Raw genomic sequence first — 72,089 nt, forward strand, 5'->3', positions numbered from 1 at the left:
GGCCTACGCCCTGGCAATAGATGCTAACATCGGCGTCCACTCTACCTCCTCGCGCCTGCTACCAACCTGGCTCAGATCCTGGCAGTTGATGCTCACATCAGCCACCGCTCTACCTCGTCGTGCTTGCTGCCTACCTGGCCCCGATTCCTGGTAATAGATGCTCACATAGGTACCCGTGCAACCTCCACACAACTGCTGCCACACTGCCGAGGTCCTGGCAATATATGCTGACATTGGTCACTGGTCCACCTGCAAGTGAAGGCTGCCACCCTAACCGAGATCATCGACCTCCGTGCCACCTCCTTTCTCCTGCTGCCACCCTGGAACAGTTGGAGAGGACAGTGGGTGATTTTTAGGAAATACGGTGTGAAATTGTGATTTAAAGTGTTTCAGTGCGCGATGCGCCAGATTCACGGCAAACGGTGGACGAAGGCTGGACAGTGCATTATGCAGGTGACATAGTTTTGCAACGAGCGTCGGTATGTGTGTACGTGCACAGCAAACATCAGAACGCAGCATTAGCAGAATTACACAGGCGCGGGCCGCGTGTGGTGTGGGTGTGTTAGCCAACACATCAAGAACCTTCTAACAGACACCCCGCTGCGTACCCGGGGATTCAACAGCGGCTTCCGCTATTTAAGGGCGTCAGCATTCGGTTCAATGGAATAGGCATCTGATCGCTGTAACGTCGTCATCGTCAGTGACGCTGCCTCCGAAGACCGGCTGTCGGTGGGCATTGCCTGCTGCTGCACTGGCGACTCCCGGCGTTGTCACGAGCCGCAGCATCTGCAGGAGGCGAGCTGGGCCGGGCCTCGTGCTGCTAACCTCCAACAGCCTGCGCAGCCGTGGACCGATCCCGGTGTCGCGTTCCACGGACTGCGTGCATCAGCAAGGCTCCACCACAACATGTGTGATGGGTCTGAGCCACCGGAAAATGTATTGGGAGAATCAAAGAGAAAGAGAAAGATTGCTAAAAAAATGTTTCAAATGGCTCTGATCACTATGGGTTCATCAGTCCCCTAGAACTTAGAACTACATAAACCTAACTAACCTAAGGACATCACACACTTTCATTCCCGAGGTCGCTCGGTTCCAGACTGTAGCGCCTAGAGAAGAATTCTACAAACAGCCACCTTCTTCCACAAAGCCAAGCTTTGCTACCCTGAACACGTCTCCCATTCCGGTCATCCGATTACACAGGTCCTGGCAATAGACACTCACATCAACCACTGCTCCACCTCCTTGCACATTCTGCTACCCTCGCCCAAATCCTGGCTATAGACGCTCACATTTGCCACCAAGCCACCACCCCACACCTGCTGCTTCCCTCATATAGGTCCAGGCAATAGATGCTCTCGTTGGCCAACATACGACCTTCTTGTGCCTGCTGCCACTGTGGACTAGGTCCTAGCAATAGTTGCTCACATCAGCCTCCACACCACATAATCGTGACTGCTGCCACACTGGCCCAGGTAATGGCAAGAGACAGTCACATCAGACACAGTGTCACCTCCTCACACATGCTGTCGTCCTAGCCCAGGTCTTGGCAGTAAACACTTATATCAGCCTCCGTTCCCCTTCCTCTCAACTTCTGCCGCCATGCTCCATGTCCTGGCAATAGATGCTCAAATTGGCATCCACTCAAACTCTTCGTGCCTGCTCCCTCCATGTCCCAGGTCCTGACAATAGATGCTCACATCAGCCACCGCTTGACCTCTTCGAGCCTGCTGCCATCCTGGTCCAGGTTCTCGCAATAGACGATCAAATCAACCTCTGTGCCACCTCTTAGCGAACACTGCCACCCTGGCCCAGACCGTGGCAAATGACGGTAACATCTGCCACCACACCACCTCACCACCTCTCCACAACAGCCGCCACCCCGGTTCAGGCCCTAGCAATAGATGCTCACATCTGCCACGTCGCCACCACCTTACACCAGCTGCTTCCCTCACAAATGTGGCAATAGACTCTCACATCAGCCACCACACCACACTCACCTGCTACCGCCGTGGCCCGTGTCTTGGCAATAGACACTCAAATTGGCCACTGCTACACCTCCCCACACCTGCTGCCCCCAGGCCAAGGCACTGGCAATGGTCGCTGACATCTGCCATCACTCACCTCCCCCTACCTGCTGCCACCCTGGCCCAGGTCCTGGCAGTAAACAGTAACATAAGCCACCACTCAACCTCGCCACCCCTACTGCCACACTTGCCCAGGTCCTGGCAACAAACCCTCACATCAACCTCCACCTTACATCCTCACACCTGATGCCCTCCCTGTTCCAGATCCTGGCAGTAGACGCTCACATCAGCCACCATGTCATCTTCACACAACTGCTGTCATCCTGCACACGCCCTCACAATACATGCTGACATTGGCCAATGCTCCACCTGATCGTGCAGGCTACCACCCTAATTCATTTCAAGGCAATAAGTGCTTACATCGGCCACCGCATCACCTCTTCACACCTGCTGCTGTCCTGGTCCAGGACCTCGATATAGACACTTTCATCAGCAGTCACGCAACCTCCTTGCTCCTGTTGGCACCTTGTCCAAGGACCTGAAATAAACACTCACATCAGCCATTGCTCCTCCACCACCTTCTTCTACCCTGGCTCGTGTCCTGGCAGTAGATGTTCGCATTGGCCACTACTACACCTCCCCACACCTGCTACCACTCTGGCCCAGGCCCTGGAAATTGACACCCACATCTGCCACCACACCACATCCCAATACCGCCTGCCAGCCTGGCCAATTTCGTGGCAATAGGAACTCTCTTCGAGCACCATGTCACCTCCTGGCTCCTTCTTGAATCCTACCCCAGCCTAGGTCCTGGCATTAGACACACAAATCTGCCACCATGCCATCTCCCCACACCTGCATCCACGCCGGAACAGGTCCTGGCAATAGACAGTCACATTAGCCACCGCTACACCTTCTCACGCCTGCTGCTAATAGGGCTCACTCAACCTCGCCACCCCTACTGCCACACTTGCCCAGGTCCTGGCAACAAACCCTCACATCAACCTCCACCTTACATCCTCACACCTGATGCCCTCCCTGTTCCAGATCCTGGCAGTAGACGATCACATCAGCCACCGCTCCATCTATTTGTGCCTGCTGCCATCCTGGTCCCGAGTCCTGGCAATAGACGCTCAAATCGGCCACTGTGCCATCTCCACACAATATGAAACATATCCTTCGAAAAATTAATTAATTACAGAGCTTATAATCCTCTAAATTATTTGATTTTGAAACAGCTGGGCAAAACTGAATGTATTGAGTCATTAATCTCTTTACTTATTCGGATCAACACTAAACTGACACACAATATTTTTAGCGCAACGCAATCTGTCTTTCAAAAATCGCTGCAAAAGAATGGCCCTGACTAACAGTAACCTGTAGCTTTCATGAATCATTTACCTCACAAAACTCTTCGTTACTCGAACTGTTGCAAAACAGCGAGCGCCACTACTGTGAGCTAAATAAAAGATTCTAGCTACTGAAGGCACTAACTATAACTACTGATAGACATAGTCAGCAAATGAACGATTTTGATGGAGAACAATTAATGTATTTACTTTAAGAATGTTCAAAATTCATAATATATATATGTCAGTTCGTGATATCCAGTATTCCAAATTTACTCTTTCTGGCAGACATATGTCCAGATCATCCACTCTTAAAATTCTGCCATCTCTCTCCTCACATCCACGACTGCTGGTGGCACACATCCAATTGCGCAACGCTACACACTGTTCACATTCCGCTGCCCAACACTACTATAGTAAGTATTCCAACAACACAAACCAGCCACAGGCTGCACACAACACAGTCAGTGATTTTCATACAGAGCGCTATTTGGCGTTACCAACATAAAAACCTAACCTACATAGACATCATGTTCCCCACAAAAAATGTTACAAATTGTTTTGAGCCGTGGCCAATAATGGTTTGATATAATTTTTCTTATTTACAATAACAAAGATATCAAATGCACACACTTTTGATGCAATGTAGGTCAAAAGCAAGAATTGTTCTCATAAATATAGTCCAGATAATTCATAACGATAGTGATTACAGTTTTCTTTTTTTCTGAATGTCTGAGCAGTAAAAGAAAATGCACACGTAAGTAGTTAATGTCCATGCAGTGTCGAAGATATAATGTTGTCCTTCCAACGGAAAGACAGTGCTGAATCATGACATGCAGACAGGTAATGGGCCACAACAGAACAAGCCCAAAACACAGTCATTCGAATATTTGAAGAATATTGGATGGTAGGGCATCACAGAGCAGACCCACAGGAGTCAACATCAAAGGTGCAGACCCACTGCAGTCATTGTAGAGATGGTCAGCAGCCATCTGTTGCGGCTGTGCAGGTGCACAATCACCATCGAAGAGTCTTACGGACAATATAGCAAGTCCTTAAACCACTACTTATGCACTCACAATGTTTTTGGAATTGTCCATAGAACCAGCAATGATGTTAACCAGTCCCTTGCTCAATTATTAACGCACGAGCAAACACTAACAGTCTCAACTTCTCACATATTGTGTATATACTATTACCAACAGAAATGTGTACTATGAAATGAATGCTTACAGGTTACTTAATTTGATGATGTAGTGTTAATTGCAATTTTATAACATGAGAATACAATTCCAAAGGTACAGAAAACATCATTAAAAACAATAATACACATAACATTTGTAGTGATATAGGCCTTACTAAAGAATAGAAATAAACGTACACATCAGTGCTACAGGAATTATGACATAAGTAAATACATAAAAGATCAGAATATTTTTCGTGAATAGTGTCTAATCATCTTTACGAAGTAAATAACAAATTATTAATGCAAATTAAATTTGAGTATAACAGTATTTCTCATCATAGTGTGTGTAGCTTAGAAATAGAAAATTTCTGTAACATGAATGTTGTTTGCTAAACACATAACGTTAGGACAAACACAAATACACAAAGGTACACAAACGCATAGCGGAATAACACAAAAGAAAAGATGGGGTTTGTTTTCAGTGTAACATTTGTTACTGAGTCCAAACCAAAACTTCATTCCGTAGATGTTTCCTCTTATTTCAACATTTGTTCACACACACAAAAAAAAAATATCAAAACATGCTTTCTGCATTTATATATTCACATATTTCTTACCTCATAATTTATTTTCCATTATCTTACCTCATCATATATTTCCGAGAAAATCCTACCTGAGCCAGTCAATAGACACGTCAGCCATTGCTCTACCCCCTCTTGTATTCTGCTACCCTGGCCTAGATCCTGGCAATAGACGCTCACATTGGCCACTGGTCCATCTTCCGACACCTGCTGCCACCCTGTCGCAGGTGCTAGCAATAGACGCTCACATTTTCTACCGTGCCACTTCCACACACTGGCTGCCACTCTGGCCCAGGTCATGGCTAAAAAAACTCACATTGGCCTCTGTGCCACCTCCTTGATGATGCTGCCACCCTGGCCCAGGCCCTGGCAATAGACGCTTACATCAGCTACACTACATCGCCTCACTCCTCTTGCCACCATGGACCAGCTCCTGCTATTAGATGCTCACTTCAGCCACCGTGCCACATCCTCCCGCATGCTGCCACCCTGGCCCTGGTCATGGCGATAGACACTCTCACCAGCAACCTCCTAACATCTGATGCCATCCTGGCCCAGGTCCCTTCTATAGACAGTCACTTCGGCCAGCGCTCCTCCTCCTCACTACTGCTGCTGCCGGAAAATACTGCTACTGGATATCACGAACTGACATATATATATTATGAATTTTGAATATTCTTAAAGGAAATACATTGATTGTTCTCTATCAAAATCGTTCATTTGCTGACTATGTCTATCAGTTGTTATAGTTAGTGCGTTCAGTAACTAGAATCTTTCATTTAGCTGGCAGTAGTGGCGCTCGCTGTTTTGCAACAGTTCGAGTAACTAAGAGATTTATGAGGTAAATGATTCATGAAAGGTATAGGTTACTGTTAGTCAGGGCCATTCTTTTGAAGCGATTTTTGAAAGTCAGATTGCGTTGCGCTAAAAATATTGTGTGTCAGTTTAGTGTTGATCCGAATAAGTAAAGAGATTAATGACTCAGTACATTCAGTTTTGCCCAGCTGTTAGAAAATCAAATAATTTAGAGGATTATAAGCTCAGCAATTAATTAATTTTTCGAACGATATGTTTCAAATTGTGTGGAGGTGGCACAGTGGCCGATGTGAGCGTCTATTGCCAGGACTCGGGACCAGGATGGCAGCAGGCCCAAATAGATGGAGCGGTGGCTGATGTGGTCGTCTACTGCCAGGACTCTGGGCCCTATTAGCAGCAGGCGTTAGGAGGTGTAGTGGTGGCTAATGTGACTGTCTACTGCCAGGACTGATCCGGCGTGGAAGCAGGTGTGGGGAGATGGCATGGTGGCAGATTTGTGTGTCTAATGCCAGGACCTAGGCTGGGTTAGGATTCAAGCAGGAGCAAGGAGGTGGAATGGTGCTCGAAGTCAGTTCCTATTGCCATGAAATTGGCCAGGGTGGCAGGCGGTATTGGGATGTAGTGTGGTGGCAGATGTGGGTGTCATTTGCCAGGGCCTGGGCCAGAGTGGTAGCAGGTGTGGGGAGGTGTAGTAGTGGCCAATGCGAACATCTACTGCCAGGACGCGAGCCAGAGTAGAAGAAGGTGGTGGAGGAGCAACGGCTGATGTGAGTGTTTATTTCAGGTCCTCTGACAAGGTGCCAGCAGGCGCTAGGAGGTTGCGTGACTGCTGATGAAAGTGTCTATATCGAGGTCCTGGACCAGGACAGCAGCAGGTGTGAAGAGGTGATGCAGTAGTGGCCGATGTAAGCACTTATTGCTGGAAATGGATTAGGGTGGTAGCCTGCACGATCAGGTGGAGCATTGGCCAATGTCAGCATGTATTGTGAGGGCCTGTGCAGGATGACAGCAGTTGTGTGAAAATGGCATGGTGGCTGATGTGAGCGTCTACTGCCAGGATCTGGAACAAGGAGGGAAGCAAGTGTGAGGAGGTAAGGTGCAGCTTGATGTGAGGGTTTGTTGCCAGGACCTGGGCAAGTGTGGCAGTAGGGGTGGCGAGGTGGAGTGGTGGCTGATGTGAGCATCTATTGCCAAGACCAGGGCCAGGTTGGCAGGAGGCGTGAAGAGGTATGGTGGTGACCGATGTGAGTGTCTATTGCCAGGACCTGGGTTTGGCTGGCAGCTAGCACAAGCAGGTGGAGCAGTGACCAATGCGAGCGTTTATTGCATGTACCTGGGCAGGTTGTCACAAGTTGTGAGGAGATGGCATGGTCGCCGATGTGAGCGTCTATTGCCAAGACTCAGGGCCAGTTTGGAAGTAGGAACAACGAGGTGGAGCAGTGGCAGATGTGAGCATCTATTGCCTCAGGGGAAGCTGGCGCATAGAGTTCGGGTTTGGGCCAATTTGAGTGTCTATTGCCAACACATGGGCCACAGCGGTAGCAGGTGAGGGAGTGTGGTGTGGTGGCTGATGTGAGCGTCTATTGCCAGCCCCTGGGTGAGGGAAGCAGCAGGTGTAAGGTGGTGGCGACGTGGCAGATGTGAGCATCTATTGCTAGGGCCTGAACCAGCTTGGCAGCTGTTGTGGAGAGGTGGTGAGGTGGTGTGGTGGCAGATGTTACCGTTATTTGCCACGGCCTGGACCAGGATGGCAGCAGGCTCGAAGAGGTCAAGCGGTGGCTGATGTGAGCATCTATTGTCGGGACCTGGGACATGGAGGGAGCAGGCACGAAGAGTTTGAGTGGATGCCAATTCGAGCATCTATTGCCAGGACATGGAGCATGGCGGCAGAAGATGAGTGGAAGGGGAACGGTGGCTGATTTAAGTGTTTACTGCCAAGTCCTGGGCTGGGGCGACAGCATGTGTGAAGAGGTGGCACTGTGTCTGATGTGATTGTCTCTTGCCATTACCTGGGCCAGTGAGGCAGCAGTCACGATTAGGTGGTGTGGAGGCTGATGTGAGCGACTATTGCTAGGACCTAGGCCACAGTGGCAGCAGGCGCAAGAAAGTCGTATGTTGGGCAACATGAGCATCTATTGCCTGGACCTATTTGAGGGAAGCAGCAGGTGTGGGGTGGTGGCTTGGTGGCAAATGTGAGCGTCTATAGCCAGGATTTGGGCGAGGGTAGCAGAATGTGCAAGGAGGTGGAGCAGTGGTTGATGTGAGTGTCTATTGCCAGGACCAGTGTAATCAGATGACGTGGGAGACTTGTTCAGGGTTGTAAGGCTTGGCTTTGTGGAAGAAGGTGGCTGTTTCTAGAATTCTTCTCTAGGCGCTGCAGTCTGGAACCGCGCGACCTCGGGAATAAAAGTGTGTGATGTCCTTAGGTTAGTTAGGTTTATGTAGTTCTAAGTTCTAGGGGACTGATGAACCCATAGTGCACAGAGCCATTTGAAACATTTTTTTAGCAATCTTTGCGGTGGCTCAGCCCCACCACACGTGTTCTGGTGGAGCTTGCTGAAGCACGCAGTCCGTGAACGTGACACCGGGCTCGGTCCACGGCTGCGCAGGCTGTTGGAGGTTAGCAGCATGAGGCCTGGCCCAGCTCGCCTCCTGCAGTTGCTGCGGCTCGTGACAACGCCGGGAGTCGACAGTGCAGCAGCAGCCAATGCCCACCGCCAGCCGGTCTTCGGAGGCAGCGTCACTGACGATGAAGACGTTACAGCGACCAGATGCCTATTCTGTTGAACCGAATGCTGACGCCCTTAAATAGCGCAAGCCGCTGTTGAATCCCTGGGCACGCAGCGGGGTGTCTGTTAGAAGGTTCTTGATGAGTTGGCTCATACTCCCACACCACACGCGGCCCGCGCCTGTGTAATTCTGCTGATGCTGCATTCTGATGATTGCTGTGCACTTACACACATACCGACGCTCGTTGCAAAACTATGTCACCTGCATAATGCACTGTCCAGCCTTCGTCCACCGTTTGCCGTGAATCTGGCGCATCGCGCACTGAGACACACCAAATTACAATTTCGCACCGTATTTCCTAAAAATCACCCCCTTGTCCTCTACAACTGTGCCAGGGTGGCAGCAGGAGTAAGGAGGTGGCACGGAGGTCGATGATCTCGGCCAGGGTGGCAGCCTTCACTTGCAGGTGGACCAGTGGCCAATGTCAGCATATATTGCAAGGACCTCGGCAGTGTGGCAGCAGTTGTGTGGAGGTTGCACAGGTACCTATGTGAGCATCTATAACCAGGAATCGGGACCAGGTAGGCAGCAAGCACGACGAGGTAGAGCGGTGGCTGATGTGAGCATCAGCTGCCAGGATCAGAGCCAGGTTGGTAGTAGACGCGAGGAGGTAGAGTGGACGCCGATGTTAACATCTATTGCCAGGGCTTAGGCCAGTGTGGTAGTAGGGGCGAAGTGGTGGATTGGTGGCCGATGTGTGTCTATCGTCAGTACCTGGGCTAGGGTGGCAGCAGGTGTGGGGAGGTTGTGTGATGACAGATGTGAGAGACCAATGCAAGGGCGTCAATCGCCAGCGCCTGGGCCAGGGTGGCAGCAGGTGTTGGGATGTGCAGCAGTGGCCAATAATCATTGTCTACTGCCAGAACATGGGCCTGGGCAGCAGAAGGTGCTAGGAGGTGGAGAGGTGGCTGATGTGAGTGTCTATTGCCAGGGCCCAGACCAGGTTGGTAGCAGGAGCAAGGTGGTGGCACAGAGGCTGATGTTAATTTCTATTGCCACGACCTGGGCCAGGGTGGCAGGTGGTATGGGGAACTGGCATGGTAGCCAATGTTAGTGCCTATTTCAAGGACTTGGGCCAGTGTGAAAGCAGATGTGGGGAAGTGGAGCGGTGGCCAATGTGAGCGTCTACTGCCAGGCCTGGGCCAAGGTGGTAGCAGGTGCAAAGAGGTTGCGAGTGTTTATCGACAGGTTCTGGGCCATGGTGGCTGCAGGCATGAACAGGTTGTGCGGCAGCCAATGTGAGCATCTGCTGCCAGGACTGGATTAGGGTGGCAGCCGGCATGAGCAGGTGGGGCAGTGGGCAATGTGAGTGTCTATTGCAAGGACCTTGTAGGGTGGCAGCAGTTGTGTGAAGGTGGCACAATCGCTGATTTCCAGGACTTGTGGCGAGGTTGGCAGCAGGCACAACGAGGTGGAGCAGTTCCTGATGTGAGCAACTACGGCCAGGATGTGGGCCAGGGTGGCAGCAGGTTCGAGGAGGTAGAGTAAAGGCTGAGGTGAGTGTCTATTGCCAGGAGATGGGCCAGTGTGGCTGCAGGGGCGGCAAGGTGGAGCGGTGGCCGAAGTAAGTGTTTTTCTTGACAGGAACTGGACCAGGACAGCAGCTGGTGTGAAGAGGTGATGCGGTGGCCGATGTAAGCACTTATTGCCTTGAAATGGATTAGGGTGGTAGCCAGCACGATCTGGTGGAGCATTGGCCAATGTCAGCATGTATTGTGAGGGCCTGTGCAGGATGACAGCAGTTATGTGAAGATGGCATGGTGTCTAATGTGAGCGTCTACTGCCAGGATCTGGAACAGGGAGGGCAGCAGGCGTGAGGAGGTAAGGTGGAGGTTGATGTGAGGGTTTGTTGCCAGGACCTGGGCAAGTGTGGCAGTAGGGGTGGCGAGGTGGAGTGGTGGCTGATGTTACTGTATACTGCCAGGACCTGGGCCAGGGTACCATCAGGTAGGGGGAGGTGAGTGATGGCAGATGGCAGCGACCACTGCCAGTGCCTTGCCCAGGGGTGCAGCAGGTGTGGGGAGGTGTAGCAGTGGCCAGTGTGATCGTCTATTGCCAAAACCAGGGCCAGGTTTGCAGGTGGCGTGAAGAGGTGGCATGGTCGCCGATGTGAGCGTCTATTGCCAAGACTCAGGGCCAGTTTGGCAGTAGGAACAACGAGGTGGAGCTGTGGCAGATGTGAGCATCTATTGCTTCATGGGAAGCCGGCGCATAGAGTTTCGGTTTGGGCCAATTTGAGTGTCTATTGCCAAGACATGGGCCACGGCGGTAGCAGGTGAGGGAGTGTGGTGTGGTGGCTGATGTGAGCGTCTATTGCCAGCCCCTAGGTGAGGGAAGCAGGAGGTGTAAGGTGGTGGCGACGTGTCAGATGTGAGCATCTACTGCTAGGGCCTCAACCAGGGTGGCGGCTGTTGTGGAGAGGTGGGGAGGTGGTGTGGTGGCTGATGTTACCGTCATTTGCCACGGCCTCGCCAGGGTGGCAGTATGCGCTAAGAGGTGGCACAGAGGTTGATTTGATCGTCTATTGCCAGAACCTGGACCAGGATGGCAGCAGGCTCGAAGAGGTCAAGCGGTGGCTGATGTGAGCATCTATTGTTAGGACCTGGGCCATTGAGGAAGCAGGCACGAAGAGTTTGAGTCGATGCCAAATTGAGCGTCTATTGCCAGGACATGGAGCATGGCGGCAGAAGTTGAGAGGAAGTGGAACGGTGGCTGATATAAGTGTTTACTGCCAAGACCTGGGCTAGTTCGACAGCATGTGTGAGGAGGTGGCACTGTGTCTGATGTGACTGTCTCTTGCCATTACCTGGGCCAGTGTGGCAGCAGTCACGATTAGGTTGTGTGGAGGCTGATGTGAGCAGCTATTGCCAGGACCTGAGCCACAGTGGCAGCAGGCGCAAGAAGGTCGTATGTTGGCCAACGTGAGCATCTATTGCCTGGACCTATTTGAGGGAAGCAGCAGGTGTGGGGTGGTGGCTTGGTGGCAAATGTGAGCGTCTGTAGCCAGGATTTGGGCGAGGGTAGCAGAATGTGCAAGGAGGTGGAGCAGTGGTTGATGTGAGTATCTATTGCCAGGACATGTGTAATCGGATGACGTAGTGGGAGACGTGTTCAGGGTTGTAAGGCTTTGCTTTGTGGAAGAAGGTGGCTGTTTGTAGAATTCTGCTCTAGGCGCTACAGTCTGGAACCGCGCGACCTCGGGAATGAAAGTGTGTGATGTCCTTAGGTTAGTTAGGTTTACGTAGTTCTAAGTTCTAGGGGACTGATGAACCCATAGTGCTCAGAGCCATTTGAAACATTTTTTTAGCAATCTTTCTCTTTCTTCTTGATTCTCCCAAAATATTTTCCGGTGGCTCAGCCCCACCACACGTGTTGTGGTGGAGCCTTGTTGATGCACGCAGTCCGTGGAACGCGACACCGGGCTCGGTCCACGGCTGCACAGGCTGTTGGAGGTTAGTAGCATGAGGCCTGGCCCAGCTCGCCTCCTGCAGATGCTGCGGCTCGTGACAACGCCGGGAGTCGCCAGTGCAGCAGCAGGCAATGCCCACCGCCAGCCGGTCTTCAGAGGCAGCGTCACTGACGATGACGACGTTACAGCGACCAGATGCCTATTCGATTGAACCGAATGCTGACGCCCTTAAATAGCGCAAGCCACTGTTGAATCCCCGGGTACGCAGCGGGGTGTCTGTTAGAAGGTTCTTGATGAGTTGGCTAACACACCCACACCACACGCGGCCCGCGCCTGTGTAATTCTGCTAATGCTGCGTTCTGATGATTCTTGTGCACGTACACACATACCGACGCTCGTTGCAAAACTATGTCACCTGCATAATGCACTGTCCAGCCTTCGTCCACCGTTTGCCGTGAACCTGGCGCATCGCGCACTGAAACACACCAAATCACAATTTCGCACTGTATTTCCTAAAAATCACCCCCTGTCCTCTACAACTGTGCCAGGGTGGCAGCAGGAGCAAGGAGGTGGCACGGAGGTCGATGATCTCGGCCTGGGTGGCAGCCTTCACTTGCAGGTGGACCAGTGGCCAATGTCAGCATATATTGCGAGGACCACGGCAGTGTGGCAGCAGTTGTGTGGAAGTTGCACGGGTACCTATGTGAGCATCTATTACCAGGATTCGGTGCCAGGTAGGCAGCAAGCATGACGAGGTAGAGCGGTGGCTGATGTGAGCATCAACTGCCAGGATCTGAGCCAGGTTGGTAGTAGGCGCGAGGAGGTAGAGTGGACGCCGATGTTAGCATCTATTGCCAGGGCTTAGGCCAGTGTGGTAGTAGGGGCGAAGTGGTGGATTGGTGGCCGATGTGTGTCTATCGTCAGTACCTAGGCTAGGGTGGCAGCAGGTGTGGAGAGGTTGTGTGATGACAAATATGAGTGGCCAATGCAAGGGCGTCAATCGCCAGGGCCTGGGCCTGGGTGGCAGCAGGTGTGGGGATGTGCAGCAGTGGCCAAAAATCATTGTCTATTGCCAGAACATGGGCCCGGGTAGCAGAAGGTGCTAGGAGGTGGAGAGGTGACTGATGTGAGTGCCTATTGCCAGGGCCCAGACCAGGTTGGTAGCAGGAGCAAGGAGGTGGCACAGAGGCTGATTTGAATTTCTACTGCCACGACCTGGGCCAGGGTGGCAGGTGGTATGGGGAACTGGCATGGTAGCCGATGTTAGTGCCTATTACAACGACTTGGGCCAGTGTGGCAACAGATGTGGGGAAGTGGAGCGGTGGCCAATGTGAGCGTCTACTGCCAGGCCTGGGCCAAGGTGGCAGCAGGTGCAAAGAGGTTGTGTGGTTGCCGATGTGAGTGTTTATCGACAGGTTCTGGGCCAGGATGGCTGTAGGCATGAAGAGGTGGTGCGGCAGCCGATGTGAGCATCTACTGCCAGGACCTGGATTAGGGTGGCAGCTGGCATGAGCAGGTGGGGCAGTGGGCAATGTGAGTGTCTATTGCAAAGACCTTGTAGGGTGGCAGCAGTTGTGTGAAGGTGGCACATTCGCTGATTTCCAGGACTTGTGGCGAGGTTGGCAGCATGCACAACGAGATGTAGCAGTTCCTGATGTGAGCGACTATGGCCAGGATGTGGGCCAGGGTGGCAGCAGGTTCGAGGAGGTAGAGTAAAGGCTGAGGTGAGTGTCAATTGCCAGGAGACGGGCCAGTGTGTCAGCAGGGGCGACGTGGTGGAGCGGTGGCCGAAGTAAGTGTTTTTCTTGACAGGAACTGTGCCAGGTGGCAGCAGGTGTGAAGAGGTGTCATTGTGGCCGTGGTGAGCATTTATTGGCAGGACCTGGGCCAGGGTGCCAAGGTGCGAGGAGGTTGCGTGGTTTTACAATGTGTGTGTCCCTCGCCATGTCCTTGACCAGTGTAACAGCAAGAGCAAGGAGGTGGCACAGGGGCCAATGTGAGGTTCTACTACCGAGACCTGGGCCTGGGTGGCAGCCAGTATGGGGAGGTGGTGCATTAGCCCATGCAAGCGCCTATTCTGAGAACCTGGCCCAGGGCAGCAGCAGTAGCGAGGAGGTGGAGCACTGGCCGAAGTGACTGTCTATTGAAGGGACCTGGGCCAGGATGGCATCAGATGTTAGGAGGTTGCTGGTGAGAGTGTCTATTGCCATGACCAGGGCCAGGGTGGCCGCAGGCGGGAGGATGTGGCATGGTGGCTGAAGTGAGCATCTAATAGTAGGAGCTGGTCCATGGTGGCAAGAGGAGTGAGGGGATGTAGTGTAGCCGATGTAAGTGTCTATTGCCAGGGCCTGGGCCAAGGTGGCAGCATCATCAAGGAGGTGGCACAGAGGCCGATGTGAGTTTCTTTTGCCATGACCTGGGCCAGGGTGGCAGCCAGTGTGTGGAAGTGGCACGGTAGAAAATGTGAGCGTCTATTTCTAGGACCTGGGCCAGGGTGGCAGCAGGTGTCGGGAAATGGAGCAGTGGCCAATGCGAGCATCTATTGCCACGATCTGGGCCAGGGTTGCAGCATCCCTGAATATGGAAGTTAATAGGAATATAAAAAAGGGAGGAAGGTTTATCTGTTTAGCGAGAGTAATAGAAGGCAGATTTCAGACTACCTAACACATCAAAACGAAAATTTCTGTTCCGACACTGACAATGTTGAGTGTTTATGGAAAAAGTTCAAGGCAATCGTAAAATGCGTTTTAGACAGGTACGTGCCGAGTAAAACTGTGGGGGACGGGAAAAACCTACCGTGGTACAACAACAAAGTTAGGAAACTACTGCGAAAGCCAAGAGAGCTTCACTCCAAGTTTAAACAAGGCCAAAACCTCTCAGACAAACAGAAACTAAACGATATCAAAGTTAGCCTAAGGAGGGCTATGCGTGGAGCGTTCAGTGGATTCGAAAGTAAAATTCTATGTACCGACTTGACAGAAAATCCTAGGAAGTTCTGGTCTTACGTTAAATCAGTAAGTGGCTCGAAACAGCATATCCAGACACACCGGGATGATGATGGCATTGAAACAGAGGATGACACGCGTAAAGCTGAAATTCTAAACACCTTTTTGCAAAGCTGTTTCACAGAGGAAGACCGCACTGCAATTCCTTCTCTAAATCCTCGCACAAACGAAAAAATGGCTGACATCGAAATAAATGTCCAAGGAATAGAAAAGCAACTGGAATCACTCAATAGAGGAAAGTCCACTGGACCTGACGGGATACCAATACGATTCTACACAGAGTACGCGAAAGAACTTGCCCCCCTTCTAACAGCCGGGTACCTCAAGTCTCTAGAGGAACTGAGGGTTCCAAATGATTGGAAAAGAGCACAGGTAGTCCCAGTCTTCAAGAAGGGTCGTCGAGCAGTTGCGCAAAACTATAGACCTATATCTCTGACGTCGATCTGTTGTAGAATTTTAGAACATGATTTTTGCTCGAGTATCATGTCGTTTCTGGAAACCCAGAATCTACTATGTAGGAATCAACATGGATTCCGGAAACAGCGATTGTGTGTGACCCAACTCGCTTTATTTGTTCATGAGACCCAGAAAATATTAGATACAGGCTCCCAGGTAGATGCTACTTTTCTTGACTTCCGGAAGGCGTTCGATACGGTTCCGCACTGTCACCTGATAAACAAAGTAAGAGCCTACGGAATATTTATTTTTTTTATTTATTTATTTATTGTTCCGTGGGACCATATTTAGGAGAAGTCTCCATCGTCATGGAACGAGTCAATACATGAAATTATAACACGATTGTAGAAACAGATAAAATGAAATATAAGAAACATATTCAGGCGACAAGTCGTTAGTTTAAATAAAGAAAATCAAGAATGTAACACTGGAATTTGCTTAATTTTTTATCTCTTCCAGAAGCTCCTCGACAGAATAGAAGGAGTGAGCCATGAGGAAACTCTTCAGTTTAGACTTAAAAGTGTTTGGGCTACTGCTAAGATTTTTGAGTTCTTGTGGTAGCTTATTGAAAATGGATGCAGCAGAATACTGCACTCCTTTCAGCACAAGAGTCAAGGAAGTGCATTCCACATGCAGATTTGATTTCTGCCTAGTATTAACTGAGTGAAAGCTGCTAACTCTTGGGAATAAGCTAATATTGCTAACAACTAACGACATTAAAGAAAATACATACTGTGAGGGCAATGTCAAAATTCCCAGACTATTGAATAGGGGTCGACAAGAGGTTTTCGAACTTACACCATACATAGCTCGAACATCCCGTTTTTGAGCCAAAAATACCCTTTTTGAATCAGAAGAATTACCCCAAAAAATAATCCGTCCAAAACCTCACAGAGAAAAGAGACTATAGCATTTTCAGTTGTTAAGCCATTTCTAAAACCAAACTGTACATTTGACAGCAAATTATGTGAATTTAAATGCTGCAGTAACCTTGTATATACAACCCTCTCGATAACTTTAGCAAACACCGATGGCATAGAAATAGGTCTATAATTGACAACATTATCCCTGTCACCCTTTTTATAAAGTGGCTTCACTACCGAGTACTTTAATCGATCAGGAAACCGACCACTCCTAAAGGAAAAGTTACAGATATGGCTAAGTATTGAGCTAACATACGTGGAACAATACTTCAGTATTCTGCTAGATACCCCGTCATATCCATGAGAGTTCTTGGTCTTTAGTGATTTAATTATTAACTCAATCTCCCCCTTGTCAGTATCATGGAGGAGCATTTCAGGTAACAGTCTCGGAACACTTTTTTCTAAGAGCGCTATATGATTCCCTGTTGGGACTAGGTTTCTATTTAGTTCACCTGCTATATTCAGAAAGTGATTATTAAGTACTGTACATATATGCGACTTATCAGTAACACGGACATCCCCACTACGCACTGATTCTATATTCTCGACCTGTCTCTGCAGACCAGCCACTTCCTTTACGACTGACCATATGGTTTTAATTTTATCCTGAGACTTAGCTATTCTATCTGCATACCACATACTTTTTGCCTTCCTAATAACTTTTTTAAGCACCTTACAATACTGTTTGTAATGGGCTGCTGCATTTAGATTTTGACTGTTTCTAACGTTTTGATATAATTGCCACTTTGTTCTACAAGATATTCTTATCCCTTTAGTCACCCACCCAGGCTGCCTGTTTGTGTTAGTACCCTGTTTTGAACGTTCTAACGGAAAGCAACTTTCAAAGAGCACGAGAAAAGTCTTGAGGAAAGCATTATATTTATCGTCTACTGTATCAGCACTATAAACATCTTGCCACTCTTGTTCCTTGATAAGGTTTACAAAAGTCTGTACAGCAACTGGATCAGCTTTCCTAAAAAGTTGGTAACTATATTTAACATGTGTTGCAGCACAAAAATCTTTTAGACTTAAAATTTGTGCATCATGATCTGAAAGGCCATTCACATTTTTGCTAACAGAATGCCCTTCTAATAATGACGAATGGACAAAAATATTGTCTATGGTTGTTCTACTGTTCCCTTGCACTCTCGTTGGAAAGAATACGGTTTGCATAAGATTATATGATTTAAGGAGGTCTACCAGCATCCTTTTCCTTGCACAATCACTTATACAATTAATATTGAAGTCACCACATATAACTAACTTTTTGTATTTCCTATAAAGTGAACCAAGAACCTCCTCTAGCTTTAGCAAAAATGTTGTGAAATCGGAGTCTGGGGATCTATAAATAACAACAGTAAGAAGTTTAGCTCCACTAAATTTAACCACACCTGCACAACATTCAAACACCTTTTCAGTGCAGTACTTTGAAACATCAATTGACTCAAATGGGATACCGTTTTTCACATACATGGCTACACCCCCACACCGCAAAGAGCTCCTAGAAAAGCTGCCAGCCAACCTGTATCCTGGTAAAGGAAGCCTCTGAATTATCTCCTTATTTAAGAAGTGTTCAGATATACCAATAATTTCAGAGTCAACATCTATAAGCAGTTCACTAACTTTATCTCTAATACCTTGTATATTTTGATGAAATATACTAATTCCCTCATTAATTGGATACCCAAGCTTTGTAGAAAGTGGTTTCTTTGTTAGAGAGACTTCCCTTAAGCAGGAATACCCATCAGCTGACTTCAATCTAAAAAAGGTACAGCTTTAACACCCACAACTACCGGAATTTTCCCATGAGTGATCACACCACCCCCACCTATGCTGTCACCTATAAGTTTTGCCAACCTCCCCTTCCCATACCTGTTGAGGTGCAGGCCACGTCTAGTGAAACCCGTCCTACTGATAGACTCCACCGACACCACTGAAATGTGACTCATGCCTTCTGTCATCAGCGCACCCCCAAGTCTCATGTTATTACGCCTGACGGCTGTATTAAGATGAGGCCGATCGTGACGCTGAAACAGTTCCACTAAATGCACATTCGTGTTGCCAGTCTGAGTGGCTATCTTTTCCAGGTCACCATCTATGTCGTACTCCCCATCCCTATCAATACTATTACCAGCCCCACCCACAATCACTACCTGATCCTCTTTAGTAAAATCCCTACATAACCCCCCTATGTTAAAAGTCACCTGAGCCAATCCTGCATTAGGCTTCACAATGCTGGTGACCTGGTACTTACTCCCCAAAACTTCCTGCAACTGCTGGCCTACACCTCTACCATGAGAACTACCTAACAGCAGAACCTTCTTTTTTCTCTTAGACTTTGCAACTGTCCTAGCCACCGTAACTGCTGAGGTCTGCTGCATACTTCCTATATCTACAGCTACTAGAGATTCCTCTCCACTAGACTCTGACAGTTGGTCATATCTATTACAAACACCAATAGTAAAACTATCTGAAAATCTCCTTCTCCTAGCAGATCTCTTGCCAACAGCCAGCTCCCATTCCCCAACCCCCTTCTCCCTCCTCATCCTATCTAGCTCCTCCTGTGCGTTTTTCAACGGCACCTGAAGGGCACAGATCTTACGCTCCTGCTCCTCTATCAACTTACTCTTGCTACATAACCTGCAATTCCAGGAGAGGATCTCACCAGAATGCCCACTGGCTTCCCCACTGCATTCCCTCCAGTGAAAATACTTCGAAAAAGTATCACACCGCAATCCACTACTCACGAACCTACGGCAAAGCCCACACTTCTCACTCATGGTAAAATTTTACAATTATTGAAACAAGAAAACAACTTTATCTAAGTTCCGCTACTACAATAAGAAGATGTTAAAAACTGACTACAATTATCACAAACTTGCTCTACAAGGAAAGTAACTATTATTATTGGCAGTATTAATCAACAACAAACGAGAATTTAACAAAATACTAACACAGAAAGAAAATCAAACGTCTAATGACAGTAACGAAACTGAAAATTTCTTCTGAAGTTATTTCACCGGAAAACACCAAGAACACCGGTTGAAGACTACTAAAGTTCCTAAATAAACTACTATACACAAACAATTAATTAGTACTTAGCTTTCGATGCGCCGCTACAGCTGCAACTGGTCAGCGCGGAATGTAAACACGGGTAAGAGGTTAAGTTGCTCGATACGAAACACTCACAAATATCAGGTCACAACACAAGAAATGCAGAGGTGAATGAAGAAACCACTAATAAGTCACTTATATAGTAAATATTGTCACAAAAACAGTTAAAATATATATCTGAAACCTAAAAATAGATGAAAACTAAGAGAGCGATCTCACACGCAGTCACGCGCTTATGACGTCAGCTCTGTGGCTGGATTGAAGAGTTTTTAGCAAACAGAACACAGCGTGTTGTTATCAATGTTTAATAAACTCAAGTGGCAGACAATGCAAGAGAGGCGCTCTGCATCGCGGTGTAGATTGCTCGCCAGGTTTCGAGAGGGTGCGTTTTTGGATGAGGTATCGAATATATTGCTTCCCCCTACTTATACCTCCCGAGGAGATCACGAATGTAGAATTAGAGAGATTAGAGCGCGCACGGAGGCTTTCAGATAGTCGTTCTTCCCGCGTACCATACGCGACTGGAACACGAAAGGGAGGAAATGACAGTGGCACGTAAAATGCCCCCCGCCACACACCTTTAAGTGGCTTGCGGAGTATAAATGTAGATGTAGATGTAGATGTAGAGGTGGAGCAATGGCTGACGTGTCTATTGACGGGCTCAGGTAGGATTTTCTCGGAAATACACTCCTGGAAATGGAAAAAAGAGCACATTGACACCGGTGTGTCAGACCCACCATACTTGCTCCGGACACTGCGAGAGGGCTGTACAAGCAATGATCACACGCACGGCACAGCGGACACACCAGGAACCGCGGTGTTGGCCGTCGAATGGCGCTAGCTGCGCAGCATTTGTGCACCGCCGCCGTAAGTGTCAGCCAGTTTGCCGTGGCATACGGAGCTCCATCGCAGTCTTTAACACTGGTAGCATGCCGCGACAGCGTGGACGTGAACCGTATGTGCAGTTGACGGACTTTGAGCGAGGGCATATAGTGGGCATGCGGGAGGCCGGGTGGACGTACCACCGAATTGCTCAACATGTGGGGCGTGAGGTCTCCACAGTACATCGATGTTGTCGCCAGTGGTCGGCGGAAGGTGCACGTGCCCGTCGACCTGGGACCGGACCGCAGCGACGCACGGATGCACGCCAAGACCGTAGGATCCTACGCAGTGCCGTAGGGGACCGCACCGCCACTTCCCAGCAAATTAGGGACACTGTTGCTCCTGGGGTATCGGCGAGGACCATTCGCAACCGTCTCCATGAAGCTGGGCTACGGTCCCGCACACCGTTAGGCCGTCTTCCGCTCACGCCCCAACATCGTGAAGCCCGCCTCCAGTGGTGTCGCGACAGGCGTGAATGGAGGGACGAATGGAGACGTGTCGTCTTCAGCGATGAGAGTCGCTTCTGCCTTGGTGCCAATGATGGTCGTATGCGTGTTTGGCGCCGTGCAGGTGAGCGCCACAATCAGGACTGCATACGACCGAGGCACACAGGGCCAACACCCGGCATCATGGTGTGGGGAGCGATCTCCTACACTGGCCGTACACCACTGGTGATCGTCGAGGGGACACTGAATAGTGCACGGTACATCCAAACCGTCATCGAACCCATCGTTCTACCATTCCTAGACCGGCAAGGGAACTTGCTGTTCCAACAGGACAATGCACGTCCGCATGTATCCCGTGCCACCCAACGTGCTCTAGAAGGTGTAAGTCAACTACCCTGGCCAGCAAGATCTCCGGATCTGTCCCCCATTGAGCATGTTTGGGACTGGATGAAGCGTCGTCTCACGCGGTCTGCACGTCCAGCACGAACGCTGGTCCAACTGAGGCGCCAGGTGGAAATGGCATGGCAAGCCGTTCCACAGGACTACATCCAGCATCTCTACGATCGTCTCCATGGGAGAATAGCAGCCTGCATTGCTGCGAAAGGTGGATATACACTGTACTAGTGCCGACATTGTGCATGCTCTGTTGCCTGTGTCTATGTGCCTGTGGTTCTGTCAGTGTGTTCATGTGATGTATCTGACCCCAGGAATGTGTCAATAAAGTTTCCCCTTCCTGGGACAATGAATTCACGGTGTTCTTATTTCAATTTCCAGGAGTGTATATGATGAGGTAAGATAATGGAAAATAAATAATGATGTAAGAAATATGTGAACATATAAATGCAGAAAGCATGTTTTAATACAATTTTTTTGTGTGTGAACAAATGTTGAAATAAGAGGAAAGATCTACGGAATGAAGTTTTGCTTTGGACTGCAGTAACAAATGTTACACTGAAAACAAACCCCGTCTTTCCTTTGGTGTTATTCCGCTATGTGTTTGTGTACCCTTGTGTATTTATGTTTGTCCTAACGTTATGTGTTTAGCAAACAACATTCATGTTACAGAAATTTTCTGTTTCTGAGCTACACACACTATGATGAGAAATACTGTTACACTCAAATTTAATTTGCATTAATAATATGTTATTTACTTCGTAAAGATGATTAGACACTATTCACGAAAGATATTCTGATCTTTTATGTATTTACTTATGTCATAATTCCTGTAGCACTGATGTGTACGTTTATTTCCATTCTTTTGTAAAGGCTATATCACTACAAATGTTATGTGTATTATTGTTTTTAATGATGTTTTCTGTACCTTTGTAATTGTATTCTCATGTTATAAAATTGCAATTGACACTACTTCATCAAATTAAGTAACTTGTAAGCATTCATTTCATAGTGAACATTTCTGTTGGTAATAGTATCTGCACAATATGTGAGAAGTTGAGACTCTTAGTGCTTGCTCGTGCGTTAATAATTGAGCAAGGGACTGGTTAACAGCATTGCTGGTTCTATGGACAATTCCAAAAACATTGTGAGTGCATAAGTAATGGTTTAAGGACTTGCTATATTGTCCGTAAGACTCTTCGATGGTGATTGTGCACCTGCACAGCCGCAACAGGTGGCTGCTGACCATCTCTACAGTGACTGCAGTGGGTCTGCACTTTTGATGACCCCCCACCACTACCATACTCTCTACCAGGACTCCTGTGGGTCTGCTCTGTGATGACCTACCATCCAATATTCTTCAAAAATTCGAATGACTGTGTTTTGGGTTTGTTCTGTTGTGGCCCATTACCTGTGTGCATGTCATGATTGAGCACTGTCTTTCCGTTGGAAGAACAACATTATATCTTCGAGACTGCATGGACATTAACTACTTACGTGTGCATTTTCTTTTACTGCTCAGACATTCAGAAAAAAAGAAAACTGTAATTACTATCGTTATGAATGATCTGGACTGTCTTTATGAGAACAATTCTTGCTTTTGACCTACATTGCATCAAAAGTGTGTGCATTTGATATCTTTGTTATTGTAATTATGAAAAATTATATCAAACCATTATTGGCCACGGCTCAAAACAATTTGTAACATTTTCTGTGGGGAGCATGATGGCTATGTAGGTTAGGTTTTTATGTTGGTAACGCCACATAGCTCTCTGTATGAAAATCCCTGGCTGTGTTGTGTGCAGCCTGTTGCTGGTTTGTGTTGTTGGAATATTTACTATAGTAGTGTTAGGCAGCGGAATGTGAACAGTGCGTAGCGTTGCGCAGTTGGATGTGTGCCACCAGCAGTAGTGGATGTGAGGAGAGAGATGGCAGAATTTTAAGAGTGGACGATCTGGACATATGTCTGCCAGAAAGAGTAAATTTGGAATACTGGATATCACGAACTGACATATATATATTATGAATTTTGAACATTCTTAAAGTACATACATTGATTGTTCTCTATCAAAATCGTTCATTTGCTGACTATGTCTATCAGTAGTTATAGTTAGTGCCTTCAGAAGCTAGAACCTTTTACTTAGCTGGCAGTAGTGCCGCTCGCTGTTTTGCAACAGTTCGAGTAACGAAGAGTTTTGTGAGGTAAATGATTCATGAAAGGTACAGGTTACTGATAGTCAGGGCCATTCATTTGTAGCGATTTTTGAAAGTCAGATTGCGTTGCGCTACAGATATTGTGGGCCAGTTTAGTGTTGATCCGAATAAGTAAAGAGATTAATGACTCAGTACATTTAGTTTTGCCCAGATGTTTGAAAATCAAATAATTTAGAGGATTATAAGCTCAGTAATTAATTAATTTTTCGAAGGATATGTTTCAAATTGTGTGGAGGTGGCACAGTGGCCGATGTGAGCGTCCACTGCCTGGATCTGGAACAGGGTGGGCAGCAGGCGTGAGGAGGTAAGGTGGAGGCTGATGTGAGGGTTTGTTGCCAGGACCTGGGCAAGTGTGGCAGGAGGGGTGGCGAGGTGGAGAGGTGGCTGATATTACTGTTTACTGCCAGGACCTGGGCCAGGGTGGCAGCAGGTAGGGGGAGGTGAGTGATGGCAGATGTCAGCGACCATTGCCAGTGACTTGGCCAGGGGGCAGCAGGTGTGGGGAGATGTAGCAGCGGCCAATGTGATCGTCTATTGCCAAGACCAGGGCCAGGTTGGCAGGTGGCATGAAGAGGTGGAGTGGTGACCGATGCGAGCGTCTATTGCCAGGACCTGGGTTTGACTGGCAGCCAGCACAAGCAGGTGGAGCAGTGACCAATGCGAGCGTTTATTGCATGTAACTGGGCAGGGTGACACAAGTTGTGTTGAGATGGCATGGTCGCCGATGTGAGCGTCTATTGCCAAGACTCAGGGCCAGTTTGGCAGTAGGAACAACGAGGTGGAGCAGTGGCTGATGTGAGCATCTATTGCCTCAGGGGAAGCCGGCGCATAGAGTTCGGGTTTGGGCCAAATTGAGTGTCTATTGCCAAGACATGGGCCACGGCGGTAGCAGTTGAGGGAGTGTGGTGTGGCGGCTGATGTGAGCGTCTATTGCCAGCCTCAAGGGTGAGGGAAGCAGCAGGTGTAAGGTGGTGGCGACGTGGCAGATGTGAGCATCTACTGCTAGGGACTGAACCAGGGTGCCGGCTGTTGTGGAGAGGTGGTGAGGTGGTGTGGTGGCAGATGATACCGTCATTTGCCACGGCCTGGGCCAGGGTGGCAGTATGCGCTAAGAGGTGGCACAGAGGTTGATTTGATCGTCTAGTGCCAGAACCTGGACCAGGATGGCAGCAGGCTCGAAGATGTCAAGCGGTGGCTGATGTGAGCATCTATTGTCAGGACCTGAGCCATGGAGGAAGCAGCCACGAAGAGTTTGAGTGGATGCCAATTTGAGCGTCTATTGCCAGGACATGGATCATGGCGGCATAAGATGAGAGGAAGTGGAACGGTGGCTGATATAAGTGTTTACTGCCAAGATCTGGGCTAGGGCGACAGCGTGTGTGAGGAGTTGGCACTGTGTCTGATGTGACTGTCTCTTGCCATTACCTGGGCCAGTGTGGCAGCAGTCACGGTTAGGTGGTGTGGAGGCTGATGTGAGCGATAATTGCCAGGACCTGAGCCACGGTGGCAGCAGGCGCAAGAAGGTCGTATGTTGGCCAACGTGAGCTTCTATTGCCTGGACCTATTTGAGGGAAGCAGTAGGTGTGGGGTGGTGGCTTGGTGGCAAATATGAGCGTCTATAGCCAGGATTTGGGCGAGGGTAGCAGAATGTGCAAGGAGGTGGAGCAGTGGTTGATGTGAGTGTCTATTGCCAGGACCTGTGTAATCGGATGACCGGAGTGGGAGACATGTTCAGGGTTGTAAGGGTTGGCTTTGTGAAAGAAGGTGGGTGTTTGCAGAATTCTTCTCTAGGTGCTACAGTCTGGAACCGCGCGACCTCGGGAATGAAAGTATGTGATGTCCTTAGGTTAGTTAGGTTTATGTAGTTCTAAGTTCTAGGGGACTGATGAACCCATAGTGCTCAGAGCCATTTGAAACATTTTTTTAGCAATCTTTCTCTTTCTTGTTGATTCTCCCAATACATTTTCCGGTGGCTCAGCCCCACCACACGTGTTGTGGTGGAGCCTTGTTGATGCACGCAGTCCGTGGAACGCGACACCGGTCTCGGTCCACGGCTGCACAGGCTGTTGGAGGTTAGCAGCACGAGGTCTGGCCCAGCTCGCCTCCTGCAGATGCTGCGGCTCGTGACAACGCCGGGAGTCGCCAGTGGAGCAGCAGCCAATGCCCACCGCCAGCCGGTCTTCGGAGGCAGCGTCACTGACGATGACGACGTTACAGCGACCAGATGCCTATTCGATCGAACCGAATGCTGGCGCCCTTAAATAGCGCAAACCGCTGTTGAATCTCGGGTACGCAGTGGGGTGTCTGTTAGAAAGTTTTTGATGATTTGCCTAACACACCCACACCACACGCGGCCCGCGCCTGTGTAATTCTGCTAATGCTGCGTTCTGATGATTGCTGTGCACGTACACACATACCGACGCTCGTTGCAAAACTATGTCACCTGCATAGTGCACTGTCCAGCCTTTGTCCACCGTTTGCTGTGAAGCTGGCGCATCGCGCACTGAAACACACCAAATCACAATTTCGCACCGTATTTCCTAAAAATCACCCCCTGTCTTCTACAACTGTGCCAGGGTGGCAGCAGGAGCAAGTAGGTGGCACGGAGGTCGATGATCTCGGCCAGGTTGGCAGCCTTCACTTGCAGGTGGACCAGTGGCCAATGTCAGCATATATTGCGAGGACCTCGGCAGTGTGGCAGCAGTTGTGTGGAGGTTGCACGGGTACCTATGTGAGCATCTATTACCAGGAATCTATGCCGGGTAGGCAGCAAGCACGACGAGGTAGAGCGGTGGCTGATGTGAGCATCAACTGCCAGGATATGAGCCAGGTTGGTAGTAGGCGCGAGGAGGTAGAGTGGACGCCGATGTTAGCATCTATTGCCATGGCTTAGGCCAGTGTGGTAGTAGGGGCGAGGTTGTGGATTGGTGGCCGATGTGTGTCAATCGTCAGTACCTGGGCTAGGGTGGCAGCAGGTGTGGGGAGGTTGTGTGATGACAGATGTGAGAGACCAATGCAAGGGCGTCAATCGCCAGGGCCTGGGCCAGGGTGGCAGCAGGTGTGGGGATATGCAGCAGTGGCCAATGTGAGCATCTATTGCCAGCATCTGGGTCAGGGTAGCAGAAGGTGCTAGGTGGTGGAGAGGTGACTGATGTGAGTGTCTATTGCAAGGGCCCAGACCAGGTTGGTAGCAGGAGCAAGGAGATGGAACAGAGGCTGATGTGAATTTCTATTGCCACGACCTGGGCCAGGGTGGCAGGTGGTATGGGGAACTGGCATGGTAGCCGATGTTAGTGACTATTTCAAGGACTTGGGCCAGTGTGGCAGGAGATTTGGGGAAGTGGAGCGGTGGCCAATGTGAGCGTCTACTGCCAGGCCTGGGCCAAGGTGGCGGCAGGTGCAAAGAGGTTGTGTGGGTTGTCGATGTGAGTGCTTATCGACAGGTTCTGGGTCAGGGTGGCTGTAGCCATGAAGAGGTGGTGCGGCAGCCGATGTGAGCATCTACTGCCAGGACCTGGATTAGGGTGGCAGCCGGCATGTGCAGGTGGGGCAGTGGGCAATGTGAGTGTCTACTGCAAGAACCTTGTAGGGTGGCAGCAGTTGTGTGAAGGTGGCACAGTCGCTGATTTCCAGGACTTGTGGCGAGGTTGGCAGCAGGCACAACGAGATGGAGCAGGTCCTGATGTGAGCGACTACGGCCAGGATGTGGGTCAGGGTGGCAGCAGGTTCGAGAAGGTAGAGTAACGGCTGAGGTGAGTATCTATTGCCAGGACATGAATCTCGACGCAATTTGTGTATTCCATCTTCATTGAGAGGTTCTGAACGTTACAATTAACTGTCAGTTTTGCGTCGGATTCGAAAAACTATACTCACAGGAGAACGACCAAAGGGTGCCCGAGGTAGCATTAGACCCTTGGAGACAAGTCGGCTGGAGGACGATATATTGAATCTCGACGCAATTTGTGTATTCCATTGTCATTAAGAGGCTCTGAACGTTGCAATTAACTGTCAGTTTTGCGTCGGATTCGAAATACTAGACTCACAGGAGAACGACGGTAAGGTGCCAAAGGTGCTCAGAGTTATCAGCGAGCGGAACGCTGCCAAGCGCTGACGTAATCACATGCAACTGTTACATAAGCATATCTACTGTGATAGGCCCCTGAGGGGAGCCAGGGAGCAGGATACTGAGTGAGGTGTGGTGCTACAAAAGCATAAAATCGGTTCTCGGCTTTTGGTAAGATCAATGTGTAGTTTTTATTAATGATAATACACCATACAATCACCAACAAATTTACAATCTTCCATATTAGATGTACCGCTTATTTTAGACCAAATATAAATTTTTTCGTCGGAATTAATCTTACGTCTAGTCCTACAATTAAGTGACAATGAACCATAAGGTACTAAGTAAGAACGGGGGCGAGTTTGCCTGTGGAGAATAACATGTGCCCCGGCCCGCTTGTGGGCGAGTTTGTACAGGCGACTAAGCAGCGTGCGCTTGTATCTTGAGCTATAAATAGCTGCTGATTCAACTTCGCGCATTCATTATATGAATAGCATTATTCAAGAATGGGTCGCCGTTTTGGATATCGCCGTCGCAGACGAATACTGGTCTACAAACAATTGGTGAATATTACTGGCACTTATGGTACCGTTCCAGCGCCAGGTGCCAGTAAAATGGTATCAAATCTCAAGAAGATTGCTAGTCTACCTATATTGTCAGGTCCTAATTACTTTTTAGGAGGACGATGTATTGAATCGCGACGCAATTTGTGTGTTCCATCGTCATTAAGAGGTTCTGAACGTTACAATTAACTGTCAGTTTTGCGTCGGATTCGAAAAACTAGACTCACAGGAGAACGACCATAGGGTACCCGAGGTAGCAATAGACCCTTGGATAAAAGTCAGCTGGAGGACGATGTATTGAATCTCGACGCAATTTGTGTGTTCCATCGTCATTAACAGGCTCTGAACGTTACAATTAACTATCAGTTTTGCGTCGGATTCTTAAAACTAGACTCACAGGAGTACGACGATAATGTGCCAGAGGCCGCAATAGACCCTTGGAGACACGACGGCTGTGGGACGATGTATTGAATCTCGACGCAGTTTGTGTGTTCCATCGTCATTAAGACACTCTGAGCGTTACAATTAATTGTCAGTTTTGCGTCGGATTCGGAAAACTAGACTCACAGGAGAACCACTATGAGATGACCGACACAGCAATAGACTGTTGCAGACGTTTGGGCTAGAGGACGATGCATTGAATCGTGACGCAATTTGTGTGTTCCATGGTCATTAAGAGGCTCTGAACGTTACAAGTAATTGTCAGTTTTGCGTCGGATTCGAAAAACTAGACTCACAGGAGAACCACCATGAGATGACCGACACAGCAATAGACCGTTGGAGACAGTTGGGCTAGAGGACGATGCATTGAATCGCGACGCAATTTGTGTGTTCCATGGTCATTAAGAGGCTCAGAACGTTACAATTAACTGTCAGTTTTGCGTCGGATTCGAAATACATGACTCACAGGAGAACGAACATAAGGTGCCCGAGGCAGCAATAGACCCTTGGAGACAAGCCGGCTGGAGGACGATGTATTGAATCTCGACGCAATTTGTGAGTTCGATCGTCATTAACAGGCTCTGAACGTTACAACTAACTGTCAGTTTTGCGTCGGATTCTTAAAACTAGACTCACAGGAGAACGACGATAATGTGCTAGGGGCAGCAATAGACCCTTGGAAACACATCGGCGGGGGGCGATGTGTTCAATCTCGACGCAATTTGTGTGTTCCATCGTTATTAAGAGGCTCTGAACGTTACAATTAATTGGCAGTTTTGCTCCGGATTCCAAATACTAGACTCTCAGGAGAACGACCATAAGGTGCCCGAGGCAGCAATAGACCCTTGGAGACAAGTCGGTTGGAGGTCGATGTATTGAATCGCGACGCAATTTGTGTGTTCCATCGTCATTAAGAGACTCTGAACGTTACGATTTACTGTCAGTTTCGAGTCGGATTTGAAAAACAAGACTCACAAGAGAACGACCATATTTTGCCCGAGGTAGCAATAGTCCCTTGGAGACAAGCCGGCTGGAGGACGATGTATTGAATCTCGACATAATTTGTGTGTTACATCGTCATTAGGAGGTCTGAACGTTACGATTAACTGTCAGTTTTGAGTCGGATTCTTAAAACTAGACTCACAGGAGAACGACCATAAGGTGCACGAGGCAGCAATAGACCATTGGAGACAAGTCGTCTGGAGGACGATGTATTGAATCGCGACGTAATTTGTGTGTTCCATCGTCGTTAGCAGGGTCGGAACGTTACAATTAAATGTCATTTTTGCGTCGGATTCGAAAAACTAGACTCACAGGGGAACAACCATGAGGTGACCGACACAGCAATATACCCTTGGAGACATTTGGGCTAGAGGACGATGCATTGAATCGCAACGGAATTTGTGTGTTCCATCGTCATTAAGAGGCTCTGAACGTTACAATTAGCTGTCAGTTTTTCGTCGGATTCGAAAAACTAGACTCAGAGGAGAACGACCATAAGGTGCCAGAGGTAGCAATAGGCCCCTGGAGACAAGCCAGCTGGAGGACGATGAATTGAATCGCGACGCAATTTGTGTGTTTCATCGTCATCAAGAGCCTCTAAACGTTTTAATTAACAGTCAGTTTTGCGTCGGATTCGAAAAACTAGACTCACAGGGTCACCATAGGTTGCCCGAGGTAGCAATATGTCGCGTCCCAAGCGTGGGTATTGCGAGGGATTGAGCGACACGGTTCGTGGATGGGATTTTAGCCGGTTGACCGTAATGAGAGGGAGACTTTTGATCTGGCTAAGATGTAATAATCCCTGGTTTTCACAAGGCTAGGAAGGTGATAGAAATTAAAGTCGTGATAACTTTAACAAATTGCAGTTTATTCTAAGTGAATACAAATCGCCCTATCTGACGGTGGTTGCACTCACAGGAAGGCCAAGTCTAATACAGAGACGGTGACTGACTCCACCGTTCCGACTGCCTACTAGAAGGTCTGCAACGTTTCTTAACACCCTACGTTAGAGTCCCGCGGCTACGCCCTGACGCTCTCCAGCGACTATCTCCGGCTGCCTGCCTACAGCCCGTTCCCCAGCCCAAGTTGGCTGCTGCTATCTAACTCTTCGCCCTCACCACACAAAACTTAGCTGCCCAGAGCGGCGTGCTCTCGGGTTTTGTTAACGTTTCCCCTCCGACCCCGCCAGCGCTTGGCCTGACGTAGCATCGAAGACAACGTGCCCTTATTTGGTAGCGTTAAAACATTGTTGTTGCTATTGTTCTTCAGAGGCTGAGTGGAGGGGCAGAGGCGCCTCTCCCTATATGGTCACGCACTGCGTCCTGAGCCCTTATTTGGCTCCTCGTGACGTAGTGCGGTCCCCACCAAGGGCCCTCTTTGTTTCTCTCTCCACTCCCAGACCTCTCTCTCTAGCCAGGAATGCTTACTGTTGATATTCTTAATTGAATGCTTATCATGAGTCCCTGCACAGACCCTCGTTTGTATCTACCGGCTGTTTACTTTCTTATCAAAGCACCCAGCTGCCCTGCAGCTCGAGTGCCGCCTCGGCTGGCCCTTCTGCCACGCCTGGCGTCCCAGGCTACAATTTTAACTTCGTCCCACGTACTATTCTTAAGGTACTGCAATTAGACTTGGCTTGTTCCTGCGGTTACAACACCTCCCCCGCCAGGGAAATTGGCGTCACTCCTCAGAGTACCGTCAATTGTGATTCTCTCATTTTATTTGATTACATTTTCTTTGTTACATCAACACTTCATATGTTTCTTTTTCTTTCATATACACTTGATTCCATTAAGTTCTTTGTGAGACAATCATTTTATACATACATTTATCAAGATACACTTTTCTTCTCTTTCTTTTTTTTTCTTCTTCAATTCATTGCTACAACAATTATTTATCAAACATACATTCATCAAGGTACATTTTTCTTTTTCAGTCATTGATACAATTACAATCAAGGTACATTTTTAAACATTGATACAAAATACCATTTTCATTCAACAAATACATACAGTTTCCAAAATGGACAAAACACTAAAATTGATTACACCTTTTCATAAGACACCTCTAATATATTTTACCTTTTGATTTGACTTAACGCCTGTTTCTGAACAGAACTGAATCTTCGTGGTTTTTCCCACATCTTTCGTATATTACTACCTCTTCTGTGTCTTTATTAGCTTGCCTTCTGCTTAAGCTAGTCTCTGGATATTGATTTACTATAGTGTTTCTTATACATACTTTTCCACAACAGTTACTATCGTCAAAGTACTTCCATAAACTTTTGAAACATTCCTTACAGCATTTACAATTTTTACAAAAACATGTTATTACAATAACAATGACTATTGCTATAGCTACGTATGTAGTTACTGAGTAATGGGTAAAGTATCTGGAGTATTTTAGTTCCTCCTCCTGCCTTTCGGCCATCCGCTGGACATCGTCCAACCTTTTCCCAGCGACTTTCAAGTCGTCTAATTGTGTTACTACCTGCTCTAGTGGTAAATCTAACGTTAACATTGATACATTCTTCTTTTCTTCGTTTACTACACAACAGTCAAATTCTAAATTAATTTGAGGTATTATATCCTTTTTTGTTACGTTACTATGAATTACTCTATCTGTTTGTATGAACACTCTCGTTCCATACCCTTTACATTTGCTATAAAAACTTATCTTTCCTACCCCTTTCATTAATAAATCCTTCGGGGGTTCTTTTCCACATAACACTGTCAGTCCTTCTTCCTTAGGAGCTACATATAGCCATTCGTTACTGTTTAGATGGGTCCAAAGGCTCTGATTCAGTGCGACTATCTTTCGCACACAATCTTCCGGAATTTCTCTTACCGGTTGTAATAACTTGGCTTCGCATTCCTCATGGTCGAATGTCGATAGCAATGCGAATGACTGCCTGCACAGTTTTTTGTTCTTACTCAATTCTTTACATTTTAAATCATCCGCAGAAAGTTTCGCGTACTGCCTTTTGGATTCATCTATCAGTAGAAATTCTTTCTCTGGCTGTATGTATATGTACCTCCCTTTCATATTTGGAATCTCCTTTGGTAATGGAAGAACTCTGTACAAATTGAAATTATTATTGTCTATTAAAGGGATATTAATTACGTACCCTAGTATGCTACCGGAAATAAAAACATCTAGATCGATTATTCTTAACAAGAGGTAGCCTGATGACTCCGCGAGAGGAACAGGAAACTTCACGTCCTTTAATTCGTCTCGGATTAAACTTAGATACTTCACAATTTGTACTGGATTAATGATGTGAGGCTGAAGTATTCCCTTTTGAGCATTTACAATGGCGTTTATCATTTGCTCGTACTCTTCTTCGATTTGGCCAAACACTGCCGCTAATTGCAATACTTGTTCCGTTACAGTGGCAAAAGTTGCTACTCGTTTGAAACCTATATCTGTCTCCTTTACGTATTCCTTCATGAACCTTTCTAGTCTCTGCATGCCTGTTCTTAGAATGTGTTCGTTTGATTCTAATGTATAGACTGTTCTGTTTACTCCTGCTAATGTGGCCCTTACCACTGCCACTAGTTCCTTAGTTAACCTCAGCAACCCTTCAGAGTTCTTTTCCATAGCATCTATTCTTTCCTTATAGTATGCTGCGTCTGCTTCGTCCAATGTCCCGAACAGTATCTTACTTACCTGTCCGACGAAGTTGAATACTCCTCTCTTTCTTCTGGTTTCGTGTTTTGTGAGTTGCTGTACGAGTTGCTGTAGCCCTGTAATCTTTTCTACGTGATGTGTAACTTGCTGATCTAATACTCTACATTCTATTAATCCAACGTTTAATTGTTTCAATGTGTCACGGCACGTACCGCTGCCTTACCGTACCTCTCTGCTTTTTGAAATCTTTCTGTTATTACATCTAAGTTAACATATGTGACTATTCTCCATGTGGTACTGTATATCTCTATTTGTCCTACGTGATCGTAATACAGTCCTGATGAACTTGGTATTGAGGTTACTTTGAATTCGTTCGTTTCGTATCCTGATGCAACGAAGCTGTATGTTGCTACCACTATGATGAGTTGCACCACTTGCCACTTGAATGCTATACCTGAAATTTTAAAAGAACTGTTTCAGCCTGTTGGCGTGTACTTTTGTTTCCTTATTTCTCTTAACTCTTATGACTACGTTAGGACCTTCCACTTTTAACACTTCAAATGGGCCTCTCCATTGCGAATCTAGTTTCCGAGATCTTCCACGTCTCACTGATTCGTCGTGTAGTAACACCTCGTCTCCTACATTAAATTCTTTTGGATTCTGTTTCAAATCATACTGTCCTTTACTGATTACCTTACTCCTTATAATAGAATCCCTAGCCACTCTATGGGCTTCCTGCATTCGTGCTCTTAACTTATTTACATACGAATCATAATCGTAACTTACCTGCGGTGTTTCTTGCTGCAGTACTCCTGGTATGTTAACCTTTCTTCCGTACATTAACTCGAATGGTGTATAACCTGTGCTACTGTGTGGTGTAGTGTTGAACACAAAAATTGCATACGGCACCCATTTGTCCCATGAACTTTGATCTCCTGTTACAAAGTGTCTGAGATATTCTACAATTGTTCTATGGCTCCTTTCTAGAGCACCATTTGACTCAGGGTGGTACGCTGTAGTATTTATACGTTTTACCTTCAACAATTTACATACACTTTTAAACACATCACTCAAAAAATTTGATCCTTGATCTGTTAACAAAACTGATGGAATCCCATACCTTAATACTATATTTTCTACAAATGCTTCTGCTACAGTTTCAGCGTCTTGCTTGTCAATAGGGACTGCTACTGTGAATTTACTCAGATCGTCTTGGAATGTTAGCATGTACTTTTTTCCTGTACTATTTCGCGTTTTTTATTATCGCATATACGAAAAGAGCCGCGAAATATCTGTTAATAATGCTGTGCTTTGCTTTTCTTTATCATCATTACCCTTTAGCGGAATAAAATGTATATATGGAAGTCTTATTGTTCTGTATCTGGCCTACAATTTAAGGAACGATTTTTCGTAACTGCAACTCATGCCAAGATTCAATATGTCTTCCCTACTTCATAGTGATTAAAAGTTGAAATTACTTTGTTATGAGCACTGATGTTACAGTCCGTGTGATCGTTCAAAAACACAAGTTCGCAGTGGATTTTATTTCTCGTTAAAATGCTATTTCATACCACGACTAGCCCAAGAACATGAGACTCTCATTAAAAAATACGTTGTCACTATAAAGTTTGCCAGATCAGAACGGAGCACAGCAAGATTCCTATCAGATTCTGAAGGTACATTAAATTATTTGCACTGTAAATTATATCCTATCAGCAGCCCGCGTCAATCTGCAACACATCATAAAATCTGCTGATCTTCACTGCCAGTCTGGGAGCTAAAAGAAATAATATTATTTTACTATTATTTTACCGCATCCTTGCGGTATGCTCGACTATATTGTAAGTCGTTTAAATACGCCGCGGCAGCGGCTCTTCGTTCTCCACGCAGCTCAGCACCACAGATAATATTTATATAACTGAAAAATGTCTCAACAGGATGGGATAATATGCAAGCAAGCTTAACAATAAATAATACAAGTTTTCATTTAAACAACTCTATTAAAACCTTTAAATATCTCAGTGATTACAGACCTTTGTGAATTCGCACGTAATGGCGTACATTGCTTAGTCTCGACAAAAGAATGCTACACTAGCGTTCGCTACTACGACACAGGATATCTTACTCGTTCGACTCCCAGATGAAGAAGACAAAGAAATTGCTATTCGTCACGTATTATATACTAGTTACTTATTTTAATCTTTGTTCGACATTTATCGTCTGTGGCGGTTTCATTACTCGCCGACGCAGATATTCTCAGAAATAAATAATAAAAAAAATACATAATTTTATACAATAACACAATATGATACATATAATTTTCTCGTTACTACATAATATGTTGTTTTTGTTTCTTACTAGACGTTACAATGCCCCCTGGCAGCAATTGACTAACGTTGAGAATGTTCGGCAATATGCTGCCACTAACGTCTGTTTGGTTATTGTCTGTTACCTTGGTTGGAACATTCACTTTAAACTTTTTAGTTCTTTTACACTGTAGGTTTAATTACACTTTTTTATACTGTTCTTACACTTTGCGAGGTGACCATAAACCTAGTCCCAGGGTCATTACATTTATCTGGCTCCCCCATTCGGGCTACGTGCGATCAGAAAACCTGGGAAAACTGCGCCGGAGCCATGGTCATCTCGTCTGGTTTGTTTTAATACCCAGTTTGATCACAAAAGGTTCAGATTCTATCCAATGTTCACATATAACAAAGGCTATTTGTGAGAGCGTGTTAAACCTTTAGTCTCTTTGTTACCCATATAATATTTGTGTTTTGGATTGTAATGAAAGTCACTTATTACACATTTTTACAGTAGTATCATGAATCGTCCTTGCATTTACTCGCGACAATTGGTTTAAAATGTCTAGCATTCATGCGAGTATACTTCATTAACATGACGAAAACATATTATATCTATATATCACTGAACCAATGAATACTTTGGGTCCGTATTGAATAACTCAAGAAAAAAAAAACAAATGTTTGTCACGTCATTTCGTGTCCACTAAACCCTATTCATGTTAGTGCATTAAACACATATTTGGTAGTTCATTTGAATGACAACAATGTTGTACGGAGCTGGCGGCGCGAAGCAATTGTTGAGTCGCGTGGTCTGGAACGCCGCGTGCCGACGGCCGCTGGGTTCGACGACCTGCTCTCAGTAACAGCGACGTCGTGCTGACGTGGCGCCCAAGCAGTCGCGAACCGCGGCGAACCATTCGCCGATGTCGGTGAGTGGCAGTGGTTTACCGCGACCGGCTGGCTGGCGGCACGGCACTCGTCTCGGCTTCTCCACATGGCTCCCCGTTGTAGCGCATGAAACAAACATTCCACAACGGTGTACTGCCTTTAAGGACACAGATTACTAGCTGTGGAAGAAGATGCAACTTGTTAAAAGCGATTATTGTTCAGTAAGCCGTCGCTTCACTGGTATGCACAGGATGGTTTGGCGTGATAACAGGTTTCTTGTGGCATTGTGACACTGGTATTCAAGGTTCGTCACACGCACATTGTACTACACATTTTCACTCACTCCACGGTTGGTACACTGCCAGAGCGTCTTTCAACACGTGAAAATGTTTCGTAACACACATACTACATGTCCCCGCCGGGCTAGGTTCGTTTAACTCGACTCCGAACGGATCAATAACTACTGTTTTTATACACTGTCTATTGTTCGTTGAGCACTGCACTAGGACAGTCTGTCACTCAACACTAGACTTATCGACGTATATATTGGTGCAGATACAACAGTCATTTTCTGTCCCTGCTACACACAATATTCCGTCCTTTCCTCCATTGTTTATGCACACAGTTTATTTTTTCATACCTTTTAACTGTTCTTCGCATACTCACTCTCATCTACATGGCGTCTATTTGTTTTTACCTTATCACAACACACTTTTCATATTGTTACTAGGCGTATATAGCCCTTTTGTGAAATTTTTTAATTTTCTTATCAGTATAGCTTGCCTGGTTATCACCCATCTATCAAACAGATTTTACCATGTGCATGACAGCTTGACTTGGGCATATTGATCAATAAATACTTCATTTAGCACTAGCATTATTTTTAATGATTTTTCCTATATGACTACAGTGTAGGTTCCACATTGGTTGACTTAATTCGCGTATCGCGTAATGAATATTCAAGGGCGTGTACCAAGTACACAGGCTTCAATTGAAGCATTGTTATATACAAAGCGGATTTTCCACGGAACGGGCTTGTTTTTTGATTAGCTTATGCTCCAGTGTCGTTCTCATATCACTACTGGCAGCAAACATCACATAATTGTTGCATATTACAGAGTCCATGTTTGGCTAGACAAGACTCTCTCTCTCAGGGTTCCTTATCCTAATACAATTACAACAGTTACCTTACTATATTAGATTGCATCATTAATTGCACTTACATACTACACATAGAAAATGGTTCAAGAAATTAATCCTTTGTATAATGATTCAAGAAATTAATCCTCACTTTATCAACAAGAAGATTGTTCGTTGCTTAATGAGCCTGTAATTTTTAAATGGCCCTAATTGTTTGTAAACAAAATCTTTCCTGTGTAAGCTATTGCCTACTTTCTGAATCCACTTCCTCCAAGTTTCATTACACACAAATTTCTTTCTTAATACTAACATACTTATATTCTAAAACACAATTAAAATCTTCTTACAACTATTACTCTTTACATCAGACATGTCACTGAATAAATAACTTTACATCTTTACGTGGATATAGTCCTTTTATTTTCCCCGTCTGGGGATGTGCTAACATATAGCTATATTCGTGTGCCAACATCTTCCGAATCTCTTTAGCCACTACCTCCCTCCTCGACCAAGGGATGGAGTAAGTTGCGCGACAGTATGTTTTGTGGGGCGTCACCTCTATGTGATAGTGGTACCCTTTGACTATTCCTGGTCGGTCGGTAAATACCATAGTGTATTCCGATAGCAGCTGCGTCAACTGTTGCTTTTGTTTACCGCTTAAACCTTCAGATTCCTGCACTTTGGTTTGAAATGCCTCAACATTTGTTCAAAATTTCGATCCTCTAAATTCGGGTAATAGAGGTCTGCTGCATGTGACAAATCATCAAGGTGTAGTACACAAGGGTTCCTACCCTTGATATTGATTCGATTACAACACGGCACAAGTACCTCCTTCGATTTCATCATAGATAACTCAATCCTCCTACCCCTATTAACTATGCTTAATTTCCCCAAGGAGAGGTCGATCAATGCGTCCCTCTCACGGAGAAAATCTACTCCCAGAATGCAGGCCACCTTCAATCCTTTAACAACGAGGAACGAGCTCACTATGGCTTCGCCCTCCTTACAAATCTCCATCTGCACCTGGTACTTAACTGATTGGCTCTGTGCACCAATGGCTCCAGACACCTTACAATTATTAACCGGGAAAGTCGGAATGCTATGTCCTTTTCCCAGTGCCTTAAATAACTCCATACTCATTACACTTACTGAGGCACCTGTGTCGATGATTATATTCACTGCAACATCATTGATTTTCGCTTCGATAATAGCTTGCACATTTTCGTTATTATCTTTCTTACATTCGTGTGGTTCGTTCAGTAGATCTTTATCCATACTGACACCATCGTTGTATCGCAGCATACGTACCCCAGGTATATTATTATCACTCGTGTTGCTCTCACTCCATCCCTCGGCCATCGATGGAGAGCATATCGAGGCCGATTCTAGTTTGTTGGATTAGTTGCTTGTGAAGTACTTGGAAGGCTATTGTCCGCGACCTCCACTATATGTACACTCTGATTTGTCGGCCGCCACGGCTGCGCAATAGGCGCGTTTTACGGCGGTGGTCTATTGTTGTCATACCGGTCATTACCCTGTCGCTCTGGGCTTCTTCGCTGATTTTGCTGCCAATTTCGATTACTATCACTATAATTGCTCTGCCACTGACCTTGCGCATTTTTCCAGCGGTTGGTCCCTGACATTCCAGATTCGTACCGGTCGTCAAATCGACGCCTTTTGTTATAAGTTGTTTGTCCATACCCGTTCTGGCCTCTACCATTACTACCATTTTGCGAATGTTCTTGCCGCTTGTTACCACCCCCACCATTTCCATGGTTGTGGTTTTGTGCACTACTATTTCTGTCATGTTTACATCCTGACCCACTATTCCGCGAGTGATCACACGCTGATTTTGCGTCTTCCTGTATCAAGTCTATAGAATCTAGAACAGACAGGAAGTTTTCCATATCGCTTTCTGGTACGTGTATTAATTTCTCTTTGATATGAATGGGTAAATGTGATTTTAGTAGTCTTATTATGTCTCTTGGTGATATAGGCTCGTCCCAGTAGCGTGTTTTGTTTATATATTTTTCAAAATACCGTCTCAAATTCCCAAGACGGGGTGAGTACGGTTCGGGATTATATGCTTCTTTTCTTAGCCGCTCTTGTATACAAGGCGACCAGTATTTCGACAGAAACGCCCTTTCGAACTGTTCATATGTCATGCAGCTGTCTGCTACTTCCGTAGCCCACAACGCTGCATCACCCTGAATGTATGACATTACGTATTGAATTTTCTGTGTTTCGTTCCACACACTGGGCAAGATATTTTTAAAGCTTTTTATGAATACTACTGGGTGTACTGATTTCCGTTCAGTAGTAAACGTTTGAAATTGTCTATTTTTGATTAAACTTTCTTCCACTAATATTTTTGAACTACATGGTTTTGCTCCTTGGACATATGCTGTGTGCTCCGAACCGAAGCTACAGCTCTTCGCATTATCGACTACAGATTCCCCATTGTTGTATCGCGTATAAGTTTGTGCGTTGCCAAAACCATGGGCTGTTGGCGACAGAGGTTCCTGTTCCAAATGTTTTCTGCTTTGTGCTAAACCCTTCTCCAGGTCGGATATCCGTTTGTTCATATTCACTTGCCACTGCGGAATATCCTCACTGAGTATTTGTTTGATGGTTTGCACGTCGTTCTGTACCTGACTATTCACTGCGGTACTGAACGATTCGGATCCTCTATTTGCTATGGCTGCTTGTACTTTGGAATTAATGTTCTTGTCAATCTCACACTCCTTCACTTCTAGCCATGAGTTGAATTCTGTTTCAATTTTAGTTGCTTGTTCGTTCCACTTCTGCTCTAGAAGCTGCGTGGAATCTATTTCTAGCTTTTCTACTCGATTGGCTAATACACCTATTTCGTCTACCCTGTTAGTGTTTGCTACTTGCAGGTTGTTGACCTGTTCAGTCAGCTCCTGCACGGCCTTAGGTATCGACTCATAATTCTGTTTCATATCTGCAATCTCTTTTTTCATGTTTTCTAACGATTGCACAAGTTGCTGGTCCCGCTCAGCTTGCCGGCGATCTCGCTCAGCTTGCTGGCGGTCTCGCTCGACTTGCTGTAGCGCAAATTCTGTCTGGTAATTCAGCACGCGCTCTAATATAGCCTGAAGCGAATACCCACCAGGCAGATTACCACTCTCTGGTTCCTGCTTTTCTGGTGGTGGTACAACTTCTTTCTCTACATCCCCTTGAGGACTAGTGGGCGGTGGCACCACTTCCTGTGCCCCTGCCCCCACATTCTCACATGTTATATCCTCAAAGAGAGTACTAGTACTACTTGAGGTACCCGGTTCCACATTTCCTGCACTAACTAATTGTTGTTCCTCAGTATCCATATTGCTCGGACGTTGACTACGCAACTTAACCATATTCATAAATTGCTTACTAAACCACAAAGTCTGACAGTTTTGCCCCTTGCACACAAAATACGTTAATTTATCTACACTAACTGCACACTAAAAATTACTATCTACCATCAACTTTGTCCTGTCACAAACACTAACATCAAACTACGCACAATATGCACACCACTAGCGAAATGAGATCACTTCACTGGAGCTCGACTTCTACAAACAGGACAACTACACTGTAGTCTTACCTTTAGTTTATCTTATCTCGGGGTTCGGCTGCCCCCGGATTACGTAGTCGTTACAGCTTCTCAGTACTATCAGGATCGTCTTCTCAGACTCGTTTGCAGTAGTACGTTTTGTCATGAAAGAGTGTTTACACATTCATTAATACATAGCATTGATCATGATATACATACATACATTTATCACTGAATACATATATATCTACACATACATAACAATCAACACTGAAAGAAAAATACATAAAATTTTATATTTGTGGCCACTGCAAATTCGGGCCCCGCGTTTTTGGGCTACAGTTTCGCGTTTTTTATTATCGCATATACGAAAAGAGCCGCGAAATATCTGTTAATAATGCTGTGCTTTGCTTTTCTTTATCATCATTACCCTTTAGCGGAATAAAATGTATATATGGAAGTCTTATTGTTCTGTATCTGGCCTACAATTTAAGGAACGATTTTTCGTAACTGCAACTCATGCCAAGAATCAATATATCTTCCCTACTTCATAGTGATTAAAAGTTGAAATTACTTTTTTATGAGCACTGATGTTACAGTCCGTGTGATCGTTCAAAAACACAAGTTCGCAGTGGATTTTATTTCTCGTTAAAATGCTATTTCATACCACGACTAGCCCAAGAACATGAGACTCTCATTAAAAAATACGTTGTCACTATAAAGTTTGCCAGATCAGAACGGAGCACAGCAAGATTCCTATCAGATTCTGAAGGTACATTAAATTATTTGCACTGTAAATTACATCCTATCAGCAGCCCGCGTCAATCTGCAACACATCATAAAATCTGCTGATCTTCACTGCCAGTCTGGGAGCTAAAAGAAATAATATTATTTTACTATTATTTTACCGCTTCCTTGCGGTATGCTCGACTATATTGTAAGTCGTTTAAATACGCAGCGGCAGCGGCTCTTCGTTCTCCACGCAGCTCAGCACCACAGATAATATTTATATAACTGAAAAATGTCTCAACAGGATGGGATAATATGCAAGCAAGCTTAACAATAAATAATACAAGTTTTCATTTAAACAACTCTATTAAAACCTTTAAATATCTCAGTGATTACAGACCTTTATGAATTCGCACGTAATGGCGTACATTGCTTAGTCTCGACAAAAGAATGCTACACTAGCGTTCGCTACTACGACACAGGATATCTTACTCGTTCGACTCCCAGATGAAGAAGACAATGAAATTGCTATTCGTCACGTATTATATACTAGTTACTTATTTTAATCTTTGTTCGACATTTATCGTCTGTGGCGGTTTCATTACTCGCCGACGCAGATATTCTCAGAAATAAATAATAAAAAAAATACATAATTTTATACAATAACACAATATGATACATATAATTTTCTCGTTACTACATAATATGTTGTTTTTGTTTCTTACTAGACGTTACAACTAGATACATCTAGTGGACCCACTATATCCATTGCACATTTTTCAAATACTGTTTCAGCTGTGTCTGTAATTTCTAAAGGCATCCTTGTTTTCATTTGTGTGTTTTTGTTCTTTTGACATGATGGACACTTCCTAATATAATTTTCAATGTCCCGCTTCATTCCGCGCCACTGCTTGTACGCTTTTATCCTCTCGAATGTCCTATGCATTCCCTGGTGCCCTCCCAAGGGATTATCGTGCATCTCCTTTAATATACTTTCCTTTTCTTCGGGGCTAATTTCCTCATTACTATTTGTCTCTTGGTCTATCTCACCTGACACTTGCGCTTGCCGCACGTTTACGGAACTCTGTTCCGCCTTTTCTTGTGCTACTGAGGTTCTTTCTGCCTCCACATTTCGCTTTAAACTTGTCTCTTCCTTTCCTTCCTGCCTTATCCGGCTTAACGCGTCCGCATTACTGTTTAGCCTTCCTGGCTTATATACTACCTCGTAGTCGCACTCTTCGAGCTTCAGTCTCCACTTTAGGAGCCTCGAACTCGGATCCTTCACACTAAATATCCATGTTAGTGGCTTATGGTCTGTCACCACTGTGAATTTTCGCCCATACACTTATGGTCTAAACTGTTTTACCGCGTACACTATAGCCAACAACTCTTTTTCCGTTGTACTATAGTTCAGTTCTGCTTTGTTCAGTGGTCTGGATGCATATGCAATCGGCAAGTCTTCGCCAATCTTTTTCCCTTGCGATAACACGGCTCCCAACGCTGCGTTACTCGCATCCGTTGTGATTATAAACGGTTTCGTAAAGTCGGGATACTGAAGTAACGGAGGATTCACTAATTTCTCTTTCAGTTCCTCGAACGCATTCTTCTGTCGTTCTCCCCATTGGTATTCTACTCCTTTCTTTAAGAGTTCATGGAGAGGTTTCGCAATTTTGCTGAAATTTGCAATGAAACGTCGATAGTAACCTATCAATCCTAGAAACCCTTTTAGTTCTTTTGTTGTTCTCGGCTGTGGGAAGAACTTCACCTTCTCCACCTTTGCCATATCCGGTGATATTCCCTTGTCCGTGATACAATGACCTAGGAAGATTACCTCCTTCCTCAGAAATTCACACTTGTCCGGTTGCAACTTCAAATTGTGCTCTCGCAACCTGTCAAATATTTCCCGGAGTTTTTCGTTATGCTTCTGCAGGTTTTTCCCATAACATACTATGTCGTCCAAATAGACAAAACATTTAACACCTTGTAAACCTGCCAATACTGTGTTCATTAGTCTCTGGAAACATCCTGGGGCTCCTTTCAGTCCCATCGGCATTCTTTTGTATTCGTAATGCTGATAGTTTGAGCTGAATGCCGTTTTCTCTCTGTCCTTCTCGTCCGTCAATATTTGATGGTACCCGCTTGCAAGGTCAAGCGTCGAGAAGTACTTGGCTTGCCCTAATTGATCCAGGATATCGGAGATATTCGGCAGTGGAAGTGCATCGCCTACCGTGATGTCATTTAATTGTCGGTAGTCCACTACTATTCTCCACTTCTGCTTGCCACTTGCATCCAACTTCTTTGGAACTAACAGTAACGGTGCGTTCCATGCGCTCTTGCTTTCGACAATTATGTCATCCTTCAGCATTTGTTCTATCTGCTCTCTTAGCACTTCCTTTTGCGCTTCAGGGATCCTGTACGGTCTAGCGTTCACTACCTTCCCCGCGTGTTCCGGTGCAATCGGTATTCTATGTTTCACTGCAGAAGTATAGGACAGTTTGTCCCCCGGTAGATGAAATACATCTCCGTACTCCGTGCAGACCTCTGCTAGAGCGCTCTTTTCTTCGACATTCAAATGATCCATTCTGAGTTGCCTTCGCAACACACTAGCACGACTTTCCGTCTTACCTACTGCTTCAGTGCTACATTTTACTTCGCGTACTTTCGCTATTCTTTCTAACTCTTCCGTTACTAATCTGACATTTTCTAGTCTAACTCTGTCCTCTGACACGTTTAATGCACGTACTATGCATTTCCCATTTCGCACTTTTACTAATGACTCAGGTACATGTACCCCTTGTGCAATCTCCTGCCTCGGTATGACCATTTCTCTTTCGATTCCCCGTGGTACCTTTCCGTCCACTTCCAACAACATTATTCTTTCTTCCCGGGGCCCTATCTCCCCGGCTATTTCTGAATCTGCTTCTATCTCTTGTCCCTTTGGTTCTTCCTCTACTACTAAGGGTATATCTCGCCCTTTTAGTCTTATTACTTTACCCGCATAGTCCAGCTTGACTCTATGCTGTGTTAAGAAATTTCTCCCTATCAATCCGTCGTACGGAATGTCTAGACCTCTACCGTACACGTGAAATTTCTGTCTCACCTTTTCAGATCCGTCTATACTTAAGTTTATTTGTACCGTGCCTATTGTGCTAACGGCTTCACTCGTTACACCTTTTAACCGAAGCTTTTCTGTTTCATTGATTCCCAGCCTACTCTTTACCGGAATGCTCGTCCTCTTTAACAAACACAATTGTGCTCCTGTGTCTATTAGCAACTTTAAGTACTTCTTTAGTTCTACGCAGTACAACATTACCACGTCGTTTTCTGTTGCACAGTCGATTACCCTCACTATGGGTTTACCTATTGCAACAAGGCCCGACTGCGCGGCCTTGCCGCCTCTTAGTTTCCCTGTACTACCTTTCCTGTTTTGCTCGATACTGGCACCCTGCCATTTCTCCAGGCGTGCCAGGGCCCTTCGTGGCAGTCTTTCGCGTAGTGGCCCTGCCGCTTACACTTAAAGCATGCAACATCTTTTACTCTTGTGCACGGAACTCCGCAGTTCCCTGGTAAATTACACTGTGGACATCTCCACTCTCGTAACCCTCCATCGGTTTCTCTATCATTCCCTCTGAATTCCCTTACATCTATCGGGTGAACTTTCGTTAACCGCACCCAGCATTCCATGTCTGTGTGTCCCGGCCTGTCACACCCATAGCAAAAGTTTGTAAATTCTTTACCTGTCATGGCTCGTACTCTATGCTCTGGCCTGCTTTTCCTACACTTGCTCGCTATGTGACCTCTCAGCCCACAATTGAAACATCTCAACTCTTTACTTTCTCTCATGTTTTTTACAGCTTCCTTATTTCGAGTGTACGTTATCCTCGGGGCTAGTCCCCGCTCTCTCATGGACAATATCGCACTCTCCTCCTGCAGTGCCAACTCCACTGCTGCTGCCAACGTGATTTCATCGCCTCTACTTCTCACTATTGTTTGTATTCTGTCATTACTTAAACCCTGTATAAAACACGCTCTTCCTAAGGAGTCAACTAGTTCTATTGCACCTTTCAAGTTTTCTCTGGCCGTAACTCTGTTTACCGCTTCGCGAAAGTCTCCCTGCATTTCATCAATTCTGCTTGCCCACATTGCTATCGGTTCCCCTTGTCCCTGTCTGGCTTGGAAAATTTTACATGCGTAGTAGTCTATAGTACGCTTACTGGCATAATTTTCTTCTAAAACGTGATTCACCTCTTGCCACGTACCTGTGCGTTCACGCACCTGCAATCTCGACCTGGCCTCACCGGTTATCTTTGCTTTCACGAACTTCAATAACGTTTCGTGTTCCTCAGGCTTTACTAATTCAAAAGCTGCATCTACATTTTCGATAAATTCTCTTAAATCCTTCTTGTTCCCTTCGAACACTTTCGACACAATACATAGGGCCTCTTTCACTGACATCTTACCACTAGTGGAGGATGACGCAACTTCATTAGTTAGGGGCATCTTAACTAAGTTAACACTTTACACAACAAAATACAATATTCTTAATACAGTTTTACAATTACCGCTTCTTTTGTGGTGCGCCGTCTGCACTCTTGGCTCGCGTCGTCCTGCGCTGCTTCGCGCTCTCCTTGTGCCCGCGCTGTCCCGCGCTGCTCCGCGCTCTCTTTGTGCCCGCGCTGTCCCGCGCTGCCCCGCGCTGTGTCTGCGCCCGCGCTGTCCCGCGCTGCTGCGATGCGCCGGCCGCCGCTCTGCTGGGCTGTGCCGACCCCGTCGCTCTCCTCGGTTGCCGCTGCTACGGCTGCTGCCGCTTCTGCTGCTGCTCGGCCCGGACCCCCGGACTCGAACGCTGGCTGTTTAGGCACCTCTGTGCCTCGTCGCTCCGCGTCGCGCTGCCGCTGTCCTGCGTCGCCCTGCACCCGCGAGGACTACCTTTCTGGACTCTGACGTACTGGTGCTACTAATGCTGAAAGTTGCGAGTCGCCACAACTTCCTGCCAATTGCCACAGTCGCTGTAGCAAAATCTAATGTCTCTGCCTCCTATTTGCCTATGCGCCTTCGTGATAACCCCACACCTGGCACCAAAAAGTTTTTATTTATGTCGCGTCCCAAGCGTGGGTACTGCGAGGGATTGAGCGACACGGTTCGTGGATGGGATTTTAGCCGGTTGACCGTAATGAGAGGGAGACTTTTGATCTGGCTAAGATGTAATAATCCCTGGTTTTCACAAGGCTAGGAAGGTGATAGAAATTAAAGTCGTGATAACTTTAACAAATTGCAGTTTATTCTAAGTGAATACAAATCGCCCTATCTGACGGTGGTTGCACTCACAGGAAGGCCAAGTCTAATACAGAGACGGTGACTGACTCCACCGTTCCGACTGCCTACTAGAAGGTCTGCAACGTTTCTTAACACCCTACGTTAGAGTCCCGCGGCTACGCCCTGACGCTCTCCAGCGACTATCTCCGGCTGCCTGCCTACAGCCCGTTCCCCAGCCCAAGTTGGCTGCTGCTATCTAACTCTTCGCCCTCACCACACAAAACTTAGCTGCCCAGAGCGGCGTGCTCTCGGGTTTCGTTAACGTTTCCCCTCCGACCCCGCCAGCGCTTGGCCTGACGTAGCGTCGAAGGCAACGTGCCCTTATTTGGTAGCGTTAAAACATTGTTGTTGCTATTGTTCTTCAGAGGCTGAGTGGAGGGGCAGAGGCGCCTCTCCCTATATGGCCACGCACTGCGTCCTGAGCCCTTCATTGGCTCCTCGTGATGTAGTGCGGTCCCCACCAAGGGCCCTCTTTGTTTCTCTCTCCACTCCCAGACCTCTCTCTCTAGCCAGGAATGCTTACTGTTGATATTCTTAATTGAATGCTTATCATGAGTCCCTGCACAGACCCTCGTTTGTATCTACCGGCTGTTTACTTTCTTATCAAAGCACCCAGCTGCCCTGCAGCTCGAGTGCCGCCACGGCTGGCCCTTCTGCCACGGCTGGCGTCCCACGCTACAATTTTAACTTCGTCCCACGTACTATTCTTAAGGTACTGCAATTAGACTTGGCTTGTTCCTGCGGTTACAACAAATAGACCCTTGGATTCAAATCCCCTGGTGGACGATGAAATGAATCGCGACGCATTTTGTGTGTTCCATCGTCATTAAGAGGCTCTGAACGTTACAATTAACTGTAAGTTTCGCGTCGGATTCGAAATACTGGACTCACAGGAGAACGACCATAAGGTGCCAGAGGTAGCAATAGAACCTTTGAGACAAGACGGCTTGAGGACGATTTATTGAATCGCGACGGAGTTTGTGTGTTCCATCGTCAGTAAGAGGCTCTGAACGTTACAATTAACTGTAAGTTTTGCGTCGGATTCGGAAAACTATACTCACAGGCGAACGACCATAAGGTGCCCGAGGCAGCAATAGACCCTTGGAGACAAGGCATCTGGAGGACGATGTATTGAATCGCGAAGCAATTTGTGTGTTCCACGGCATTAAGAGGCTCAGAACGTTACAATTAACTGTCACTTTAGCGTCGGATTCGAAAAACTAGACTCACAGGAGAACGACCATAAGGTTCCCGAGATAGCAATAGACCCTTGGAGACAAGCCGGCTGGAGGACGATGTATTGAATCGCGACGCAATTTGTGTGTTCCATCGTCATTAAGAGGTTCTGTACGTTACAATTAAATGTCAGTCTTGCGTCGGATTCGGAAAACTAGACTCACAGGAGAACCACCATGAGATGACCGACACAGCAATAGACCGTTGGAGACATTGGGGCTAGAGGACGATGCATTGAATCGCGAAGCAATTTGTGTGTTCCATTGTCATTAAGAGGCTGCGAACGTTATAATTAACTTTCAGTTTTGCGTCGGATTCTTAAAGCTAGACCCACAGGATAATGCCGATGAGGTGCCCTAGGCAGCAATAGACCTTTGGAAACATGTCGGCTGGGGGACGATGTATTGATCGCGAGGGAATTTGTGTGTTCCATCGTCATTAAGTGGCTCTGAACGTTACAATTAATTGTCAGTTTTGCGTCGGATTCGGAAAACTAGACTCACAGGAGAACCACCATGAGATGACCGACACAGCAATAGACCGTTGTAGACATTGGGGCTAGAGGACGATGCATTGAATCGCGAAGCAATTTGTGTGTTCCATCGTCGTTAAGAGGCTCTGAACGTTACAATTAACTGTTAGTTTTGCGTCGGATTCGAAAAACTAGACTCACAGGGTCACCATAGGTTGCCCGAGGTAGCAATAGACCCTTGGAGTCAAATCCCCTGGTGGACGATGTATTGAATCACGACGCACTTTGTGTGTTCCATCGATATTAAGAGGCTATGAACGTTACAGTTAACTGTCAGTTTTGCGTCGGATTCGAAAAACTAGACTCGTAGGAGTACGATAATAAGGTTTCCGAGGCAGCAACTGACACTTGGAGACACTTCGGCTGGGGGACGATGTATTGAATCTCGACGCAATTTGTGTGTTCCATCGTCATTAACAGGCTCTGAACGTTACAATTAAATATCAGTTTTGCGTCGGATTCTTAAAACTAGACTCACATTAGTACGACGACAATGTGTCAGAGGCAGCAATAGACCCTTGGAGACACGTCGGCTGGGGGACGATGTATTGAATGTCGACGCAATTTGTGTGTTCCATCGGCATTAAGAGGCTCTGAACGTTAGAATTAATTGTCAGTTTTGCGTCGGATTCGAAAAACTAGACTCACAGGAGAAGCACCGTGAGAAGACCGACACAGCAATAGACCGTTGGAGACAGTTGTGCTAGAGGACGATGCATTGAATCGCGACCCAATTTGTGTCTTCCATTGTCATTAAGAGGCTCAGAACGTTACAATTAACTGTCAGTTTTGCGTCGGATTCTAAATACTAGACTCACAGTAATAGGCAGCAATAGACCCTTGGAGACAAGGTATCTGGAGGACGATGTATTGAATCGCGAAGTAATTTGTGTGTTGCACGTCATTAAGAGGCTCTGAACGTTACAATTAACTGTTACTTTGCGTCGTATTCGAAAAACTAGACTCACAGGAGAACGACAATAAGGTTCCTGAGATAGCAATAGACCCTTGGAGACAAGTCGGCTGGAGGACGATGTATTGAATCGCGACGCAATTTGTGTGTTCCATCGTCATTAAGAGGTTCTGAACGTCACAATTAACTGTCAGTTTTGCGTCGGATTCGAAATACAAGACTCACAGGAGAACTACCATAAGGTGCCCGAGGCAGCAATAGACCCTTGGAGACAAATCGGCTGGAGGTCGATGTATTGAATCGCGACGCAATTTGTGTGTTCCATGGTCATTAAGAGGCTCTGAACGTTTCGATTAAATTTCAGTTTCGCGTCGGATTCGAAAAACTAGACTCACAGGAGAACGACCAAAGGGTGCCCGAGGGAGCAATAGACCCTTGGAGAGAAGTCAGCTGGAGGACGATGTATTGAATCTCGACGCAATTTGTGTCTTCCATCGTCATTAAGAGGTTCTGAACGTTACAATTAACTGTCAGTTTTGCGTCGGATTCGAAAAACTAGACTCACAGAAGAACCACTATGAGATGACCGACACAGCAATAGACCGTTGCAGACATTTGGGCTAGAGGACGATGCATTGAATCGCGACGCAATTTGTGTGTTCCATGGTCTTTAAGAGGCTCTGAACGTTACAATTATTTGTCAGTTTTGCGTCGGATTCTAAAAACTAGACTCACAGGAGAACCACCATGAGATGACCGACACAGCAATAGACCGTTTTAGACAGTTGGGCTAGAGGATGATGCATTGAATCGCGACGCAATTTGTGTGTTCAATGGTCATTGAGAGGCTCAGACCGTTACAATTAATTGTCAGTTTTGCGTCGGATTCGAAAAACTAGACTCACAGGAGGACCGACACAGCAATAGACCGTAGCAAACATTTGGGATAGAGGACGATGCATTGAATCACGACGCAATTTGTGGGTTCCATGGTCATTAACAAGCTCTGAACGTTTCAATTAACTGTCAGTTTTGCGTCGGATTCCAAAAACTAGACTCACAGGAGAACCACCAAGAGATGACCGACACAGCAATAGACCGTTGGAGACAGTTGGGCTAGAGAACGATTCATTGAATCGCGACGTAATTTGTGCGTTCCATGGTCATTAAGAGGCTCTGAACGGTTACAATTAATTGTCAGTTTTGCGTCGGATTCGGAAAGCTAGACTCACAGGAGAACCACCATGAGACGACCGACACAGCAATAGACCGTCGGAGACATTTGGGCTAGAGGACGATGCATTTAATCGCGACGCAATTTGTGTGTTCCATCGGCATTAAGAGGTTTTGAAGGTTATAATTAACTGTTAGTCTTGCGTCGGATTCGAAAAACTAGAATCACAGGAGGACCTTAGTGTACCCGAGGTAGCAATAGACCCTTGGAGACACTTCGGCTGGGGGACGATGTATTGAATCTCGACGCAATTTGTGTGTTCCATCGTCATTAACAGGCTCTGAACGTTACAATTAACTATCAGTTTTGCGTCGGATTCTTAAAACTAGACTCACATTAGTACGACGACAATGTGTCAGAGGCAGCAATAGACCCTTGGAGACACGTCGGCTGGGGGACGATGTATTGAATGTCGACGCAATTTGTGTGTTCCATCGGCATTAAGAGGCTCTGAACGTTAGAATTAATTGTCAGTTTTGCGTCGGATTCGAAAAACTAGACTCACAGGAGAAGCACCGTGAGAAGACCGACACAGCAATAGACCGTTGGAGACAGTTGTGCTAGAGGACGATGCATTGAATCGCGACCCAATTTGTGTCTTCCATTGTCATTAAGAGGCTCTGAACGTTACGATTAACTGTCACTTTGCGTCGTATTCGAAAAACTAGACTCACAGGCGAACGACAATAAGGTTCCCGAGATAGTAATAGACCCTTGGAGACAAGTCGGCTGGAGGACGATGTATTGAATCGCGACGCAATTTGTGTGTTCCATCGTCATTAAGAGGTTCTGAACGTTACAATTAACTGGAAGTTTTGAGTCGGATTCGAAAAACTAGACTCACAGGCGAACGACCATAAGGTGCCCGAGGCAGCAATAGACCCTTGGAGACAAGGTATCTGGAGGACGATGTGTTGAATCGCGAAGTAATTTGTGTGTTCCACGTCATTAAGAGGCTCTGAACGTTACAATTAACTGTCACTTTGCGTCGTATTCGAAAAACTAGACTCACTGGAGAACGACAATAAGGTTCCCGAGATAGTAATAGACCCTTGGAGACAAGTCGGCTGGAGGACGATGTATTGAATCGCGACGCAATTTGTGTGTTCCATCGTCATTAAGAGGTTCTGAACGTTACAATTAACTGTCAGTTTTGCGTCGGATTCGAAATACTAGACTCACAGGAGAACTACCATAAGGTGCCCGAGGCAGCAATAGACCCTTGGAGACAAATCGGCTGGAGGTCGATGTATTGAATCGCGACGCAATTTGTGTGTTCCATGGTCATTAAGAGGCTCTGAACGTTTCGATTAAATTTCAGTTTCGCGTCGGATTCGAAAAACTAGACTCACAGGAGAACGACCAAAGGGTGCCCGAGGGAGCAATAGACCATTGGAGAAAAGTCAGCTGGAGGACGATGTATTGAATCTCGACGCAATTTGTGTCTTCCATCGTCATTAAGAGGTTCTGAACGTTACAATTAACTGTCAGTTTTGCGTCGGATTCGAAAAACTAGACTCCCAGGAGAACCACCATGAGATGACCGACACAGCAATAGACCGTTTTAGACAGTTGGGCTAGAGGATGATGCATTGAATCGCGACGCAATTTGTGTGTTCAATGGTCATTGAGAGGCTCAGAACGTTACAATTGATTGTCAGCTTTGCGTCGGATTCGAAAAACTAGACTCACAGGAGGACCGACACAGCAATAGACCGTAGCAAACATTTGGGATAGAGGACGATGCATTGAATCGCGACGCAATTTGTGGGTTCCATGGTCATTAACAAGCTCCGAACGTTTCAATTAACTGTCAGTTTTGCGTCGGATTCCAAAAACTAGACTCACAGGAGAACCACCATGAGATGACCGACACAGCAATAGACCGTTGGAGACAGTTGGGCTAGAGAACGATTCATTGAATCGCGACGTAATTTGTGCGTTCCATGGTCATTAAGAGGCTCTGAACGGTTACAATTAACTGTCAGTTTCGCGACGGATTCGAAATACTAGAGTCACAGTTGAAAGACCATAAGGGGCCCGAGGCAGAAATAGCCCCCTGGAGACAAGTCGGCTGGAGGTCGATGTATTGAATCGCGAAACAATTTGTGTGTTCCATCGTCATTATGAGGCTCTGAACATTATGATTAACTGTCAGTTTTCGTCGGATTCGGAAAACTAGACTCACAGGAAAACCACTATGAGATGACCGACACAGCAATAGACCGTTGCAGACATTTGGGCTAGAGGACAATGCATTGAATCGCGACGCAATTAGTGTGTAACATGGTCATTAAGAGGCTCTGAACGTTACAATTATTTGTCAGTTTTGCGTCGGATTCTAAAAGCTAGACTCACAGGAGAACCACCATGAGAAGTCCGACACAGCAATTGACCGTTGGAGACAGTTGGGCTAGAGGAGGATTCATTGAATCGCGACGCAATTTGTGCGTTCCATGGTCTTTAAGAGGCTCTGAACGTTACAATTAACTGTCAGTTTAGTGTCGGATTCGAAATACTAGACTCACAGGAGAACGGGCATAAGTTGCCCTAGGGATCAATAGACCCTTGGAGACACATCGGCTGGCGGACGATGTATTGAATCTCGACGCAATTTGTATGTTCCATCGTCATTAAGTGGCTCTGAACGTTAGAATTAATTGTCAGTTTTGCGTCGGTTTCGAAAAACTTGACTCACAGGAGAAGCACCGTGAGAAGACCGACACAGCAATAGACCGTTGGAGACAGTTCTGCTAGAGGTCGATGCATTGAATCGCGACCCAATTTGTGTGTTCCATGGTCATTAAGAGGCTCAGAACGTTACAATTAACTGTCAGTTTAGCGTCGGATTCGAGATACTAGACTCACAGGAGAACGGGCATAAGTTGCCCTAGGCATCAATAGACCCTTGGAGACAAGTCGGCTGGAGGTCGATGTATTGAATCGCGACGCAATTTGTGTGTTCCATCGTCGTTAAGAGGCTCTTTCCGTTACGTTTAACTGTCAGTTTCGGGTCGGATTCGAAATACTAGACTCACAGGAGAACGACGATAAGGTGCCAGAGGTAGCAATAGACCCTTGGAGACAAGCCGGCTGGCGGACGCTGTATTGAATCGAGTCACAATTTCTGTGTTCCATCGTCATTAAGAGGTTCTGAACGTTACAATTAACTGTCAGTTTTGCGTCGGATGCCAAATACTAGACTGACAGGAGAACGACCATAAGGTGCCCGAGGCAGCAATAGACCCTTGGAGACAAATCGGCTGGAGGTGGAAGTTTTGAATCGCGACGCAATTTGTGTGTTCCGTGGTCATTAAGAGGCTCTGAACGTTTCGATTAAATTTCAGTTTCGCGTCGGATTCGAGAAACTAGACTCACAGGAGAACGACCAAAGGGTGCCCGAGGGAGCAATAGACCCTTGGAGAAAAGTCAGCTGGAGGACGATGTATTGAATCTCGACGCAATTTGTGTCTTCCATCGTCATTAAGAGGTTCTGAACGTTACAATTAACTGTCAGTCTTGCGTCGGATTCGAAAAACTAGACTCACAGGAGAACCACTAAGAGATGACCGACACAGCAATAGACCGTTGCAGACATTTGGGCTAGAGGACGATGCATTGAATCGCGACGCAATTTGTGTGTTCCATGGTCTTTAAGAGGCTCTGAACGTTACAATTATTTGTCAGTTTAGCGTCGGATTCTAAAAACTAGACTCACAGGAGAACCACCATGAGATGACCGACACAGCAATAGCCCGTTTTAGACAGTTGGGATAGATGATGATGCATTGAATCGCGACGCAATTTGTGTGTTCCATGGTCATTGAGAGGCTCAGAACGTTTCAATTAATTGTCAGTTTTGCGTCGAATTCGAAAAACTAGACTCACAGGAGAATCGACACAACAGTGGACCGTAGCAAACATTTGGGCTAGAGGACGATGCATTGAATCGCGACGCAATTTGTGGGTCCCATGGTCATTAACAAGCTCTGAAGGTTACAATTAACTGTCAGTTTCGGGTCGGATTAGAAAAACAAGACTCACAGGAGAACGACCACAGGGTGCAAGAGGTAGCTATAGCTACCCTTGGAGACATGTCGGCTGGAGGACGATATACAGAATCTCGACGCAATATGTGTGTTCCATCGTCATTAAGAGGCTCTGAAAGTTACAATTAAATGTCAGTTTTGCGTCCGATTCGAAATACTAGACTCACAGGAGAAGCACCATGAGAAGACCGACACAGCATAGACCGTGCTAGAGGACAATGCATTGAATCGCGACGCAATTTGTGTGTTCCATGGTCATTAAGGGGCTTTGAACGTTACAATTAATTGTCAGTTTTGCGTAGGATTCGGAAAACTAGACTCACAGGAGAACGACCATAAGGTGCCCGAGGCAGCAATAGACCCTTAAAGACAAATCGGCTGGAGGTCGATGTATTGAATCGCGACTCAATTTGTGTGTTCCAACGTCATTAAGAGGCTCTGAACGATTCGATTAAATATCAGTTTCGCGTCGGATTCGAAAAACTTGACTCAAAGGAGAACGACCAAAGGGTGCCCGAGGTAGCAATAGACCTTTTGAGACAAGTCGGCTGGAGGACGATTTATTGAATCTCGACGCAGTTTGTGTGTTCCATCGTCATTAAGAGGCTCTGAATGTTACAATTAACTGTCAGTTTTGCGTCGGATTCGAAAAACAAGACTCACAGGAGAACGACGATAAGGTGCCAGGGGTAGCAATAGTCCCTTGGAGAAAGGCGCCTGAAGGACGATGTATTGAATCGCGACGCAATTTGTGTGTTCCATGGTCATTAAGAGGCTCTGAACGGTTACAATTAACTGTCAGTTTCGCGTTCTATTCGAAATACTAGAGTCACAGGTGAACGACCATGAGGGGCCCGAGGCAGCATTAAACCTTGGAGACAAATCGCCCGGAGGGTGATGTATTTAATCGCAACGCAATTTGTGTGTTCCATCGTCATTAAGAGGCTCTGAACATACAATTAAATGTCAGTTTTGCGTCCGATTCGAAATAATAGACTCACAGGAGAACGACGGTAAGGTGCCAGAGGCAGCAATAGACCCTTGGAGACACGTTGGCTGGGGGACGATGTATTGATTCTCGACGCAATTTGTGTGTTGCATCGTCATTAAGAGGCTCTGAACGTTAGAATTAATTGTCAGTTTTGCGTCGGATTCGAAAAACTAGACTCACAGGAGAAGCACCATGAGAAGACCGACACAGCATTGACCGTTGGAGACAGTTGTGCTAGAGGGCAATGCATTGAATCGCGACGCAATTTGTGTGTTCCATGGTCATTAAGGGGCTGAGAACATTACTATTAACTGCCAGTTTAGCTTCGGTTTCGAAATACTAGACTCACAGGGGAACGGGCATAAGGTGCCCTAGGCATTAAAAGACCCTTGGAGACAAGTCAGCTGGAGGTCGATGTATTGAATCGCGACGCAATTTGTGTGTTCCATCGTCATAAAGAGGCTCTGAACGTTGCGTTTAACTGTCAGTTTCGGGTCGGATTAGAAATACTAGACACACAGGAGAACGACGATAAGGTGCCAGAGGTAGCAATAGACCCTTGGAGACAAGCCGGCTGGCGGATAATGTATTGAATCGCGACACGATTTCTGTGTTTCAGCGTCATTAAGAGGATCTGAACGTTACAATTAACTGTCAGTTTTGCGACGGATTCGAAATACTAGACTCACAGGAGAACGATGATAAGGTGCCAGAGGTTGCAATAGACCCTTGGAGTCACGTCGGCTGTGGGACGATGAATTGAATCTCGTTGCAATTTGTGTGTTCCATCGTCATTATGTGGCTCCGAACGTTACAATTAGTTGTCAGTTTTGCGTCGGATTCGAAAAACTAGATTCACAGGAGAACCACCATGAGATGACCGACGCAGCAGTAGACCGTTGGAGTCATTTGGGCTATAGGACGATGCATTGAAACGCGACGCAATTTGTGTGTTCCATGGTCATTTAGAGGCTCTGAACGTTACAATTAACTGTCAGTTTGGCGTCGGATTCGAAATACTAGACTCACAGGAGAACGACCATAAGGTGCCCGAGGCAGCAATAGACCCTTGGAGACAAATCGGCTGGAGGGCGATATATGGAATCGCGACGCAATTTGTGTGTTCCATCGTCATTAAGAGGCTCTGAACATTACGATTAACTGTTAGTTTCGGGTCGGATTCGAAAAACAAGACTCACAGGAGAACGACCATAATGTGCCCGAGGTAGCAATAGACCCTTGGAGACATGTCGGCTGGAGGACGATATATTTGAATCTCGACGCAATATGTGTGTTCCATCGTCATTAAGAGGCACTGAACGTTACAATTAACTGTCAGCTTTGCGTCGTATACGAAAAACCAGACTCACAGGGGAACGAATATTAGGTGCCAGAGGTAGCAATAGACACTTGGAGGCAAATCCCCTGGTGGACGATGTATTGAATCGCGACGCAATTTGTGTGTTCCATCGTTATTAAGTGGCTCTGAACGTTACAATTAACTGTCAGTTTCGCGTCGGATTAGAAATACTAGACTCACAGGAGATCGACTATTAGGTGCCAGAGGTAGCAATAGAACCTTGGAGACAAGCCGGCTTGAGGACGATGTATTGAATCGCGACGCAGTTTGTGTGTTCCATCGTCATTAAGATGCTCTGAATGTTACCATTAACTGTCAGTTTTGCGTCGGATCCGAAAAACTAGACTCACAGGAGAACGACCATAAGGTTCCCGAGGCAGCAATAGACCCTTGGAGGCAAGTCGGCTGGAGGACGATGTATTGAATGGCGACGCAATTTGTGTGTTCCATCGTCGTTAGCAGGGTCGGAACGTTACAGTTAAATTTCAGTTTTACGTCGGATTCGAAAAATTAGACTCACAGGAGAACGACCATGAGGTGATCGACACAGCAATATACTCTTGGAGACATTTGGGCTGGAGGATGAAGTATTGAATCTCGAACCAATTTGTGTATTCCATCGTCATTAAGAGGCTCTGAACGTTACAATTAACTGTCAGTCTTGCGTCGGATTCAAAATACTAGACTTACAGGAGAACGACCATAAGCGGCAAGAGGTATCAATAGACCTTTTGAGACAAGTCGGCTGGCGGGCGACGTATTGAATCGCGACACAATTTGTGTGTTCCATCGTCATTAACAGGCTCTGAAAGTTACAATTAACTATCAATTTTGCGTCGGATTCGTAAAACCAGACTCACAGGAGAACGACCATTAGGTGCCAGAGGTAGCAATAGACACTTGGAGACAAATCCCCTGGTGGACGATGTATTGAATCGCGACGCAATTTGTGTGTTCCATCGTTATTAAGTGGCTCTGAACGTTACAATTAACTGTCAGTTTCGCGTCGGATTCGAAATACTAGACTCACAGGAGAACGACCATAAGCTGCGCGAGGAAGCAATAGACCCTTGGAGGCAAAACGGCTGGAGGTCGATGTATTGAATCGCGAAGCAATTTTTGTGTTCCATCGTTATTAAGAGGCTCTAAACGTTGTAATTAACTCTCATTCTTGCGTCGGATTCTTAAAACTAGACTAACAGGAGAACGCCAATGAGGTGCCCGTGGCAGCAATGGACCCTTCTAAACAAATCGGCTAGGGGACGATGTAGTGAATCGCGACGCAATCGTCATTAAGAGGCTCTGAATGTTACAGTTAACTGTCAGTTTTGCGTCGGATTCGAGAAACTAGACTCACAGGAGAACTACTGAAGGGGGGACGAAGTAGCAATAGACCCTAGGAAACAAGTCGGCTGGAGGACGATGTATTGAATCGCGACGCAATTTGTGTGTTCCATCGTCATTAACAGGCTCTGGACGTTACAATTAACTGTCAGTTTTGCGTCAGCTTCGAGAAACTAGACTCATAGGAGAACGACCATAGGGTGCCCGAGGTAGCAATAGACATAAGGAGACAAGTCGGCTGGAGGACGATGTTTTGAATCTCGACGCAATTTGTGTGTTCCATCGTCATTAAGAGGCTCTAAACGTTACAATGAACTGTCAGTTTTGCGTCGGATTCGAAAAACTTGACTCACAGGAGAAAGACCATAAGGTGCTCGAGGCTGCAATAGAATATTGGAGACAAGTCGGCTGCAGGTCGATGTATTGAATCGCGACACCATTTGTGTGTTCCATTGTTATTAAGAGGCTCTGAACGTTACAACTATCTGTCAGTTTTGCGTCAGATTCGAAATACTGGACTAACAGGAGAACGACGATAAGGTGCCTTAGGTAGCAATAGACCCTTGGCGACAAGCCGGCTGGAGGATGATGTATTGAATCGCGCCGCAATTTGTGTGTTCCATCGTCATTAAGAGGTTCCGAACGTTACAATTAAACGTCAGTTTTGCGTCGGATTCGAAAAACTAGACTTACAGGAAAACGACCATAAGGTTCCCGAGGCAGCAATAGACCCTTGGAGACAATACGGTGGAGGACGATGTATTGAGTCTGGACGCAATTTGTGTTTTCCGTCGTCGTTAGCAGGCTCTGAACGTTACTATTATCAGTCAGTTTTGCTTGGGATTCTTAAAACTAGACTCACAGGAGTACGAAGAGGGTGCCCTAGGCAGCAATAGACCCTTGGAGACGAGTCGGCTGAAGGACGATGTATTGAATCGGGACACAATTTGTGTGTTCCATGCTCATTGCGAGACTCTGAACGTTACAATTAACTGTCAGTTGTCGTCGAATTCCAAATACTACACTCTCAGGAGAACGACTGTAAAGTGCCAGAGGTAGCAACAGACCCTTGGAGACAAGTCGGCTGGAGGACGATGTATTGAATCGCGACGCAATTTGTGTGTTCCTTCGTCATTAAGAGAATCTGAACGTTACAACTAACTGTCAGTTTTGCGTCAGATTCGAAATACGGGACTAACATGAGAACGACGATAAAGTGCCTAAGGTAGCAATAGACTCTTGGCGACAAGCCGGCTGGGGGATGATGTATTGAATCGCGACGCAATTTGTGTGTTTCATCGTCATTAAGAGGTTCCGAACGTTACAATTAAATGTCAGTTTTGCGTCGGATTCCAAATACTAGACTCACACGAGAACGACCATAAGGTGATAGAGGTAGCAACAGGCCCTTGGAGACTAGTCGGCTGCAGGACGATGTATTGAATCTCGACGCAATTTGTGTGTGCCGCCGTCGTTAGCAGGATCTGAACGTTACAATTAATTGTCATTTTTGCGTCGGATTCCTAACACTAGACTCACAGGAGAACGACCGTAAGGTGCCAGAGGTAGCAACAGACCCTTGGAGACAAGTCGGCTGGAAGACGATGTGCTGAATCGCGACGCAATTTGTGTGTTCCATCGTCGTTAAGAGGTCCTGAACGTTGCAATTAACTGTTAGTTTTGCGTCGGATTCGAATAACTAGTCTCCCAGGAGAACGACTAGAAGGTTCCCGAGACAGCAGTAGACCCTTGGAGACAAGTCGGCTGGAGGACGATATATTGAATCTCGACGCTATTTGTGTGTTCCGTCGTCGTTAATAGGCTCTGAACGTTACAATTAACTGTCATTTTTGCGTCGGATTCTAAAACTAGACTCACAGGAGAATGACGATAAGGTGCCCGAAGCAGCAATAGAACCTTCGAGACAAGTCGGCTGGAGTACGATGTATTGAATCGTGACGCAATTTGTGTGTTCCATTGTCATTAAGAGGCTCTGAACGTTACAAATAACTGTTGGTTTTGCGTCGGATTCGAAATACTAAACTCACAGGAGAACGACCTTAAGGTACCAGAGGTAGCAACAGACCCTTGGAGACAAGTCGGCTGGAGGACGATGTATTGAATCCCGACGCAATTTGTGTGTTCCATCGTCATTAAGAGGTTCTGAAACTTACAATTAGCTGTCAGTTTTGGGTCGGATTCGAAAAACTAGACTCACAGGAGAACGACAATAAGGTTCCCGAGGCAGCAATTGATCCTTGGACACAATTGGGCTGGAGGACGATGTATTGAATCTCGACGCAATTGTTTGTTCCGTCGTCGTTAGCAGGGTCTGAACGTTACAATTACCTGTCAGTTTTTCGTCGGATTCTTAAAACTAGACCCACTGGAGAACGACGATCATGTGCCCGAGGCAGCAATAGACCCTTGGAGACAAATGGTTCAAATGGCTCTGAGCACTATGGGGCTCAACTGCTGAGGTCATTAGTCCCCTAGAACCTAGAACTAGTTAAACCTAACTAACCTAAGGACATCACAAACATCCATGCCCGAGGCAGGATTCGAACCTGCGACCGTAGCGGTCTTGCGGTTCCAGACTGCAGCGCCTTTAACCGCACGGCCACTTCGGCCGGCCCTTGGAGACAATTCGGCAGGAGGTCGATGAATTGAATCGCGACGCAATTTGTTTGTTACACCGTCATTAAGAGGCTCTGAACGTTGCAATTAACTGTCAGATTTGCGTCGGATTCGAAATACTAGAACCGAGCGAGGTGGCGCAGTGGTTAGCACACTGGACTCGCATTCGGGAGGACGACGGTTCAATCCCGTCTCCGGCCATCCTGATTTAGGTTTTCCGTGATTTCCCTAAATCGCTTCAGGCAAATGCCGGGATGGTTCCTTTGAAAGGGCACGGCCGATTTCCTTCCCAATCCTTCCCTCACCCGAGCTTGCGCTCCGTCCCTAATGACCTCGTTGTCGACGGGACGTTAAAACACTAATGTCCTCCTCCTCGAAATACTAGACTCACAGGAGAACGACGATAAGTTGCCGAGGTAGCAATAGACACTTGGAGACAAGCAGGCAGAAGGGCGATGTATTGAATCGCTACGCAATTTGTGTATTGCATCGTCATTAAGAGGCTCTGAACGTTACAATTAACTGTCAGTTTTGCGTCGGATTCGAAAAGCAAGACTCACAGGAGAACGACCATAAGGTGCCAGAGGTTGCAATAGACCCTTGGAGACAAGCCGGCTGGAGGACGATGAATTGAATCGCGACGCAATTTGTGTGTTCCATCGTCATTAAGAGGCTCTGATCGGCACAATTAACTGACAGTGTCGCGTCGGATTCGAAAAAGTAGACTAATAGGAGAACGACCATAGGGTGCCCGATGTAGCAATAGACCCAAGGAGACAAGTCGGCTGGAGGACGATGTTTTGAATCTCGATGCAATTTGTGTGTTAGATCGTCATGAAAAGGCTCTAAACGTTACAACGAACTCTCAGTATTGCGTCGGATTTGAAAGCTAGACTCACGGGAGAACGACCATAAGGTGCCCGAGGCTGCAATAGACCATTGGAGACAAGTCGGCTGGAGGTCGATGTATTGAATCGGGACACAATTTGTGTGTTCCTTCGTCATTAAGAGGCTCTGAATGTTACAATTAACTGTCAGTTTTGCGTCGGATTCGAAATACAAGACTAACAGGAGAACGAACATCAGGTGCCCGGGGCAACAATGGACCCTTGGAGACAAGTCGGCTGGAGGTCGATGTATTGTATCGCGATTCAATTTGTGTGTTCCATCGTCATTAAGAGGCTCTGAACGTTACGATTAACTGTCAGTCTCGCGTCGGATTCGAAAAACTAGACTCACAGGAGAACGACCATAAGGGGTCCGAAGTAGCAATATACCCTTGGAGACTAGTCGGCTGGAGGACGATTTATTGAATCGCGACGCAATTTGTGTGTTCCATTGACGTTAGCAGGGTCGGAACGTTACAATTAAATGTTAGTTTTGCGTCGGATTCATAATACTAGACTCAAAGGAGAACAACGATAAGGTGCCAGAGATAGCACATGGAGACAAGCCGGCCGGAGGACGATGTATTCAATCCCGACGCAATTTGTGTGTTCCATCATCATTAAGAGGCTCTGAACGTTAGAATTAACTGTCAGTTTTGGGTCGGATTCGAAAAACTAGACTCACAGGAGAACGACAATAAGGTTCCCGAGGCAGCAATAGATCCTTGGACACAATTGCGCTGGAGGACGATGTATTGAATCTCGACGAAATTGTGTGTTCCGTCGTCGTTAGCAGGCTCTGAACGTTACAATTAACTGTCATTCTTGCGTCGGATTCTTAAAACTAGACTCACAGGAGAACAAGCATAAGGTGGCAGAGGTAGCAATAGAACATTGGAGACAAGTCGGCTGGAGTACGATGTATTGAATCGGGACGCTATTTGTGTGTTCCATCTTCATTAAAAGGCTCTACGTTACAATTAACAGTCAGTTTTGCGTCGGATTCGAAATACTCGACTCACAGAAGATCGACCATAAGGTGCCAGAGGTAGCAACAGACCCTTGGAGACAAGTCGGCTGGAGGACAATCTATGGAATCGCGACGCAATTTGTGTGTTCCATGCTCATTACGAGATTCTGAACGTTACAATTAACTGTCAGTTTTGCGTCGGATTCCAAATACTAGACTCACAGGAGAAAGCCAATAAGGTGCCAGAGGTAGCATAAGACCCTTGGAGACAAGTCGGCTGGAGGACGATGTATTGAATCGCGACGCAATTTGTGTGTTCCATCGTCATTAAGAGGTTCTGAACGTTACAACTAAATGACAGTTTTGCGTCGGATTCGAATAACTAGTCTCACAGGTGAACGACTAAAAGGTTCCCGAGGCAGCAATAGACTCTTGGAGACAAGTTGGCTGGAGGACGATGTATTGAGTCTCGACTTAATTTGTGTGTTCGTCGTCATTAGCAGGCTCAGAACGTTACATTTAACAGTCAGTTTTGCGTCGGATTCGAAATACTAGACTCAGAGGAGAACGATCATAAGGTGCCCGTGGCAGCAAAATACCCTTGGAGACACGTCGGCTGGGGGACGATGTATTGAATCTCGACGCAATTTGTGAGTTCCATCGTCATTAAGAGGCTCTGAACGTTAGAATTAACTGTCAGTTTCTCGTCGGATTCGAAATACTAGACTCACAGGAGAACCACCATGAGATGACCGACACAGCATTTGACCGTTGCAGACATTTGGGCTAGAGGATGATGCATTGAATCGCGACGCAATTTGTGTGTTCCATGGTCATTAAGAGGCTCTGAACGTTACAATTAATTGTCAGTTTTGCGTCGGATTCGAAAAACTAGACTCACAGGAGAACCACCATGAGATGACCGACACAGCAATCGACCTTTGGAGACAGTGGGGCTAGAGGACGATGCATTGAATCGCGACGCAATTTGTGTGTTCCATGGTCATTAAGAGGCTCTGAATGTTACAATTAACTGTCAGTTTTGCGTCGGCTTTGAGATACTAGAATCACAGCAGTACGACCATCAGGGGCCCGAGGCAGCAATAGACCCTTGAAGACAAGTCGGCTGGAGGTCGATGTATTGTATCGGGATTCAATTTGTGTGTTCCATCGTCATTAAGAGGCCCTGAACGTTACGATTAACTGTCAGTTTCGCGTCGAATTCGAAAAACTAGACTCACAGGAGTACGACCATAAGGGGCCCGAAGTAGCAATAGACCCTTGGAGACTAGTCTGCTGGAGGACGATTTATTGAATCGCGACGCAATTTGTGTGTTCCATCGACGTTAGCAGGGTCGGAACGTTATAATTAAATGTCAGTTTTTTGACGGATTCATAATACTAGACTCACAGGAGAACTACGATAAGGTGCCGAGGTAGCAATAGACACTTGGAGACAACCCGGCAGTAGAACGATGTTTGAATCGCTACGCTATTTGTGTGTTGCATCGTCATTAAGAGGCTCTGAACGTTACAACCAACTGTCAGTTTTGCGTCAGATTCGAAATACTGGACTAACAGGCGAACGACGATAAGGTGCCTGAGGTAGCGATAGACCCTTGGCGACAAGCCGGCTGTAGGATGATGTATTGAATCGCGTTGCAATTTGTGTGTCCCATCGTCATTAAGAGTTTCCGAACGTTACAATTAATTGTCAGTTTTGCGTCGGATTCGAAAAACTAGACTGACAGGAGAACGACCATAAGGTTCCCGAGGCAACAATAGACCCTTGAAGACAATACGGTGGAGGACGATGTATTGAATTTGGACGCAATTTGTGTGTTCCGTCGTCATTAGCATGCTCTGAACGTTACAATTAACTGTCAGTTTTGCGTCGGATTCCAAATACTAGACTCACAGGAGAACGACCATAAGGTGCCTGAGGTAGAAACAGACCCTTGGAGACAAGTCGGCTGGAGGACGATGTATTGAATCGCGACGCGATTTGTGTGTTCCATGCTCATTACGAGACTCTGAACGTTACAATTAACTGTCAGTATTGCGTCGGATTCCAAATACTAGACTCACAGGAGAACGACCAAAAGGTGACAGAGATAGCAACATACCCTTGGAGACATGTCGGCTGGAGGACGATGTGATGAATCGCGGCGCAATTTGTGTGTTCCATCGCCGTTAAGAGGCTATGACCGTTACAATTAACTGTCAGTTTTGCGTCGGATTCTTAAAACTAGACTCACAGGAGAACGACGATTAGGTGCCCGAGGCAGCAATAGACCCTTGGAGACAAGTCGGCTGGAGGACGATGTATTGAATCGCGACGCAATTTGTGTGTTCCATCGTCATTAAGAGGTTCTGAACGTTACAACTAAATGACAGTTTTGCGTCGGATTCGAATAACTAGTCTCACAGGTGAACGACTAAAAGGTTCCCGAGGCAGCAATAGACTCTTGGAGACAAGTCGGCTGGAGGACGATGTATTGAGTCTCGACTTAATTTGTGTGTTCGTCGTCATTAGCAGGCTCAGAACGTTACATTTAACAGTCAGTTTTGCGTCGGATTCTTAAAACTATACTCACAGGGGAACGACGATAAGGTGGCCGAGGCAGCAATAGACCCTGGGAGACAAGTCGGCTGGAGGTCGATGTATTGAATCGCGACACAATTTGTGTCATTAAGAGGCTCTGAACGTTACAATTAACTGTTAGTTTTGCGTCGGATTTGAAATACTAGACTCAGAGGAGAACGATCATGAGGTGCCCGTGGCAGCAAAATACCCTTGGAGACACGTCGGCTGGGGGACGATGTATTGAATCTCGACGCAGTTTGTGTGTTCCATCGTCATTAAGAGGCTCTGAACGTTAGAATCAATTGTCAGTTTCTCGTCGGATTCGAAAAACTAGACTCACAGGAGAACCACCATGAGATGACCGACACAGCAATCGACCTTTGGAGACAGTGGGGCTAGAGGACGATGCATTGAATCGCGACGCAATTTGTGTGTTCCATGGTCATTAAGAGGCTCTGAATGTTACAATTAACTGTCAGTTTTGCGTCGGCTTTGAGATACTAGACTCACAGCAGTACGACCATCAGGGGCCCGAGGCAGCAATAGACCCTTGAAGACAAGTCGGCTGGAGGTCGATGTATTGTATCGGGATTCAATTTGTGTGTTCCATCGTCATTAAGAGGCCCTGAACGTTACGATTAACTGTCAGTTTCGCGTCGAATTCGAAAAACTAGACTCACAGGAGTACGACCATAAGGGGCCCGAAGTAGCAATAGACCCTTGGAGACTAGTCTGCTGGAGGACGATTTATTGAATCGCGACGCAATTTGTGTGTTCCATCGACGTTAGCAGGGTCGGAACGTTATAATTAAATGTCAGTTTTGCGTCGGATTCATAATACTAGACTCACAGGAGAACTACGATAAGGTGCCGAGGTAGCAATAGACACTTGGAGACAAGCCGGCAGGAAAACGATGTATTGAATCGCTACGCAATTTCTGTGTTGCATCGACATTAACAGGCTCTGAACGTTACAACTAACTGTCAGTTTTGCGTCAGATTCGACATACTGGACTAACAGGAGAACGACCGTAAGGTGCCAGAGGTAGCAACAGACCCTTGGAGACAGGTCGGCTGCAGGACGATGTGATGAATCGCGACGCAATTTGTGTGTTCCATCGTCGTTAAGAGGCTCTGAACGTTACAATTAACTGTTAGTTTTGCGTCGGATTTGAAATACTAGACTCACAGGAGAACGACCATAAGGTGCCAGAGGTAGCAACAGACCCTTGGAGACAAGTCGGCTGGAGGACGATGTATTGAATCGCGACGCAATTTGTGTGTTCCATGCTCATTACGAGGTTCTGAACGTTACAATTAACTGTCAGTTTTGCGTCGGATTCGAAAAACTAGACTCAAAGGAGAACGACCATAAAGTTCCCGAAGCAGCTATAAACCCTTGGAGACAATACCGATGGAGGACGATGTATTGAATCTGGACGCAATTTGTGCGTTCCGTCGTCGTTAGCACGCTCTGAACGTCTCTATTAACAGTCAGTTTTGCGTCGGATTCTTAAAACTGGACTCACAGAACAACGACGAGAGTGCCCGAGGCAGCAATACACCCTTGGAGACAAGTCGGCTGGAGGACGATGTATTGAATCGCGACGCAATTTGTGTGTTCCATGCACATTACGAGATTCTGAACGTTACAATTAACTTTCAGTTTTGCGACGGAAACCAAATACTAAACCCACAGGAGAACGACCATAAGGTGCCAGAGGTAGCAACAGACCCCTGGAGAGAAGTCGGCTGGAGGACGATGTATTGAATCTCGACATAATTTGTGAGTTCCGTCGTCGTTAGCGGGCTCTGGACGTTACAATTAACTGTCAGTTTTGCGTCGGATTCTTAAAACTAGACTCACAGGAGAACAACAACAAGGTGCCTGAGGCAGCAATAGAACCTTGGAGACAAGTCGGCTGGAGAAAGATGTATTGAATCGCGACGCAATTTGTGTGTACCATCGTCACTAAGAGGCTCTACGTTACAATTAACTGTTAGTTTTGCGCCGGATTCGAAAAACTAGACTCATAGGAGATCGACCATTGGGTGCCCGAGGTAGCAATAGCCCCAGGAGGCAAGTCGGCGGGAGGACGATGTATTGAATCTCGACGCAGTTTGTGAGTTCCATCGTCATTAATAGGCTGTAAACGTTACAATTAACTGTCAGTTTTGCGTCGTATTAAAAAAACTAGTCTCACAGGAGGTCGACCATAGGGTGTCAGATGTTGCAACAGACCCTTGGAGACAAGTCGGCTGGAGGACGATGTATTGAATCGCGACGCAATTTGTGTTTCCATGCTCATTACGAGGTTCTAAACGTTAGAACTAACTGTCAGCTTTGTATCGGATTCCAAATACTAGACCAACAGGAGAACGACCGTAAGGTGCCAGAGGAAGCAGCAGACCCTTGGAGACAAGTCGGCTTGAGGACGATGTATTGAATCGCGACGCAATTTGTGTGTTCCATCGTCATTAGGACGTTGCAATTGGCTGTCAGTTTTGCGTCGGAATCGAAAAACTAGACTCACAGGAGAACGACCATAAGGTGCCAGCGGTTGCAATAGACCCTTGGAGACAAGCCGGCTGGAGGACGATGTATTGAATCGCGACGCAATTTGTGTGTTCCATCGTCATTAAGAGGCTCTGAACGTTACAATTAACTGTCAGTGTCACGTCGGATTCGAAAAACTAGACACATAGGAGAACGACCATAGGGTGCCCGAGGTAGAAATAGACCCTTGGAGACAAGTCGGCTGGAGGACGATGCTTTGAATCTCGACGCAATTTGTGTGTCCCATCGTCATTAAGAGGCTCTAAACGTTCGAATGAACTGTCAGTTTTGCGTCTGATGCGAAAAACTAGACTCACAGGAGAACGACCATAAGGTTCCCGAAGCAGCAATAGACCCTTGGAGACAATACCGATGGAGGACGATGTATTGAATCTGGACGCAATTTGTGTGTTCCGTCGTCGGTAGCAGTCTCTGAACGTCACTATTAACAGTCAGTTTTGCGTCGGATTCTTAAAACTAGACTCACAGGAGAACGACAATAAGGTGCCTGAGGCAGCAATAGAACCTTGGAGACAAGTCGGCTGGAGAACGATGTATTGAATCGCGACGCAATTTGTGTGTTCCATCGTCACTAAGAGGCTCTACGTTACAATTAACTGTCAGTTATGCGCCGGATTCGAAAAACTAGACTCATAGGAGAACGACCATAGGGTGCCCGAGGTAGCAATAGCCCTAGGAGGCAAAACCGACGGGAGGACGATGTATTGAATCTCGACGCAGTTTGTGTGTTCCATCGTCATTAAGAGGTTCTGAACGTTACAATTAGCTGTCAGTTTTGCGTCGGATTCGAAAAACTAGACTCACAGGAGAACGCCAATAAGGCTCCCGAGGCAGCAATAGATCCTTGGACACAAAAGGGGCTGGGGGACGATGTATTGAATCTCGACGCAATTTGTGTGTTCCATCGTCATTAAGAGGCTCTGAACGTTACAATTAACTGTCAGTTTTGCGTCGGATTCGAAAAACTAGACTCACAGGAGAACCACCATCAGGTGCCTGAGGCAGCAATAGACCCTTGGAGACAAGTCGGCTACACACCTGCTGCTGTCCTGGTCCAGTTCCTTGATATAGACACTTTCATCAGCAGTCACGCAACCTCCTTGCGCCTGCTGGCACCTTGTCCAAGGACTTGAAATAAACACTCACATCAGCCATTGCTCCTCCACCACCTTCTTCTACCCTGGCTCGTGTCGTGGCAGTAGATGTTTGCATTGGCCACTACTACACCTCCCCACACCTGCTACCACTCTGGCCAAGGCCCTGGCAATTGACACCCACATCTGCCACCACACGACATCCCCACACCGCCTGCCACCCTGGCCAATTTCGTGGCAATAGGAACTCACTTCGAGCACCATGCCACCTCCTTGCTCCTAAGTGAATCCTACCCCAGCCTAGGTCCTGGCATTAGACACACAAATCTGCCACCATGCCATCTCCCCACACCTGCTTCCACGCCGGAACAGGTCCTGGCAATAGACAGTCACATTAGCCACCGCTACACCTCCTCACGCCTGCTGCTAATAGGGCCCAGAGTCCTGGCAGTAGACGATCACATCAGCCACCGCTCCATCAATTTGTGCCTGCAGCCATCCTGGTCCCGAGTCCTGGCAGTAGACGCTCACATCGGCCACTGTGCCACCTCCACACAATTTGAAACATATCCTTCGAAAAATTAATTAATTACTGAGCTTATAATCCTCTAAATTATTTGATTTCCAAACAGCTGGGCAAAACTGAATGTACTGAGTCAATAATCTCTTTACTAATTCGGATCAACACTAAACTGACACACAATATTTTTAGCGCAACGCAATCTGACTTTCAAAAATCGCTACAAAAGAATGGCCCTGACTAACAGTAACCTATACCTTTTATGAATCATTTACCTCACAAAACTCTTAGTTACTCGAACTGTTGCAAAACAGCGAGCGCCACTACTGCCAGCTAAATAACAGATTCTAGCTACTGAATGCACTAACTATAACTACTGATAGACATAGTCAGCAAATGAACGATTTTGATAGAGAACAATCAATGTATTTACTTTAAGAATGTTCAAAATTCATAATATATATATGTCAGTTCGTGATATCCAGTATTCCAAATTTACTCTTTCTGGCAGACATATGTCCAGATCGTCCACTCTTAAAATTCTGCCATCTCTCTCCTCTCATCCACCACTGCTGATGGCACACATCCAACTGCGCAACGCTACGGACTGTTCACATTCCGCTGCCCAACACTACTATAGTAAATATTCCAACAACACAAAACAGCAACAGGCTGCACACAACACAGTCAGTGATTTTCATACAGAGCGCTATGTGGCGTTACCAACATAAAAACCTAACCTACATAGCCATCATGCTCCCCACAGAAAATGTTACAAATTGTTTTGAGCTGTGGCCAATAATGGTTTGATATAATTTTTCATAATTACAATAACAAAGATATCAAATGCACACACTTTTGATGCAATGTAGGTCAAAAGCAAGAATTGGTCTCATAAAGACAGTCCAGATCATTCATAACGATAGTAATTAGAGTTTTCTTTTTTTCTGAATGTCTGAGCAGTAAAAGAAAATGCACACTTAAGTAGTTAATGTCCATGCAGTCTCGAAGATATAATGTTGTCCTTCCAACGGAAAGACATTGCTGAATCAAGACATGCAGACAGGTCATGGGCCACAACAGAACAAACCCAAAACACAGTCATTCGAATTTTTGAAGAATATTGGATGGTAGGTCATCACAGAGCAGACCCACAGGAGTCCTGGTAGAGAGTATGGTAGTGGTGGGGGGTCATCAAATGTGCAGACCCATTGCAGTCATTGTAGAGATGGTCAGCAGCCATCTGTTGCGGTTGTGCAGGTGCACAATCACCATCGAAGGGTCTTACGGACAATATAGCAAGTCCTTAAACCACTACTTATGCACTCACAATGTTTTTGGAATTGTCCATAGAACCAGCAATGATGTTAACCAGTCCCTTGCTCAATTATTAACGCACGAGCAAACACTAACAGTCTCAACTTCTCACATATTGTGCATATACTATTACCAACAGAAATGTGTACTATGAAATGAATGCTTACAGGTTACTTAATTTGATGATGTAGTGTTAATTGCAATTTTATAACATGAGAATACAATTACAAAGGTACAGAAAACATCATTAAAAACAATAATACACATAACATTTGTAGTGATATAGGCCTTACTAAAGAATAGAAATAAACGTACACATCAGTGCTACAGGAATTATGACATAAGTAAATACATAAAAGATCAGAATATTTTTCGTGAATAGTGTCTAATCATCTTTACGAAGTAAATAACAAATTATTAATGCAAATTAAATTTGAGTATAACAGTATTTCTCATCATAGTGTGTGTAGCTTAGAAATAGAAAATTTCTGTAACATGAATGTTGTTTGCTAAACACATAACGTTAGGACAAACACAAATACACAAGAGTACACAAACACATAGCGGAATAACACAAAAGGAAAGACGGGGTTTGTTTTCAGTGTAACATTT

At 46.2% G+C, this 72,089-nt stretch overlaps 1 protein-coding gene across 1 annotated transcript; it reads right to left on the reverse strand.

The window, feature by feature from the left end:
- Nucleotides 1-45,311: 45,311 nt before the first annotated feature.
- Nucleotides 45,312-46,367, reverse strand: LOC126428037 (uncharacterized). The gene has a single exon (XM_050089914.1). It carries the CDS (start codon nucleotides 46,365-46,367, stop codon nucleotides 45,312-45,314), a length of 1,056 nt encoding a protein of 351 aa, XP_049945871.1.
- Between the last annotated feature and the right edge of the window lie 25,722 nt (nucleotides 46,368-72,089).

The sequence above is a fragment of the Schistocerca serialis genome, chromosome 12, assembly GCF_023864345.2.
Source record: "Schistocerca serialis cubense isolate TAMUIC-IGC-003099 chromosome 12, iqSchSeri2.2, whole genome shotgun sequence".
Classification (NCBI taxonomy): Eukaryota; Metazoa; Arthropoda; class Insecta; order Orthoptera; family Acrididae; genus Schistocerca; species Schistocerca serialis.

Excerpts from the sequence above, each read along its gene's own strand:
- LOC126428037 (XM_050089914.1), bottom strand. The coding sequence starts at position 46,367 with ATGTCAGTGAAAGAGGCCCTATGTATTGTGTCGAAAGTGTTCGAAGGG.